General features: G+C 43.1%; 3 protein-coding genes across 7 annotated transcripts; 2 read left to right on the top strand and 1 right to left on the bottom strand.

The window, feature by feature from the left end:
* Positions 1-19,500: 19,500 nt before the first annotated feature.
* LOC116354476 (mucin-5AC-like) lies at positions 19,501-23,878 on the bottom strand. 3 transcript variants are annotated; one of them, XR_004203791.1, is made up of 5 exons: positions 23,486-23,878; positions 22,940-23,275; positions 22,654-22,779; positions 21,121-21,283; positions 19,501-20,535 (listed from the first exon to the last, which is right to left on the bottom strand). XR_004203791.1 is itself a non-coding variant. In XM_031794943.1 (5 exons), exons 1-5 carry the CDS (start codon positions 23,672-23,674, stop codon positions 20,170-20,172), a joined length of 1,227 nt encoding a protein of 408 aa, XP_031650803.1. In that variant the 5' UTR covers positions 23,675-23,837; the 3' UTR covers positions 19,501-20,169. The 3 variants fall into 3 exon arrangements, 2 of the variants coding, with proteins under 2 accessions (XP_031650803.1, XP_031650804.1); XM_031794943.1 differs by having other exon boundaries at positions 22,607-22,779; positions 23,486-23,837; XM_031794944.1 differs by having other exon boundaries at positions 19,501-21,283; positions 23,486-23,837.
* Positions 23,879-31,984: 8,106 nt separating this feature from the next.
* Positions 31,985-34,926, top strand: rpl14 (ribosomal protein L14). The gene is made up of 6 exons (XM_020505245.1): positions 31,985-32,128; positions 32,759-32,860; positions 33,167-33,261; positions 33,673-33,772; positions 34,636-34,689; positions 34,835-34,926. The coding sequence occupies exons 1-6, from the start codon at positions 32,126-32,128 to the stop codon at positions 34,895-34,897; spliced, it is 417 nt and encodes a 138-aa protein (XP_020360834.1). The 5' UTR covers positions 31,985-32,125; the 3' UTR covers positions 34,898-34,926.
* Positions 34,927-39,151: 4,225 nt separating this feature from the next.
* LOC109907340 (SNF-related serine/threonine-protein kinase) lies at positions 39,152-69,436 on the top strand. 3 transcript variants are annotated; one of them, XM_031793313.1, is made up of 8 exons: positions 39,152-39,201; positions 56,344-56,679; positions 58,081-58,299; positions 58,441-58,687; positions 62,223-62,364; positions 65,833-66,045; positions 66,570-66,704; positions 66,903-69,436. In XM_031793313.1, the coding sequence occupies exons 2-8, from the start codon at positions 56,557-56,559 to the stop codon at positions 68,260-68,262; spliced, it is 2,439 nt and encodes an 812-aa protein (XP_031649173.1). In that variant the 5' UTR covers positions 39,152-39,201; positions 56,344-56,556; the 3' UTR covers positions 68,263-69,436. The 3 variants fall into 3 exon arrangements, with proteins under 3 accessions (XP_031649173.1, XP_031649174.1, XP_020360833.1); XM_031793314.1 differs by lacking the exon at positions 39,152-39,201 and adding an exon at positions 39,239-39,410; XM_020505244.2 differs by lacking the exon at positions 39,152-39,201 and adding an exon at positions 53,980-54,233.
* The last annotated feature ends 2,503 nt before the right edge of the window (positions 69,437-71,939 follow it).

Here is a 71,939-nt window from a genome sequence, read left to right as displayed (position 1 = left end):
CCGAAATGCAGCGTGGTGGTTACTCATGTCTTAAATGGAAAAAGTGACGATACATGAAATAACTAAATAAATACAAAAACAACAAACGGAACGTGAAACTTATTACAGCCTATCTGGTGAACACTACACAGAGACAGGAACAATCACCCACCAAATACAAAGCGAACTCAGGCTACCTAAATACGGTTCCCAATCAGAGGCAACGAGAAGCACCTGACTGCTGATTGAGAACCGCCTCAGGCAGCCAAGCCTATACAACACCCCTAATCAGCCGCGATCCCAAATACTACAAACCCCAATACGAAACACAACACACAAACCCATGTCACACCCTGGCCTGAACAAATAATTAAAGAAAACACAAAATACTAAGACCAAGGCGTGACAGAACCCCCCCCCCCCCCCCCAAGGTGCGGACTCCCGGACGCACCTCAAAACCATAGGGAGGGTCCGGGTGGGCGTCTGTCCATGGTGGCGGCTCCGGCTCGGGACGTGGACCCCACTCCATAAATGTCATAGTTCCTCCCCTTCGCGTCCTGGGATAATCCACCCTCGCCGCCGACCATGGCCTAATAGTCCTCACCCAGAACCCCACAGAACTGAGGAGCAGCTCGTGACTGAGGGGCATCTCGGGACTGAGGGACAGCTCGGGACTGAGGGGCAGCTCTGGACTGAGGGGCAGCTCGGGACTGAGGGGCAGCTCCGGACTGAGGCAGCTCGGGACTGAGGGGCAGCCCGGAACTGAGGGGCAGCCCGGAACTGAGGGGAAGCCCAGTACTGAGAGGAAGCCCAGTACTGAGAGGAAGCCCAGTACTGAGATGAAGCTCAGGTAGGTAGTAGGCTCCGATAGATCCTGGCTGGCTGGCGGATCTGGAAGATTCAGGTTGACTAGCAGATCTGGAAGATTCTGGTTGACTAGCAGATCTGGAAGATTCTGGTTGACTAGCAGATCTGGAAGATTCTGGTTGACTGGCGGATCTAGCTGCTCTATGCAGACTGACAGCTCTGACTGCTCCATGCAGGCTGACAGCTCCTTGCAGACTGGCAGCTCTTTGCAGACTGACAGCTCTGACTGCTCCATGCAGGCTGACAGCTCCTTGCAGACTGACAGCTCCTTGCAGACTGACCGCTCCTTGCAGACTGACAGCTCCCTGCAGACTGACAGCTCCCTGCAGACTGACAGCTCTGACTGCTCCATGTAGGCTGACAGCTCCTTGCAGACTGACAGCTCCTTGCAGACTGGCAGCTCCTTGCAGACTGGCAGCTCCTTGCAGACTGGCATCTCTGGCTGCTTCATGCAGACTGACAGCTCTGACTGCTCCATGCAGGCTGACAGCTCCTTGCAGACTGGCAGCTCCTTGCAGACTGAAAGCTCTGACTGCTCCATGCAGGCTGACAGCTCCTTGCAGACTGACAGCTCCTTGCAGACTGGCAGCTCCTTGCGGACTGTCAGCTCCTTGCAGACTGGCATGTCTGGCTGCTTCATGCAGACTGACAGCTCTGACTGCTCCATGCAGGCTGACAGCACCCTGCAGACTGGCAGCTCCTTGCAGACTGGCAGCTCTTTGCAGACTGACAGCTCTGGCTGCTTCATGCAGACTGACAGCTCTTTGCAGACTGACATCTCTGGCTGCTTCATGCAGACTGACAGCTCTTTGCAGACTGACAGGTCTGGCTGCTTCATGCAGACTGACAGCTCTGACTGCTCCATGCAGGCTGACAGCACCTTGCAGACTGGCAGCTCCTTGCAGACTGACAGCTCTGACTGCTCCATGCAGGCTGACAGCTCCTTGCAGACTGACAGCTCCTTGCAGACTGGCAGTTCCTTGCAGACTGGCAGCTCCTTGCAGACTGACAGCTCCCTGCAGACTGGCAGCTCCTTGCAGACTGACAGCACCCTGCAGACTGGCAGCTCAGGCTGCTTCAAACAGGCAGGAGGCTCCGGCAGCGCAGGAGAGGAGGAAAACGCTGGCTGCGCTGAACAGGCGGGAGACTGATTCATCTTTCTGATTTGGCTGCGTATAGGCTACTTACAGTAGGCCCATAAAACAGATAAGGACCTCTGCTTGAAGAGTTTACTGATTATGTTGATTTCATTATTGGTTATTATTATTGTCAATGATTTTGTTGACAGAACCTATTATATTATTGTATTATAGTGTGTTTCAGTACCTTGTTCTGAGATTCCATACTGTTGTTGGAGTCCATTGCTGCATGCTAAGTGTTATCTCCCACCTCCTCACAGGAATGGATAACTCATTTGTTTCCAGCCATGATCAAACTTGTGCTTTCTGCCACAAAGTAGATGCCTTCAACACGAAGTCTGTAGATTCCATCTATGCTCTCTTTTCCTGGTGGTGCAGAGGCAATTCTGTGCAGTATCCTTAGCAGCGTCTCCTCCTCAGATGTCAGTCCTTGCTTGCTGTTCCTTACCCAGCAAGTCCAAGCCTGCTCCCGATGGAAATCACAGAGATAAATCTGTGCAGCAGGAAAAACACTCTGGAGAGTGTTGCACTCTGCATCACTGCAGTCGCACATCCAGGATGTGTGTTCCCATGTGGAGTTCCAGCTCTTCTCCGAGTGGATGATAAAGGATGCAACAGAAATGCATCCACAGTTGGTCTGGACACATTAGGAAGAGAGCATGGTCGTATTTTGAGGTCTAATGTGTAGCATCAATTAGACAGGTGGTGTTGTACCTCTCCATCTTCTCCTGGTGGAAGAAGAGGAGGGTGTCATCATACTGCTTGTTGTCTATGGTAGGTTGGTCTGGTTTGGTCTTGTCTGACTGCTCTGGTCTGGTCTGGCTGCAGACAGTTTTTATTGGCTGGAAGTACTCTGTCTGACCTTTGACCGGTGTATGTGATTTCAGAGATACAGGGATACTATGCTCTGTCCATCGGGTTGGGAGCAACATTGGACATCCTAGTCTTGACATAGTGCCTTCTATAGCATCTAATGTTCCCTTTCTTACCAGTCAGTCAATCCACTGTATTTTGCCCGGTCGGAGCCATCCCTGAAAGGCCTCTATTGCATGCATGGTATGTGCTCTGGCCAACTCTCACTTCTTTAACATGTGCTAAGTCGTTTAGCGGACTTTCTGTCAGCCTGACTTTAGCCAAGTCAATGTATTTTGTTGTTGTCACTGCATAGTCAGGTAACCTACATGTCTGTTGGACTGATATAGTTGCTTCACAACCCTTCTTCTTTGAACCTTGCAGCTTCAGACTTTTCTTGTCTACCGAGCAAGGTGTGCGCTCATAGATTTTCTTCTTATATTCTGGACAGAATTGGCATTCCATAATCTTCTGACCACCAGGCATGTATGGAACACCATCATAATCAATCTTGGGATTGCTGCTTTTGGAGAATTGGATATGTGTTGTGGAGAAAGGTGTCTTGTCCATGTAGTTAGGGTTGACACTGAAAGACAATGAGGTCCTTATACTAAGTTGTTGAAGTTTTCCTTGTGTACAGTTCCAACACACTGTACACACTAGCAACATAACAAAGACTCGAACTCCTTGAGATTGTCCATTCTGAAAGGTAAACAAAAGAGCTTATTACTTCAAATCTGATCACAAAACGTTATAAATCTTGTTCTGAATAATTGGTAACCGTTTCATAAAAACAATGAGGCTATGAGGTATGGGATACATATCCTGGTTAAGGGGTGTGTACAAGCACTCCACTGTGCGTTGTGCCAAGAACACTACTTGGCATTATACATGTCACGACTTCACTGAGTGTAGAAAACATTAGGAACCTTTCCATGACAGACTGACCAGGTGAAAGCTATGATCCTTTATTGATGTCACTTGTTAAATCCACTTCAATCAGTGTAGATGAAAGGGCAGAGACGGGATAAGGAAGGATTTTTAGGCCTTGAGACAATGGAGACATGGATTGTGTATGTGTGCCACTCACAGGCTGAATGGGCAAGACAAAAGATGTAAGTGCTTTTGAACAGGGTATGGTAGTAGGTGTCAGGTGGACTGGTTTGAATCAAGAACTGCAATGCTGCTTTTTTTCACGCTCAACAGTTTTCCATGTATATCAAGAATGGTCCACCACCCAAAGGGCATCCAGCCAACTTGACACAACTGTGGGAAGCATTGGAGTCAAAATGGGCCAGCATCCCTGTGGAATGCTTTCGCAACTTGTAGAGTCCATGCCCCGACGAATTGAGGCTGTTCTGAGGGCAAAATGGGAGGGTCCAACTCAATATTAGGAAGGTGTTATTAATGTTTTGTACACTCAGTGTATATCCCATATACCACGGCCTCGCAGGCCTTATGACTGACTACTTTAATCCATGGAAAGGTGAAACAATTTCTGTAGAGCAGCTTTTAATCATAAAGCCGTGTGAGAAATCATGTGGTAGGTTGACGTATTACGGAAGATGCTAACCTTTTACTGGCTCACTCTGACAACTGCAAGCTCTCTTTTTCCTGCTTAAAAAGTTGATGGACAAGGCTCTAAGATCCCACTGCTGGTTAAAACTAATATGTCATGTGCAAATACAAGACAAAGACAGAAAAGTGATTATCAATTGAATGTATAAATATCAGTAAATCAGAATAGATAATGTAGCGACTGTGAATCATAATATAACACAGAAATATTGTTTCATTCTGTCACGCCCTGACCTTAGAGAGCCTTTTTTATTCTCTATTTGGTTAGGTCAGGGTGTGACTTGGGTGGGAAAATCTATGTTTCTATTTCTTTCTTTGGCCTGGTATGGTTCCCAATCAGAGGCAGCTGTTTATCGTTGTCTCTGGTTGGGGATCATACTTAGGCAGCCCTTTTTCCCACCTTAAATTGTGGGATCTTGATTTTTTTAGTTGCTGTATAACCTGCAGAACTTTACGTTCGTTTTGTATTTTGTTGTTTTGTCGAAGTTCAGTATTAAAAATCATGAATACTTTCCACGCTGTGCTTTGGTCTCGTTCATCTAACGACGGACGTAACAGAGGATCCCACCACCAAGTGACCGAGCAGCGTGCCCAGGAGTGAAGGACATCCTGAACCTGGGAGGAGGTAATGGCAGGGTACAAGACCCTGCCATGGAAGCAGGCGGAGGCAGCGAGAGAGGAAACGGCGACGAAACCATGAATCAAGGAAACGACGGCCGCCCGAGAGGCAGCCTCCAAAAAAACTATTTGGGGGAAGCACATGGGGTGGTGAGCGGAGCATGGTGGAAACAAGAACCAACTCCCTGTAATTACGATGAGGAGTTGGTCACGGTTCAGATACCATGTTTTCCGGATCTGCGCACCGTGCCTTCACTGCGCACCCCTAGCCCGGTGCATTCTGCGCCTGCTTGCCGTACTTGCCGTGCTAAGGTGATCATCTGTCCAGGATGGATTGTGCCGACTCAGCGGTCCTGGTCTCCGGTGCATCTCCTTGGCCCAGAATATCCTGCGCCAGCTCTACGCAAGGTATCCCCAGTTCGCCAGCACAACCCAATGCGGCTTGTGCCAGCTTCCCGCACTTGCCGTGCTACAGGGGGTATTCAGCCAGGACGCGTTGTGCCAGCTCTACGCTCCAGACCTCCAGTGCGCCTCCACAGCCCAGTATATCCTGCACCAGCTCTACGCACTATGCCTCCAGTGCGCCTTCACAGCCCAGTGCGTCCTGTGCCAGCGCACCGCACTTGCCGGGCTATAGTGAGCATCCAGCCAGGACGGGTTGTGCCAGCTCTACGCTCCAGACCTCCAGTGATGATCCATGGCCCGAAGCCTCCAGTGATGATCCATGGCATGAAACCTCCAGTGATGATCCGTGTCACGAAGCCTCCAGTGATGACCCATGGCCCGGAGCCTCCAGTGATGATCCATGGCACGAAGCCTCCAGTGATAATCCATGGCACGAAGCCTCCAGTCATGATCCATGGCACGAAGCCTCCAGTGATGATCCATGGTCCGAAGCCTCCAGTGATGACCCATGGCTCGAAGCCTTCAGTGATGATCCATGGTCCTGAAGCCTCCAGTGATGATCCATGGTCCGAAGCCTCCAGTGATGACCCATGGTTCGAAGCCTCCAGTGATGACCCATGGTTCGAAGCCTCAAGTGATGACCCATGGATCGAAGCCTCCAGTGATGATCCATGGCCTGAAGCCTCCAGTGATGACCCATGGTTCGAAGCCTCCAGTGATGATCCATGGTCCGAAGCCTCCAGTGAGGATCCAAGGTCCGGAGTCTCCAGCGATGGTCTGCAGTCCGGAGCCTCCAACGACGGTCTCCGCACCAGAGGTGCCACCAAAGTGGGGGGAGCCTTAAGCAGAGCGGGGTCTGCATCCCGCACCGGAGCCTCCACCGAGATGACATGCCCACCCGGACCCTCCCCATAGGTTCAGGTTTGCGGCCGGAGTCCGCAACTTGGGGGGGGGGGGGTACTGTCACGCCCATTTTTTATTCTCTATTTGGTTAGGTCAGGGTGTGACTTGGGTGGGAAAATCTATGTTTCTATTTCTTTGTTGGCCTAGTATGGTTCCCAATCAGAGGCAGCTGTTTATCGTTGTCTCTGTTTGGGGATGTTAGGCAGCCCTTTTTCCCACCTTAGATTATGGGATCTTGATTTTGTTAGTTGCTGTATAACCTGCAGAACTTTACGTTCGTTTTTGTTGTTTTGTCGGAGTTCAGTATTAAACATCATGAATACTTTCCACTCTGCGCTTTGGTCTCATTCATCTAACGACGGACGTAACACATTCATCTATCATTATTGATAAGCAGGTATGATCGTAAAGCCAAGAATACTGTTCTAGTAAGAAATTGCATTGAGGTTTAAATTCAAGAGTATTGTGATCTATCATCATAGAAATATAAAATACAACAAAAATTATATTAAATGACACAGTCCGCTTATGTTTAAGGATATGTAAAAACTGGAATTCCAATTTGTTTATTTATTCAGATGTAGAAACCCATTTTATCTCTGTTGTTGTAATTCGACTTAACAGCACAAGGTGGCATTAGGTGAACATCAAGCTATATAAATGCAGGTTGATTTGAGAAAATAAATTGTACCATTCATATTCTAGCTAACAATGCTATTGACAGTCAATCTTGTTCTAGTGATAATGCTAGCTACCTCCCTAAAGGCTTCAATATTATTGTCAGTTTGGTGCTACTTCAATTATATCAAATGATTCAGATCAGCTATAGCTGGCACACAGTTGGTAGTTTTTTAAAATCTCTACTGCCACGGACAGCGACAGCGAATGTGTTCTCTCAATGCCAAGATTACCATGTTACAATCAACAGGTACTACTTGAATATTTGCCATACAGACATACATTTGGTATCGTTTGAAAGATCAAATTCTCCCCTTTACAGTCTGCTTTGCATGCTACAGTAGAAGACATAGATGGCTATCTTTGCATTTGATTCTGGGGATATAATACTTAATGTGCATCATTTGACATGCATGACTACAATTCAGATGAGCTTCAACCCTTTTATCAATCATCCCCCAGTGGGGAATTTGTGCTTACCAGATGGATCTCCTCAATCAATCAATCACATTAATTTATATAGCCCTTTTTAAAGCAGCAGATGTAACAAAGTGCTTATACAGAAACCCAGCCTAAAACCCCAAAGAGCAAGCAATGTAGATAAAGAAGCACAGTGGCCTAGAAAGGAAGGAACATAGGAAGAAACCAGTGGTGTATTAAGTACTTAAGTAAAAAATACTTTAAAGTACTACTTAAGTAGTTTTTTGGGGTATCTGTACTTTACTATGTTTATTTTTGACTACTTTTACTTTTACTTCACTACATTCCTAAAGAAAAGAATGTACTTTTTACTCCACACATGGTCATCCCTATTGCCTTTGATCTGGCGGACTCACTAAAAACTGCTTATTTTGTCAATTATGTTGGAGTGTGCCCCTGGTTATCCTTCAATAAAAAAAACAAAAAAATGGTGCAATCTAGTTTGTTTAATATAGAGAATTTGAAATTATGTATACTTTTACTTGCAAAACTTAAGTATTTTAGCAATTACATTTACTTTTGATACTTAAGTATATTTAAAACCAAATTGTCACGCCCTGGCCTTAGTTATCTTTGTTTTCTTTATTTTTTTGGTTAGGCCAGGGTATGACATGGATGATTTATGTGTTTCGTCTTGTCTAGGGGTTTTTGTAGATTTATGGGGTTGTGTTCTTTTAGGAGTCTAGGTAAGTCTATGGTTGCCTGGATTTGTTCTCAATCAGAGGCAGGTGTTTATCGTTGTCTCTGATTGGGAGCCATATTTAGGCAGCCATATTCTTTGGGTATTTTGTGGGTGATTGTTTCCTGTCTTTGTGTTTTATGCACCAGTTAGGACTGTTTCGGTTTTCACGTTTATTGTTTTGTAGTTTGTTCATGTTAAGTGTCTCTTATTAAAGAACCATGAACTTCAACCACGCTGCGTTTTGGTCCGTCTCTCCTTCGCAGGAAGAAAGCCGTGACACAAATACCTTTACTCTAGTAGTATTTTACTGGGGGACTTTTACTTAAGTCATTTTCTATTAAGCTATTTCTACTATTACTCTGTATCTTTACTTTGAGAGAGAGAGGAATATTATGCTCAGGTGCATCCTGTTTCCGTTGATCATCCTTGAGATATTGCTACTACTTGATTTGACATGATTTTGAAAGGCACACACCTGTCTATATAAGGTTAACAGTGCATGTCAGAGCAAAAACCAAGCCATGAGGTCAAAGTAATTGCCCGTTGAGCTCCGAGACAGGATTGTGTCGAGGCACAGATCTGGGGAAGGGTACCAAAAATGTCAGCAGCATTGAAGGTCCTCAAGAACATAGTGGCCTCCATCATTCTTAAATTGAAGAAGTTTGGATCCACCAAGACTCTTCGTAGAGCTGGCCACCCGGCCAAACTGAGCAATTGGAGGAGAAGTGCCTTCTTTAGAGAAGTGACCAATAACCCGATGGTCACTCTGACAGAGTTCCTCTGTGGAGATAGTAGAAACTTCCAGAAGGAGAACCATCTCTACAGCACTCCTCCAATCAGGCCTTTATGGTAGAGTGGCCAGATGGAAGTCACTCCTCAGTAAAAGGCACATGACAGCCCGCTTGGAGTTTGCCCAAAGGCACCTAAAAGATATTCAGACCATGAGAAACAAGATTCTCTGGTCTGATGAAACTAAGATTGAACTCTTTGGCCTGACTGACAAGCATCATGTCTGGAGGAAATCTGGTACCAGCCCTATGGTGGCAGTATCATGCTGTTGGGATGTTTTTCAGCGGCAGGGACTGGAAGACTAGTCGGGATCCAGGGAAAGATGAACAGAGCACACTAAATAGCGATCCTTGATGAACACCTGCTCCAGAGCGCTCAGGACCTCAGACTGGTGCGAAGGTTCACCTTCCAATAGGGCAATGACCCTAAGCACACAGCCAAGACAACGCAGGAGTTTCTTCAGGACAAGTCTCTGAATGTCCTTGAGTGGTCCAGCCAGAGCCTGGGCTAATTTCACAAATGCAAAATACACTCTTACTGTGCGCTGTTTTAAGCTGTTTTAACAGTTGCAGCCTATAGGAGTTTTCAGTGACAACAAGTTTGTGGCGTCTGTCTTCTGTTTACACAAAGGTGTTCAGAGACAAAGTGCAGTGTAGGTGATCACCATGGCAATAAACTCAAGAAATCCAACCTTACTCTCTGGCTCTCTCTCTTCAGGCCTACTCTCTGGGGGCCTCCCAGTCAACACATTCATCCTTGGGCTGTCCTCTACTCTCTTCACTGCCCTACTCAAACTCTGGTAATATCAACCTGTCTCTCTCTCACAGTTGACACACAGTGCTTTCTCTATCCCAACTGTACACTCCCTCTGACTATGCCCTCTTGCACATTCCTCACATCATGGGATCTGCCTTCTACACACTGCTGCAACATGTCCGAATCCATGGCACCTAAAGCACCGAAGTGGGTTCGGAACATAGGCCCTCACAGAATAGCAAATATGACCTAGCCTGACCTTCTCAGGTAGAAACTCTGTGTCAAAGCTCAACAAGACAGACAGGGTATTCTCAGTTTTGCCATTGCCACCGGGTATACGTCTCACCAAACGGCAGGCATCAGAACACCACGAATATTGTTTTTCACTTGATCCACCTCTACACTCAAATCTACCCCACTGATCACCCCTTTTAGCGGTATCTACTCCGGAGAGCAAAACACACCACAGGTTGAGCCCCGAGCCACAGGACTTGAAGCGACCGCTTCCTCTGGCAGGTAAATACAAAAAATGTGAACCTTTCCACTTCTCGAAACTTTCACAGATGTAACCACTCCCAGTTCGTCCTTTACCCAGCTTGACACAACGTTTGGGTCGGCAAAAAAACAGGAATCCACTCTTTCCAAAAATCTCACTCCTACCGGTCCAAAATCATCTCTGGTAGGACTCAGGGCAAACGTCAGAGGACTCTACAACACCTGTCGCAGCAGGAAGGCACACTATATCCTGGACCGTCTGAACTTCAGAATGCTTACTACTGCAGACTTGCTCCATTTCGAGATCATCAAGGTTCTCAAGAGAGCATGAAGACCTATAAGTAAGATTACTTGGTTTGTAATCAGGAGACGAAGGTATGAACACCTCGAACAAAGGTGTATACTCAGGAGGCGAATCTCTGATCTTAACAGCGTCATTCTTACGCTTTTGAGTCATCACCCTTCCGACTTCCTTACCTCCTCGCTTCACTCACTCAAGCAAAGGGTCGGCATATCCTTGATGTTCTTAAAGTCATCATCACTCATCTACAGCAACGTGGAAGAATGAAAGAACAGCCTAGCTTACTACTGTACAGTTCCCATTCATTTGCTCTACTAAGTTGAATGTGGCAGTGGTGGCACCTTTCTATCCCTTCCCTGCTTCTTCAGTAATCAAGATATAGGTACACTAGCTAGCTACATGGCTTTACTGTGTGGTTGTCCATTGTGTGGCTCTCACTAACTCTTTTGTGTTGTATCCACTCAATGAAAAGGCTGTGTGTGTGTATTGTTACCGCAAACTTTCAATTATATCCAACCAGGCATCCAGCCTAGGATTCTCCTCCATTGTCCATTCATTCACTCACACACACACAAATACTCAATGTGTACATTCTCATCCACCTGAACTCAACCCTGTTGATTTTGTATTGATTTGAACGTGTTCCTTATTGAGGCTGGGTTGGGTTCATTTAAGTGATAATGTCAGAGAAGCCTGTCTTTGGCAGACATATGATCTTTTCTTATTTCCCAAAAGGCCTTGTGGCATTGGGCCAACCTGTGAGGTGGTGGTCTTTGTGTGATTGTCTAGGCAGAGAGCCAGAGGCAGGACGAGCCTGCAGTGGAGTTGTTGTGGGTATTGAGTAAGTGACCGTGCCAGGCTATTCCCGGGGACCGTAGAGTGCCGAGTAGATAGCAGATGAGCCACTCTGCTCTTTCCTCGATACAGACACTGGTAGAAGACAGCCTCAGCAACGGAATCATGAAGTGGAACGACATTTATTGGATATTTCAAACTTTTTTAACAAAGCAAAAACTGAAAAATTGGGCGTGCAAAATTATTCAGCCCCCTTAAGTTAATACTTTGTAGCGCCACCTTTTGCTGCGATTACAGCTGTAAGTCGCTTGGGGTATGTCTCTATCAGTTTTGCACATCGAGAGACTGAAATTTCTTCCCATTCCTCCTTGCAAAACAGCTCGAGCTCAGTGAGGTTGGATGGAGAGCATTTGTGAACAGCAGTTTTCAGTTCTTTCCACAGATTCTCGATTGGATTCAGGTCTGGACTTTGACTTGGCCATTCTAACACCTGGATATGTTTATTTTTGAACCATTCCATTGTAGATTTTGCTTTATGTTTTGGATCATTTTCTTGTTGGAAGACAAATCTCCATCCCAGTCTCAGGTCTTTTGCAGACTCCATCAGGTTTTCTTCCAGAATGGTCCTGTATTTGGCTCCATCCATCTTCCCATCAATTGTAAGCATCTTCCCTGTCCCTGCTGAAGAAAAGCAGGCCCAAACCATGATGCTGCCACCACCATGTTTGACAGTGGGGATGGTGTGTTCATTGTGATGAGCTGTGTTGCTTTTACGCCAAACATAACGTTTTGCATTGTTGCCAAAAAGTTCAATTTTGGTTTCATCTGACCAGAGCACCTTCTTCCACATGTTTGGTGTGTCTCCCAGGTGGCTTGTGGTAAACTTTAAACGACACTTTTTATGGATATCTTTAAGAAATGGCTTTCTTCTTGCCACTCTTCCATAAAGGCCAGATTTGTGCAATATACGACTGATTGTTGTCCTATGGACAGAGTCTCCCACCTCAGCTGTAGATCTCTGCAGTTCATCCAGAGTGATCATGGGCCTCTTGGCTGCATCTCTGATCAGTCTTCTCCTTGTATGAGCTGAAAGTTTAGAGGGACGGCCAGGTCTTGGTAGATTTGCAGTGGTCTGATACTCCTTCCATTTCCTTCCATCACGCCCAATTTTTCAGTTTTTGATTTGTTAAAAAAGTTTGAAATATCCAATAAATGTCGTTCCACTTCATGATTGTGTCCCACTTGTTGTTGATTCTTAACAAAAAAATACAGTTTTATATCTTTATGTTTGAAGCCTGAAATGTGGCAAAAGGTTGCAAAGTTCAAGGGGGCCGAATACTTTCGCAAGGCACTGTATATGCAGTGGGGAGAACAAGTAGGAAAACCTGCAAAATCGGCAGTGTATCAAATACTTGTTCTCCCCACTGTATATGTAGAGACACATGGACAGGGTACAGTACTGTACTACAATAAGCAGGTTTAACATCCCCTCCCCAAACACAGAGAGAGAGAGACACACACCCACACACACATTCTTTACTTATTTATGCAAGGCTCTGGTGTGGACCGTAGTGTCAGAAGTACTACACCTTATACAGTATCTGTCTATATCACTCGATCTCTCTATCTATTGCTATGGGCCAATTATTACATTAGAAATAACAAAAAAGCTATTACATTATTGACAGTTATAACATTATGGACTAGTCAAGAGTGTTAAGATTGTTCACTCCTGGTTTAAGTATACCTAGTCTTCAATCTTTTACATCATGTTTAACTGGCAGTATTATTCTCTCATTATTTTGACAATTGACATTCTTCTCTCTCCACTCTCCTTTCTCTCTTCTACAGTATCTCCCCTCTCCTCCATCTCTTGTCCCCAGAGGGAGTAATTGTGTTCTGGCTGATGGTAAAGGCCATCCAGACCATCTCCTTCCTCAACTTGTTCTTCCTGCTGGTGGTACCCCTGTCCACCTCCTGGCAGTGTGAGATCCATGTCTGGGCCCTTCAGATGAACATGATGGTGTATGTGGGAGGCATTGTACGACTAGGACACAATGACACAACCTATTTATTCGGTACATTTAATTCCCTTTAGTATAAAAACAATACGCAGCATTCAAATTGATTGTTGCTATAGTTTTCAGGAGTGTATGTCCATTGTCTATGATTCAGTTTATTTTGAGAGCAAACACACTCCACTGGTGATCTAGTTTGTTATGATGTCAGCAGAAATGTGATGATGACACAGAATGAAGTGATGAAATCATGAGTTTGTTGTCTCTGGCAGCTCCTGAGGTACTGGCTCAGAAATCCTACAGCAATCCTGTCCAGTCCAGTTCAGTATGCATTACATTATGTTGCCAGTATTACTCATCCTTGTCAGTGATTTCGTATTGTTGGAAATGGCTCCCTGGGATTGGTGTTGCTTTGAGCGTGTGCAAAACTGTCAGTGTGTGTATGGGATGAGTCATAATACAGTGACTGGCCAAGGAATAATCACTGACAGTGTCACTGTGTGTGAGATGATCACTTAGAGAGCACAAGGAATCATGGTGAGAACTTAGAGAGTACATCTGCTTTTTTTCCCCATCTGTATTTCTGTAAATTTCTGTAGTTTCTTTCATCATTATTATCCTTCCCCCTTGACAAACATATAGAGGAATGGTCCACTGGCGTTACCTGCATGACGTTACCTGCATTTTATTTTTTTTTATTTCACCTTTATTTAACCAGGTAGGCTAGTTGAGAACAAGTTCTCATTTGCAACTGCGACCTGGCCAAGATAAAGCATAGCAGTGTGAGCATACAACAAAGAGTTACACATGGAGTAAACAATTAACAAGTCAATAACACAGTAGAAAACGAAGGGGGGGTCTATATACAATGTGTGCAAAAGGCATGAGGAGGTAGGCAAATAATTACAATTTTGCAGATTAACACTGGAGTGATAAAAGATCAGATGGTCATGTACAGGTAGAGATATTGGTGTGCAGAAGAGCAGAAAAGTAAATAAATAAAAACAGTACGGGGATGAGGTAGGTGAAAAGGGTGGGCTATTTACCAATAGACTATGTACAGCTGCAGCGATCGGTTAGCTGCTCAGATAGCTGATGTTTGAAGTTGGTGAGGGAGATGAAAGTCTCCAACTTCAGCGATTTTTGCAATTCGTTCCAGTCACAGGCAGCAGAGTACTGGAACGAAAGGCGGCCAAATGAGGTGTTGGCTTTAGGGATGATCAGTGAGATACACCTGCTGGAGCGAGTGCTACGGATGGGTGTTGCCATCGTGACCAGTGAGCTGAGATAAGGCGGAGCTTTACCTAGCATAGACTTGTAGATGACCTGGAGCCAGTGGGTCTGGCGACGAATATGTAGCGAGGGCCAGCCGACTAGAGCATACAAGTCGCAGTGGTGGGTAGTATAAGGTGCTTTAGTGACAAAACGGATGGCACTGTGATAGACTGCATCCAGTTTGCTGAGTAGAGTGTTGGAAGCCATTTTGTAGATGACATCGCCGAAGTCGAGGATCGGTAGGATAGTCAGTTTTACTAGGGTAAGCTTGGCGGCTTGAGTGAAGGAGGCTTTGTTGCGGAATAGAAAGCCGACTCTTGATTTGATTTTCGATTGGAGATGTTTGATATGAGTCTGGAAGGAGAGTTTGCAGTCTAGCCAGACACCTAGGTACTTATAGACGTCCACATATGCATGACGTTACCTGCATGACGTTACCTGCATGGCGTTACCTGCATGGTGTTACCTGCATGACGTTACCTGCATGACGTTACCTGCATGACGTTACCTGCATGGCGTTACCTGCATGACGTTACCTGCATGACGTTACCTGCATGACGTTACCTGCATGGCGTTACCTGCATGACGTTACCTGCATGACGTTACCTGCATGACGTTACCTGCATGGCGTTACCTTCATGACTTTACCTGCATGACGTTACCTGCATGACGTTACCTGCATGACGTTACCTGCATGACGTTACCTGCATGACGTTACCTGCATGACGTTACCTGCATGATCAGAGGACAGGCAGACATTTCCTCATGCATGTTAACTGGCCACAGGATGTGTGTGAATACAAAGCCACATTTATAAGTGGAGATATGTCACTCTTGCTCTCACCATAAGGTCACGTTAAATTGATACTTTCGGTGAACTATTTGTACATTCAGTATTTAAAGTGGGATTTGACATTATTCAGTCAAGACTTCAAATGATTTTATTTGCACCCCCTTGTTTTCCTCAATACTGTTTAAATGTCCATCACTTTAAGAACGAGCCACTGCCATGATATGCCCACAACTTATGAGAAACAACGTGTAACTATCCCAGATCCAGTCCAGTATGTTGTAGCATTGCACAGTATTGGAAAAACAGCTGTTTGTTATTTGAAAGGAGATATACACAATCTTCTGATGTGTCCCCTACTTGAACTGGATGATTTACCAACAATTGGATTAGCATGCATTACTCCAAATAACATCAACAGAAATTGCAGGCCCACGTGTCATCAATGAATGACATAGATTTACCTTCCTTGCATTTCAGTGGCTTTTGCATACTGTGAGCTGGTTACAATGATAACCATTGATATCTGTTAACTGGTTGCAATCATAGATTACCGTCATAAATGTCATCACATTCAAAAGTAAAAGTATGGTGTATGTATATAACAGTATACTTCTCACTATTGCCTCTTGTTTTTAGTGAGTTTTGAACTTCATTACATGAGTTTTATCATGTGTTGGTTACCCAGTCATTGATAGAGAGATATATAACTGTACCACAGAATACCTATAATAACACAGACAAATGAGGGTGGACAGTGGTACCACCAGCGTGAAGAACAGGTTGAGGAAGGAGGTCAAAAATATATCTGTTATATTGTCACACACCACATAGTTGCTGTGAAATGTGTTGTTTTCCAGGGTCCGAGAGATACAGAGAGGTAGAAGGTGTATAGCTCTAACACTATGCTCCACACCAGTTTCCTGGCCAGCATCACAGTGATGAAGATAGCCAGGTGTTAGTCTATCAGCTGGAAGTTCTGCAGAGATTAGACAATATAAACGGACTGAAGAATGTGTGTGTTTGTGTGTGTGTGTGTGTGTGTGTGTGTGTGTGTGTGTGTGTGTGTGTGTGTGTGTGTGTGTGTGTGTGTGTGTGTGTGTGTGTGTGTGTGTGTGTGTGTGTGTGTGTGTGTGTGTGTGTGTGTGTGTGTGTGTGTGTGTGTGTGTGTGTGACTGTGTGCTGGTGTGTCTGTAATACTACCAATCAGAGGTGTTTTATGGCCGCTGGATGACTAAAGGGTTTCCACCACATGATCCTTCAGATATAACGTACTGTGTGTGTGTGCACATGCATGTGTGTGTGTGTTTTTTTTATTACAATCTACCAAAGATTTGGCATTACCATGAGTGAAAAGGAGTTGGCATGATGGAACAAACAGACTGGGACTCAGGCTAAGATGTGCAGCAGTGAGGACTGTGTGAGTGTGTGGGTGTGCCTGAGAGAGAGAGAGAGTGAGGAAGAGCATGTTGTGGCTAGAACAGAACAGTGGGAGATATCTCTCCTCCTCTGTGCCATACCTTCTCACAATAGCAAATATTGCAAACAGGGTATATAATCTCTATTTCCCCGAAGTCACAAGACTGTTTATTTGACTCAACTCTATTATGCTATTATGTTAGGCTCCTGCCTTTTCCTCAGGGACATGTCAAGACCTGACCCTCAGAACTGACCTTTTATTACCTCTGTTGACTCATCAGTAGGAAAAATGTGAGCTCTACATGCCTTGTTCCAACAGGATGCTGTATCTATATCATGCCTTGTTCCAACAGGATGCTGAATCTACTGTATATCATCCCTTCTTCCAACAGGATGCTGTATCTATATCATGCCTTGTTCCAACAGGATGTTGTATCTATACATGCCTTCTTCCAACAGGATGCTGTATCTATACATGCCTTGTTCCAACAGGATGCTGTATCTATATCATGCCTTGTTCCAACAGGATGCTGTATCTATATCATGCCTTGTTCCAACAGGATGCTGTATCTATATCCTGCCTTGTTCTAACAGGATGCTGTATCTATATCATGCCTTGTTCCAACAGGATGCTGTATCTATATCATGCCTTGTTCTAACAGGATGCTGTATCTATATCCTGCCTTGTTCTAACAGGATGCTGTATCTATATCATGCCTTGTTCCAACAGGATGCTGTATCTATATCATGCCTTGTTCCAACAGGATGCTGTATCTATATCATGCCTTGTTCCAACAGGATGCTGTATCTATATCATGCCTTGTTCCAACAGGATGCTGTATCTATATCCTGCCTTGTTCCAACAGGATGCTGTATCTATATCATGCCTTGTTCTAACAGGATGCTGTATTTTCTGTCATGCCTTGTTCCAACAGGATGCTGTATCTATATCATGCCTTGTTCCAACAGGATGCTGTATCTATATCCTGCCTTGTTCCAACAGGATGCTGTATCTATATCCTGCCTTGTTCCAACAGGATGCTGTATCTATATCCTGCCTTGTTCCAACAGGATGCTGTATCTATATCCTGCCTTGTTCTAACAGGATGCTGTATTTTCTGTCATGCCTTATTGGAATCGATGTTGCCTCACACAGACCTACTTATTGTATTAACAAAATGAAGGAAGTTTGTTTTTAAATTAGTAATACATTTTATCCTGCCAACCACAATATGAAGAAGTTTAAAAAATACATTGACTGAAATTGAACCTTTTGTAACCACCAGCCAGACATTGTTATATATTTTGTGGCATTACATTCATGTAAAGAATCTGTGGCAAGTAGATTTAGAATGAATTCTTTTTTTATTTCTATATTTAACCTTTATTTAACTAGGTAAGTCAGTTAAGAACAAATTCTTATTTACAGTGACGGCTTACCAGGGAACAGTGTGTTAACTGTCTTGTTCAGGGGCGAACTACAGATTTTTACCTTGTCAGTTCAGGAATTCGATCCAGCACCCAACGCTCTAACCACTAGGCTACCTGCCGCCCCAAAATTATCATATTTATAATAGTGATCAGTTTAAGATCATAATGAATGAGAGTACATGGACAGGGGAGGACCTGATACTAGATCAGCACGAATAATGTGAGCAGCTTGATACATATTGGCCCGGGGTCCTGGTGTCTACCTCTGGCTTAGAATCAGACATTTTATATGTTGAATTGGAAATAATTACTCCCTCTCACATGTTAACCTCTGCATGTTGTGGTGATTTGAATGTTTTGACAAGTTTACTGACGGACATAATAAACATAAACATTATTACATAATAAAACGTGCTAAAGTTAATGTGGGTGCTGCCAGGAGACATTTTGATAACTGATAAACTACTTTAAAGGGGAATTTATTAATCGTATTCCAGTTTACTATCTTGAAACCCTAGTCACCAAACAATTCATTTCAACTTCAGTCATGGAACTTATGCTGCTCCATACAAAATATATCAAATGTATTCTGTGACAGTAACATCCGCAGAGTGACTCCTAAACAGGAGTGGATTGCCAAGTCAGGGACCTGACTACTGGGAGAGACAGACTCAGATCAACATTGGTAACGAGCAGGTCGACAAAAATAACATGGCTATTGTACAGATTTATTAGTGGGTTGGGTTTACATGCACCCTTGCAACCATCCCAGTCAAATAACAATATTTACAGACTGAAACACAGGGTTGGTTAATAAGAACTTCCTTCAGAGAATCTGTCAGGTTTTACAATAAGTCATGTGATGTGGAGCCATACTGAATGTACAGTATAAAGCATCCCTGAGGACGAGTGCTGATCTAGGATCAGGTCTTCCACTCCCACAAATATTTATTTGTATATTATCAGGTCCCCCTTATCCACATATTCTTTGTGATCTGAAAGACAAAACTGATCCTAAATAGGCATTCCTACTCTGAGATGCTTGATGCATACAGCCCAGAGCTATTGTCTATATCTGTTCTCATCATGTCAGTCTTCGGAGAGGTTGGAAGAAGTGTCACGTCACAAGACTTGTATCATATACGGATTAGTAAAACACAATCACGCCACAAAACAACCCCACATAATGTACCAGAAAAGAAGACTACCATCAGTCTGTTAACAAAACAAATATTTGACACAAATAGACATTGTTTTGACATTTTTTATTTTGGAAAACTGTAGCTTTTCATATTAGCAGGCATGACAGGAAAGAATGTTGGCAAGCTTTATTATTTATAGATGTAGACGGTGCAACATCTTCTACAATTGAACATGTAGTGTAACTACTAGCCAATGAGGCTCCCTGAACTAATGCCTAAGCTTTAGCTCACAGGGAAAACACAATCTTGTGGTGCGCAGTAGACCTCGGTTATAACACTGTTCGGTCATATAAGAACACATGTTTGGGGATATGATTGCCAAATTAAAATCAAATTGAACTGAAATGAATATGAAAAAAGTATTCAATCTGTACACTAGGATTCTTAGGCTACGTTTACACAAACAGCCTAATTCTGATACTTTGCCCATGTATTGGCAAAAGATAAGAATTGGGCTGCCTGTGTCAATGTAGCCTTTGTCCTTTAGTATCTAGTTAATGCAATATCTGCACAAGTAGCATTCAGAACATATTTTCCTACTATTTAAAATGTATACTGATGTGAATTCTAATGTATAAATGATGGAAGTTCACTGTTGAAAAACATAATCAGTGATTAACATTGGTACTACTCTGATGCTGTGACAACTTTTCATGCATTGCAGAAAGCAGTTTCAGCATATCTGATTTAGCTTGGGACTTCAGTTCAGGCGGCATTTCACGTTGAAATTATAATATGGCTAAGTAAAGCGTCACCATCATCACTACCTCCCATACTACTGACCCCATGCTCTCTGGTATTATCAGCAGTCTTAAGGTTCTTGCTGGGGGCTTGTTCTACTCTGTGCTGTGTCCTCTTCCTTGGTTGGGCTGGTCCACTGGTAGAGCTGGAGCTTGGTTTAGGCGTAGTGGGGCCGCCCCCAGACTGTTTCAGAGTAGATGTGGGTCTGATGTGTGTGGTTACAGAAGGGGTAACGGTGCTGCCTGCTGCAGGGGTGAACAATGGGTTGAAATGACAGAGGTCTCTGTCTATCGACACCTCACCACTGCCTCCAGTCTCTGCTTGTCCTCTCGCTACCAGACTCTTGGTGACATAATAGAAACCAAGTGTTTGCATTAATGGGTACACACACACACACTATACCATCTACTGCATCTGGCCATCTTGATGTAATTAAATGTATCACTAGCCACTTTAAACAATGCCACTTTATATAATGTTTTCATACCCTACATTACTCATCTCATATGTATATAATGTACTCTATACCATCTACTGCATCTTGCCTATGCCGTTCGGGCATCACTCATTCATGTATTTTAATGTACATATTTGTATTCATTCCTTTACACTTGTGTGTATAAGGTAGGTGTTGTGAAATTGTTAGGTTAGATTACTTGTTAGATATTACTGCATGGTCAGAACTAGAAGCACAAGCATTTCGCTACACTCGCATTAACATCTGCTAACCATGTATATGTGACAAATAAATTTGATTTGACACACACACAGACCGTTACAGGATTAAGTAAACCACATTAGGTCTATTCTCTGTGACATCAACATGCTATTTTAAGCAGGAAGAAACTCTCTAGTACAGGTAGGAAGAATATACAATTAAGTCACAAGTAAGGGTTCACCATCATCACTACCTCCCATACTACTGACCCCATGCTCTCTGGTATTATCAGCAGTCTTAAGGTTCTTGCTGGAGGCTTGTTCTACTCTGTGCTGTGTCCTCTTCCTTGGTTGGGCTGGTCCACTGGTAGAGCTGGAGCTTGGTTTAGGTGTAGTGGGGCCGCCCCCAGACTGTTTCAGAGTAGATGTGGGTCTGAAGTAGGGTTGCAAATGGAGGATATATTACTGGAAAGTTCTCAAGTTTAACAGTAAACAAACAGAATTTTATGTAATCTATCACAAGACATCTAGTGGCCCTTTTGGGTACTTTAGATTATCACAGGCGTCTGTAATAATCTCTGGTCCTCAATGTGGCCTTATCACATGTAAAATATATTAAATAATTGAATAAGATGAAGATGAATAAAAAACAGAATGATAAAGCTGTAAAACATCCTAAATATAAACCATCAATTTAGTGAATATCAATGGTGTTTAATATGGGTTTCAGTTTGAAATTAACTTTATATTTCGTTTTTTTTAAACTTGTAGTTATTTCTCTTTGTCAGTAACCGAGTTTGCATCCAACCTCTTTTTTTTCAAGTAGTAGGCCTACATGTCGGATAAGTAATGTCGGGACAGGCTTGATGGAAACAGCGAATTTGTCGTTAAACATTCCAAATGTCTACAAAACAAAATACACTACACAGGTTGTGATTTTTTTCTGTCTGTAAAATGTATGATGCGAGAAATGGCGGTTGGAAACACTTTTATGCACAAATATTGACATAATAAGCATCATATCAAAGTAAACTTGGAGTCATTCGAAGACATAGTTTGTCGTGTGGTCCTCCCACTACGATTTGGGAAAACATGGATTTTATTATGCTACAGATAAATACATGATGATGAACTTCACAGGGTGTTGAAAGTGCACAGTGTATGAGCTTGATGCTCCTTTCCAATAAATATAAAGGGTCTTATTCTGGTGACGATGCATTTACAGCTGTATGACTAATAAAATCTATAATAATCCCATGTAGACTACCCATACCCGCACAGCCTACTCACACTGTATCTACTAGTTATTGATAAAGTTCAAATGTCAAGACCAGAGTAGGGACATTTGTTATTTAACGCAACCATTTTTGAGGCAAAACTATAAAACTATGGTAGAGTTGAAAATGCAATGGAAACACATTGAATTTTACATTTTAATTTGGTAAGCGAAAAATATATTCTTTTTTTTGTCATGTGTGCTGTCATTGATTTTTATTTGCGACAAGTCAGTTTGGTGAAAACACCACTGGTGGGAAAATGCGCATATTTTCTTTATGCGGATTTTAGAATATTCGTCTGAAAATCTGTCGTCACTTGAATGGAAACCGATTTATAGATATAATAAATGAATAATATATAAATGATGAAAGGTTTTACAAGTTATTAAAGTATAAATTACCAAAATTACATAGATTGCCATAGAGTTTTTTGTTATTTACCAAAATTACTGTAGATTCCGATAATTTTAGTAATTTACCGGTAGCTTTGCAACCCTAGTCTGGGGTGTCTGATGGATGTGGTTACCGGAGAGGTGAAGGTGCTGTCTGCTTCAGGGGTGGACAAGGGGGTGAAACGACAGGGGAATCTGTCCATCGACGCCTCACCACTTCCTCCAGTCTCTCCTTGTCCTCTCGCAACGGCTAGCAGAAGCTTGGTGACATAATTTAAAAAACAAGTGTTTGCATTAATGATCACACACACAAAAACTGTACGCTGACCATTACAGGATTAAGTCAACCACATTAGGTCTGTACTCTGACATCAGCATATTTTTTAAGCAGGAGAAAACTCAAAAAAACGATTAACTCACAAGTAAGGTGTCACCTTCATCACTACCTCCCATACTACTGACCCCATGCTCTCTGGTTTTATCATCATTCTTGGGGGCTTGATCTACTCTGTCCTGTGTTCTCTTCCTTGGTTGGACTGGTCCACTGGTAGAACTGGAGCTTGGTTTAGATGAAGGGAGGCCGTCCCCAGACTGTGTTAGGGTGGACATGTGTCTGAAGGGTCTGATGTGTGTGGTTACAGGAGGGGTAAAGGTGCCGTCTGCTGCAGGGGTGGACAAGGTGGTGAAATTGTGGTATCTGTCCAACGACGCATCACGACTGCCTCCAGTCTCTCCTCGCCCTCTTGCTACCAGACCCTGCATTAATGGGGACGCACGCACACACACTGAACATCACAGGATTAAGTAAACCACATGAATAAATAGTCAGTGATATTAGCATGCTGTTTTAAGCAGGAGAAAACTCCCTAGTATAGGTAGGAAGAATATTTTATTAAGTCACAAGAAAGTCCTCTAAATGTTCAGAGTGATTCTAATTGTGGTACTTCATTCAAACACACAGCTCACCTCTCCTCCTGGAATGTTGGTCGGTTGGGCTTTGTGTTTTATGAAGGGGGAGAGCCAGTTCAACTCCTGTAATATCTCCGGATCTTTTAGTCCAACACTTGAATTGTCGCTCTTGATCTTTGTATTATGCTCTCTGACATAGTTTTTCCTCAACTTTTTCCACGTTGTCCTGCAAAAGCTGAAGTCCATTTCTCTTTTACCTTTGCTGAGAATATGAGCTACTATAATCCAATCATTATAATGAATTATTGTATCTCTTGAACTGTAAAGATTGGGGTATTTCTTAACCTCCCTGGCAAGCTTAATCTCAAACTCAGACAAACTAATTTTCTTCTCCAACTGACTGAGGTAAAACTCTGGTAAATGCTGGAGTGATGGATGTGGATTATTTTTCTACCTGAAGTGTGTCTACATTAGCATACCACTTATAATGAGGAAATGTATTGTGTTTGCATTCTACAGTAAGGGGGTAGGCCTATGTGGGTGTTTTACCACTTTCAGTTCCAGATTGGCAGAATCCTGGGCCTAAAGGCATTTTCAATGGAGTGTGGATAATGAAACAAATCCAGACATGTCAGTCTGTGGCTGCCAGTTTCCTGTTGGTTGAACACCGCAGCTCCTCCTCCTTTACCCTGAAGTTTCTTTTCAATCAAAACAACTTTTAAGATTTCCTGGAAGAGTCCAAATCAAGCTCCCTCCTCCTACACACCCAAAGTTTGCCTGAATTCCAAGTTTCTTTCTTTCATAACTGTACATGTGACCCAGCACTTCTTTTCAGTCTTATGTTGCAACATCTGAAATGGTGTTTTTTACATTGGATAAAAGTACAGACAGAGCAGGAATTAAAACTTAGACATCAGTGGAAGAATGCAGTTGTTGTTTATTTATCTTGTAAATCAGGTTACTGGGTTTGATTGAATATGTTCGATATTGTTCATAGTTAAAACATATCCCACTGTCCACAGACGTTAGTTCAACCTCTATTTTTGATTTACATTTGGTTGAGTTTTCAACTAACGTGAATTCAATTTGAAATCAACAAAAAATATCACCCTTTCATTGTATTTGAGTTGAAAGGTGGGTGAATAAAATGGGAAATTTCCTTACATTGACTACTTTTTGCAAATCCAATCAGTTTTCCAAGTTGATTCAACATCATCACATTGAACGTTTTGGTTGAAATGATGAGGAAAGAACATTGATTCAGACAGATTTGGATTGCTCTCTCTCCTGGGAGAAATCACTCTGAAATATATATATTTTTAATGGCAGTAGGATCATATCAGCCGGATCAACTGCACCAATAAAGGATAAATAAACAAATCCAAAATGCTTTTTACCACAATCAATATTACAACAGGCTAGTAACATACTACTGAAAAGACCCACTGAACAGGTGGGCCCATGGACTAGGCTTTTCCTCATCACTTTATTGTGCCAGTAAACGAAAGGTTGGATCTAATCCCAGAGCTGACAGGTAAAAATCTGTTGTTTTGCCCCTGAACAAGGCAGTTAACCCAATGTTCCCTAGTAGGCTGTCGTTGTAAATAAGAATTAGTTCTTAACTGACTTGCCTAGTTCAATAAAGGTTACATTCATAAAAATAAATCAATGCAGGTTACCCTTAAAACTGGGGCTCATCTGGGATCTGAACCTGGGACCTCTCACTCCCTAAGTGAGAATCCTACCCCTAGACCAGGCTTTCCCAGACTTGGTCCTGTGGCCACCCCTGGGTGCATGTTTTGGTTTTTGCCGTAGCATTATACAGCTGATTAAAATAATCAACGATTGATGATGAACTAGCTATTTGGAAGAAGAAAAAAATTATTCACTATTTTTTTCACTTACCATGAAAGTACCCGATGGTGCCAAGAGAGACATCCAATAGCCACTGCTAACCTAATGGAAGTGATAAGGGCAAGCTCACCATGTTAAGAATTGCATGACCAGATCAACTAAAACTAGAGGTAGTTCTAAACAAGGTGAGTGGATTTGGATTGGGTCAATTCCATGTTGACTGAGATCATTCAATTCAAAGACATTTGGGAAACTGGTTGTCCTCTTTCCGGTGTAGTAAAAGTGAATATTCTAGACTCAATCTCAAAAAGCATATCATCAAGCTGTGATATGTCTGACCCTAAGATGTGCCCTGCAAAGGGTTAAAATTACGCCTACAGTGACACAGTATGAGTATGAACAAATAGTCAATGAAACTATGACCTTGTCTAGACATGATAGTCCGTGTAGTTTCTGTATTGGGATAATGCTGTTCTGATCATGATGTTCTGAACACGTCATGCACCTACACCAGGGATAGTCAAACAAAAAATGTAAAAAACACATCCCTACCCTCCCAACCTTGAGAGCAAAACATTTGTGGCACCCCCTGTGACAGTGAAGACAAAAAATGTACGTTTTAAAGTTAATTCCCTGCAATTCAACACGTTTTGTCATGGTGCGGGGAGATGATTTTGCAATTTTATAACTAATTTTATGCAATTCAATAGAAACAAAGTTTTTTAAATCCGATGCGTTTCGGCTGCATGGCCTTCGTCAGGGAGTACAAAAAAATAATACAATGTCCTCTTTTGAACAGCTTTTCCAATTAGCCCTAATTAGAAGAGGGAGCACTACAGTAGTGTGGAGTAAAGACATATGTGACAGAAGCCTACCGTCAATTAGACAATGATGAATTCTACCAATCTCTTACCTTCAACCCTACAGAGGACCTAAAAACTGAATTGAAAGGGATCCTCACAGAAGCTAAGGAGAATGTTTACATTTCAGACAATGAGTTCAAATGTCTTTTCAATGACAGTATGGCTTCTTTTAACCTTCTTCCAAAGGTCCACAAACATCCTGAAAATCAGACAGACAGACCAGTCATTAGTGGTAATGAAAGTCTGACAGAACCCATCTCTAGAACATTGATTACTTTATTAAGCCTTTTGTGCCGTCACTCCCAGTCTATCTTCAAGATACCACAGATGTGTAGAACAACATTAAGGAATAGAACAATATAGGTACAGCTTCCTTTTTAGTCCTTTTTAGTCCACCATTGAACATGAACAAGGTTTGGCAGCTATGCACCATTTCTTGAGTACCCGGCCTGAGACTGAGATGCCTCCTACAGAATTCATTGTCTCACTGACTGAATGGACTCTTCATCATAACATCTTTGTCTTTCAGGACCGTATTAAACAGGTCAAAGGGTGTGCCATGGGAGCTACAGCCCTTCCTACGCTGGTTTGTACTTGGGTAAATGGGAAAATGACTTCATTTTGGATCCTTCTAATAACCATTTCTTTGACCGGATTATATGGTGGGGATGCTATATTGATGATGTTTGCCTGTTTTGGTCCGGCTCAGAAGATGAACTTATTTCCTTCCACCAATACCTTAACAACATTAACCCTAACATCAAACTAACTATGAAGTACAGCAAGGATAACATTCCTTTTTTGGACCTCGGCATTAGTAAAAATGACAAAGGTTGTTTGCACACATCAATCTTTAGGAAGCCTACAGATGGGAATACCATTCTGAGGGCAGACAGCTTTCACCCCAAAAGGCTAAAAGAGAATATTCCATATGGCCAATTCCAAAGAGTCCGCAGAATTTGCGATCAGGAAACAGACTACAGTGTCAAACCTGCTGAATTGGAGAATCGCTTCTTGAATCGGGGCTACAGCGTTCAGGTCCTGAAAGATGCCGGTATAAGGGCTGGATTACTTGACAGAGAGAACTTGTTGCGAAGGGGAGAGCCTCGTGACACATCGGAGAGAGTATTCTGTTACAAAATACAGCACTGAAGCAGAGAACATTAAAATAATCAGTCAAAATAATTGGGGAATCATCCAAAGTGATACGCTACTACGCCAAGAGAGATGTCCTACCCTGAATGACAAATTAGTCCACAGTTATCTTCCGGGTGACTCTCAAAGATTTGGTTTGACCACAAACCCAAGGGCTCTTTTAAATGTAACCATGGCAGCCATTGCAGTAATATTGCTCAGAAGAAGTATTTTGTTGACACAGCTTCCCAAATGGAGTATTACGTCAAGCATTTCATTAACTGTAAAACCACTTGTCATCTATAGATTGGAATGTCCACAGTGCAAGGTGTTCTACATTGGACGGACAAAGAGACACCTTCAAGACCGCTTAGCGGAACACAAGTACGCCATACGGGTAGGCAATGAAGACAACCCCATGGTAAGGCACAAGTCCCTACACCATGGCAACCCTGCCTCCCTACAAGCTATGGGTATTGATCATATTCCGGCCTCTATTAGAAATGGGGACCGTCTTAAACAGCTAAACCAAAGGGAAAGTTTTGGGATTTACAAACTACAGGCCATTAAATACCCTGATTTAAATGAAGATATGGATTTCTCACCCTTACTGTAGGGTTGTGATGGGTCCATTTGCTGTCCTCTAGTGGACATTTTGCTCAATTGCACTCAGCTATGTTTAGACTGTTGTTGTTCATGTTTTGCTGTGTTCTAGTGTACTATGGAATATATTCCTTTCTTATTCTTGACACTTCTCCCAGTCATATTTAAGGTTAGAACTACCTTTCTAAGTGTCCTGATACTTCGAGCTTGGAGTTGTATTTTTATGATAACATAGCTACAGTATCTCACTTTTTAATGTGTATAGTATTGCTTACTAGGTGTGTCCAATCAATTTTGTAACCACTCCCTCTTGTACTCCCTGACGAAGGCCATGCAGCCCAAACGCGTCAGATTTTTAAAACTTTGTTTCTATTGTACATGCCATACTAATAAAGGCATTTTAATTAATTATATAAAGAGTGCCTTGGTCCTATTTTCTTTTCTTTTTGATGACCAATTTACCCCTTTTACCAAAGAGCACCTTCTGTCTACGATAAATTACTATTGTGTACCTTAGTAGCACTTCCCTTCCTCCTCTTTCTACCAGATGCAGACAATGTTGAAGTAACAAAATTGTATTACTAGAACAGGGGGCAGGCAAAATGACAGGTCAAGGGCATGCAGAGGTCAGTAATCCAGATCAGAGTCCAAAAGGTACAGAGCGGCAGGCAGTCTCAGGGTCAGGGCAGGCAGAATGGTAAAAACCGGGAAAACTAACAGAAGCTAGAAACAGACAGGAGCAAGGGGGAAAACGCTGGTAGGCTTGATGAACAAAATGAACTGGCAACAGACAAACAGAGAACACAGGTAGAAATACACTGGGGAAGATGGGCGACACCTGGAGGGGGGTGGAGAAAAGAACAAAGACAGGTGAAACAGTTCAGGGTGTGACACATTTTGCCATGGGGCGGAGAGAAAACGTTGCAGTTTTACACCTCGTATTCTATTATTCTAACTCTCAACAGTAAGTTGAGATCCCGACTGAGTTACAATTTTTTTTAATAATGTGTTTTTTTTAACCGTGATCCAACTCAGAATTCCAAGTTAGGAACTCTGGTCTCTTTCTTTTTTTTTTTTTTTTTTTTTTATTTTACCCCTTTTTCTCCACAATTTCGTGGTATCCAATTGTTTTTTAGTAGCTACTATCTTGTCTCATCACTACAACTCCCGTACAGGCTCGGGAGAGACGAAGGTTGAAAGTCATGCGTCCTCCGATTCACAACCCAACCAAGCCGCACTGCTTCTTAACACAGCGCACATCCAAGCTTATCGATCTTCAGTCTGATGCAGTGACTGGACGAGCTGGTCATGGGTGCACCTCAGCCACGCTCAAGGTCCTAAACAATATCATAACCACCATCGATAAAAGACAATACTGTGCAGCCGTTTTCATCAACCAGGCCAAGGCTTTCAACTCTGTCAATCACCACATTCTTATCAGCAGACTCAACAGCCTTGGTTTCTCAAATGACTGCCTCGCCTGGTTCACCAACTACTTCTCAGACAGAGTTCAGTGTGTCAAATCGGAGGGCCTGTTGTCTGGACCTCTGGCAGTCTCTATGGGGGTGTCACAGGGTTCAATTCTCGGACTGACTCTTTTCTCTGTATACATCAATGATGTCGCTCTTGCTGCTGGTGATTCTCTGATCCACCACTACGCAGACGACACCTCTCCTTCTATGGCCTCCACCTGCTCCTAAATGCAAGAAAAACCAAATGCATGCTCTTCAACAGATCGCTGCCTGCACCTGCCCGCCCGTCTAGCATCACTACTCTGGACAGTTCTGACTTAGAATATGTGGACAACTACAAATACCTAGGTGTCTGGTTAGACTGTAAACTCACCTTTAAGACTCACATTAAGCATCTCCAATCCAAAATTAAATCAAGAATCGGCTTCCTAATTCGCAACATAGCATCCTTCATTCATGCTACCAAACATACCCTCGTAAAACTGACTGTCGTACCGATCCTTAACTTCGGCAATGTCATTTACAAAATAGCCTCCAACACTATTTAGCAAATTGGATGCAGTCTATCACAGTGCCATCTGCTTTGTCACCAAAGCCCCATATACTACCCACCACTGCGACCTGTATGTTCTCGTTGGCTGGCCCTCGCTTCATATTCGTCGCCAAACCCACTGGCTCCAGGTCATCTGTAAGTCTTTGCTAGGTAAAGTCCCACCTTATCTCAGCTCACTGGTCACCATAGCAGCACCCACCCATAGCCTGCGCTCCAGCAGGTATATTTCACTGGTCACCCCTAAAGCGATTTCCTCATTTGGCCGCCTTTCCTTCCAGTTCTCTGCTGCCAATGACTTGAATCAAATCAAATCAAATCAAATGTATTTATATAGCCCTTCGTACATCAGCTGATATCTCAAAGTGCTGTACAGAAACCCAGCCTAAAACCCCAAACAGCAAGCAATGCAGGTGTAGAAGCACAGTGGCTAGGAAAAACTCCCTAGAAAGGCCAATACCTAGGAAGAAACCTAGAGAGGAACCAGGCTATGTGGGGTGGCCAGTCCTCTTCTGGCTGTGCCGGGTGGAGATTATAACAGAACATGGCCAAGATGTTCAAATGTTCATAAATGACCAGCATGGTCGAATAATAATAAGGCAGAACAGTTGAAACTGGAGCAGCAGCACAGTCAGGTTGAAGTTGAAACTGGAGCAGCAGCATGGCCAGGTACTTGAACTAATTGCAAAAATCACTGAAGCTGGAGACTCATATCTCCCTCTCTAACTTTAAGCACCAGCTGTCAGAGCAGCTCACAGATCACTGCACCTGTACATAGCCCATCTGTAAATAGCCCATCCAACTACCTCACTCCCATATTGTTATTTTTTATTTTTTGCTCCTTTGCACCCCAGTAGCTCTACTTGCACACTCATCTTCTGCACATCTATCACTCTAGTGTTTACTTGCTAAATTGTAATTACTTCGCCACTACGGCCTATTAAATGCCTTACCGCCCTAATCTTACTTCATTTGCACACACTGTATATAGACTTTTCTATTGTGTTATTGACTGTACGTACGTTTATTCCATGTGTAACTCTGTGTTGTTTGTGTCGCACTGATTTGCTTTATCTTGGCCAGGTCGCAGTTGTAAATGAGAACTTGTTCTCAACTTGCCTACCTGGTTAAATAAAGGTGAAAAAAAACTTTCCAAAGATTAGGAGTCATGCTCAGAAGGTGTTTGTACTGTTTGGGTCAACCTATATATGTGAACAGACATTTTCAGTGATGAAATATAACAAGTCAATGCACAGATCATCTCTTACTGACTCTCAACTTTTAGAAATCCTGCGAATAGCGAAGTCAGAAACTATACCTGACTTCACTGCTCTTAGCAATGCCCATCAGAGACGTCTCTCCTCACGCTGATTGAGATGTTTAAATGTAATGTTGAGTTCTCTCTCTTTCTTGTGTTTTTGTGCATACCCGTTAACAAGAGTTCTGTCTGTGGTGCTGAATGCACAGTGTGCTTTTCCCTCTGTGTAGTTCATTGCATGTTTAAAAATGAAAATACCTACCAAAAGGAGAACATGTATGTGGTTTATTTCTGTGCATGTTAAAAAAGTAAAATAAGTATCATATCTGGATGTGATTTACAGTAGATTTACAATATCTGTCAACACAGTCATACACATGATGTATAATCCTGTAATATGATTCTGGCCTGCTATGGCAAAAATATATCCTAATGTGGCCCTCCATGGGAAATAATTGCTCATGCATGGTGGGCGAGAGATTCCAGATTCAAATTCTGGATGAGCCCCCTTTTAAAAGAGTATGCAGTAGACTAGATATTATAGCCTCCTAATATACTCCATATAGCATGCCTACTAAATAGTTGCTGTACCTTGTCATTGCCAAGATGGAATAAGACATGGAAAGTCTCTAATTAGCAATAATTTGCACAAGCCTAGTACTATTGAATAGTCAACAAAAATGTTGTGGATTTCATATAAATGTTACATGTAGAACTATCTAATCATTTACATCAGGTGTACACTTATATATATATATATATATAATCAATATAATGTAATGTATACGGTTTATATTTCAATCCAACACATTCCTCTGCACTAGGTGGCGTGGTGAGCATTCCGGATTGTAATATCCAACCTTGAAAAATACATCCCTCACGTGCGCATGCGTATTTACAGAACGGAACGCGTTACTTCGTCGACCGGAAGCTTTGACGTCCTTTCTTAAGAGGACTGCCATAATGGTGAGTTGGCCATGAAGCTTGTGGATTTAGAAAATGTTATTAAATACACTTGTCCTTATTGTTAAGCTACCTCAGTTAATATGTAAATAGATAACGTATCGCTATGTTAGTGATGATTAAAATACTGTCAATGGATTTTGGACATTATTGAAATGTCGGGCTCAGTCTGCTACAACGTGGTGTACAGGCCGGTAATCAGGCTAACGTTAGTTAGCCCAACCATGACGATTGCATTGCAATGGCGAGCGCATTAGAGTTGCTATATCTTATCCTCCGGCCTTTTTTTTCAAGTTTGGTTTGTCGGTCCATTTTTGTATGTACGCTAGGTTGTGGGCTACAAGCTAGTATTCACCAGGACAGCTAACTAACCTTAACGTTAGTTAGCTAGCATGCTAATTAACGGTTAGCTAGTATAGCGTTCACGGTTTTGTGGTTTCCCACAAGCTGTCTATCATAGCCATGTTAAAGCCAAATCACATTTGTAAAACATGTAGTCAGTTAGGACAAACCCAGCTAAATTCATTGGGTATAAGAAACTAGTGACCACACGCCCACTGAAGGGTTTTGTTCACGGTTGTCTTAGCTTGCTAGTTAGAGCGCCAGTAAACAACCCACATTCTTTTCCTGCAGGTGTTCAAGCGCTACGTCGAGATTGGCCGCGTCGCCTACATCTCTTTCGGGCCCCACGCAGGCAGCCTGGTGGCCATCGTCGATGTCATCGACCAAAACAGAGTAAGCATTGCATTGATGTCATCCTGACTTTATGCTAGAGGTCCCCAACTTTGGTTTAGGAGACCAACTGGTTGTGCAGGCTTTTATGCCAACCCTGCTACTCTACTCTTCACATGTTCAGGTACCAGTTTAGAGCCCAGCTCTGAATTGGTACCTGTATCTTGTAGTCTACTAGCATTTGTATGTCTATCCACCAACCCTTCTTCGTAGTCCTTCAATCAATTACCACATCTGTTAATTTAAGAATGGTTCAACTTGGTATCGGCATGTTTTGTTAATTTGAACTGTTGGGTGTGTTTGTCTCAGGCGCTGGTGGATGGTCCCTGCACAGGGGTGAAGAGGCAGTCGATGCCTTTCAAGTGCATGCAGCTCACTGACTACGTCATCAAAGTACCACACAGGTGATTGAGAGGACACCATGTGTGTATTCACTAGGAACTGAACAGAAGCAAACTGAATGAAAGGGGGCGGGACCTACCCTTGTCCAATAGAAACCCGTTTGCAAAATATTCAGCTGTGGTTTGCACAAATAAATAAACCCAGGTCCTCATCAAGGCCTTGATTGGTGCAGTCAGTTGTATTACTGCTGGGCTGGTACAACATGCACACAGACACCTCAATGAATTGACTGTGGCAGCTGCTTTGTGTTTTCAAGTGAACTTTTTCTTATTGACTATTCTTGAGTCAGACTTACAGTAACCACACAGAATATACTACCTCACAACATGCACTTGTTTTTGCTACTACTGTAAAGTTAGGGCTTTTCTGTGCATATTTGGGTCCCCTGGACAATAACCCTTCCTGTGTTGCAGCGCTCGTCAGAAGTTTGTGAGACGCGCCTGGGAGAAGGCCCAAGTCACCGAGAAGTGGGCAGAAAGCAACTGGGCAAAAAAGATCGAAGCCAGACAAAAGGTACGGATATTTTGTACATTTAGATTGGCCATTAGCTGTTAGTCGAAACAGCAACTCCTCCTGGTGTCCACGTGTTTCTGACAGAATGGCTCTGGGGTGGGGTCTGCTTATGGGTAGCAGTTGGTTTCTCAATGGCCAAGGTTAAACATATTTTGTAAAATAGTGCACGGAAACTTCAATAGGCTTTAGATGACTCGCTGCCCACACATTTGGGAATGACATCCTTGTTGTATATACTGTCAATGCCTATGTGTCCCTTCGGTCTTGCTTGGGTTGTCTTTGGGGTTTTGTTCCTAGAGTAGGTCCTGCACATCTTTAATTGATTTACAATATTTCTATACATTTGACCCTTTTGGGTGTGTGGTGGAGCATCCAAATACTACTTGATCACTGATTGTGGCCTAACTCATGAGGTGGTGTTTTGACATGCTATGCTACTGGATTGTTCCTCCAACTTAGTTAAATACCATTCAAAACTATCTTTTGGTATTTGTTTAATTAGTCCACTGTTGATAGTCACTAAATGTTTTGTGTGTCAGCAAGGTTTCGACATGTAGAACTTTGAAAATACTGTGACACTTTCTGTATTTTTAAAGTTGTATATCTTCTTCAGTGCTGACATGCCAAACATTTGGGGACTTTATCCACATTTGGACTAATGAAACAAATACCAAGAGTTTGGGTGGAATTCTCCTTTTTAAGGGTGATATCCACTAAACACCAAACAGAAGCAAATGGGACAAAACAGGGAGGGACCTTCTTGAATTTGTCGAATACATAAATGTCTTGATTTCCGTTGCAGAACGTTTTGCTATAGTGCTACTAATCTCTGTCCCAGTTGTATAACTGTTATGTCTCTACAGAGGGCCCAGATGTCCGACTTTGACCGCTTCAAGGTGATGAAGGCCAAAAGGATGGTGAGTGGAGAACATTTATTACATCAGATTATTACTTATGTAGAGTATTTTGGTTTGCAAATTAAATGTACATCATGGTGGAAATGAATTGAATTTTAAGAAACTTGTCACTAATGATCCATGGATTCGCTGTTTATGTCCACAGAGGAACAAGATCATCAAGCATGAGGTGAAAAAGCTGCAGAAAGAGGCAGCGAAGAAGGCATGATCTAAAATAAATCCTCTGGTTGAATTGTTCTCCTTTGTCCTCTTGTATTTACTACTGCCCACCTGTCAATCACAGGACTATCTAAAAGCTGATGACACTCACCTCTAACATTCTATACACTTCTGAATTCACAATGTTGCACCTCCACCCGGGTCTTCATGCCATTGTTCTGAACATCTTCCAAGCCACTCTACCCACAGCGCAATAGTCAAATCACATTTTATTTGTCACATATGCCGCATACAACAGGTGGAAAAATTAACGTGAAATGCTTAATTACAAGACCTTAACCAACAATGCAGTTTTAATAAAATATTAACTACATTTAAATAAAAACTCAAATTAAAAGGCTATATACAGGGGATACCGGTATCGAGTCAATGTGCGGGAACAGCCAGTAGAAGTGTAAATGCAATAGTCCGGATGGTCATTTGATTAATTGTTCAGCAGTCTTATGGCTTGGGGATAGAAGCTGTTGGAACTAGACGTGTCGCTCAGGTACCGCTTGCCGTGCGGTAGCACTGAGAACAGTGACAAGTCTGACTGGTGGTTACCAAAGTCGTTCTGAATGGGTGCCAACTACTGTTTAGTCTTAAATTACACGAGTGGCTCAAAATAAGATTACATTTATAAAGTAGTCAAATGTTTAGTGGGAACAACTTTGCCAGCATTATCATGTCGTACAACTTACTTACGGCATGGCAATGTCATTAGCGCAGTAAGTCAAACATAGCTAGCTAGCAATGCTACCGTTAACTGGCTAAAATCCGGTGTCCCCTCGATCCAAATTTATTTATATAGCCCTTCGTACATCAGCTGATATCTCAAAGTGCTGTACAGAAACCCAGCCTAAAACACCAAGCAATGCAGGTGTAGAAGCACGGTGGCTCGGAAAAACTCCCTAGAAAGGCCGAAACCTAGAGAGGAACCAGGCTATGTGGGGTGGCCAGTCCTCTTCTGGCTGTGCCGGGTGGAGATTATAACAGAACATGGCCAAGATGTTCAAATGTTCATAAATGACCAGCATGGTCAAATAATAAGGCAGAACAGTTGAAACTGGAGCAGCAGCACGACCAGGTGGACTGGGGACAGCAAGGAGTCATGTCAGGTAGTCCTGGGGCATGGTCCTCCGAGAGAGAGAATTAGAGAACGCACACTTAGATTCACACAGGACACCGAATAGGACAGGAGAAGTACTCCAGATATAACAAACTGACCCTAGCCCCCAGACACAAACTACTGCAGCAGAATTACTGGAGGCTGAGACAGGAGGGGTCAGGAGACACTGAGACATCGATGTTAGCTAACGTTATACTGCATCTAAAGTCAATCTGGCGATATCAAAACGGTGACAACAGGTTTTCCTTATAATTACAGTATTTGCCTCCTGTGAATGGCATTGTATTTCCAAGCCACTAATGCACTTTTGATAGTCTTCATCAGCGCTCGTTGACGGTACGTTGAGTAGAATGCTCAGATGGGTATCAGTCCAAACCAAACGTGACGAAACATGCAACCAATGAACAGCATTAAGACACTGCGACGACGATCCGTTAGAAGCAGTAGGTGGCCGTATTGTCTTTACTATAATATGGAATTACATTTTCTGCTAAATTCTCACACTACACACTAATCTGTGTGTTGAATCGCCACCCAGCAATTGATCTCTAATTTACCGTGGCCATCCCCTGCTGTTATCCTTTCATCGTGGTGTGTCAATGCTAAAGCCGCATCTGTCCAGTTTCAGAAGGGTGAAACGTAATATAATATAGAAATACCATGAAAAGAGATTGTGAATCACGCACGCATATTATGATTGTATAATCTGCATTGCAGACTTCCAGACCTTCAAACAATTACAGGTCACAGAATCACAACTGTCTGGGCTGATGAAGACTGCTCTAATTATTTACTGTAAGGAAGGGCTCACTTGAATAACACGAATGATTAACAAATCACTACTTTAGTTGGCATGAAATTATGGTCGTTTATGTACAGTTTCCTTTACTAATTCAGTTGCGAGAGTATCTGTTTAAAATGGTAACTGGCACTGTGGTATATGGTATGAGAAAGGCCGCTGCTATTCTCTTTTCATCCACTAGGTGATGGTAAAAGATTGAGAAACGTCAACAAGCTAAAATTGGGTTTGTGGTACTTTTCTAAGTGACCAACGCTGTTCACATATTCTGAGGGGTAGACTTGACTTATTGAAAGTTTAAAGAATATTCTAGGGTTATGTTCAAGATCTTAAATGAATGCACCAGGGAGAAGTAAGTATATTGTCAGTAGCACTACCCTGCTGTGTGTGGGGCTAGATGAAGAGGGCGGGTTCTTCTGGACTACAGGCGAGATGGGGGGGGGGGGGGGTTTGAGGGTGCTTCTCTCACCATCTCTGGTCAGGGCGGGAGGGAGAACCAAAAATGGAACAATCTGAGATGCTGCTAGGCTCAGGATAATGAGGGGGGTGAGAACAGCTTCTATCTAACAGAAGATAAGAGATTGTTGGCCAATTTGACACATCCTCTAAAGATAGTGATCAGTTGGCAGTGTCTCGCTACTATGTGAAAGCTGCAGAACACACTTGGTTCACTCAAGGTCTTCAAATGCCCTGTTTTTTTATATAGAAATACACTACATGACCGAAAATATGTGGACACCTGCTTGTCGAACATCTCAACATCTGTCGGAACTAGCATTTCGCTACACTCGCAATATCTGCTAACCATCTGTATGTGACCAATAAAATTTGATTCCAAAATCATAGGCATTAATGTGGAGTTGGTCCCCCCTTTGCTGCTATAACAGCCTCTACTCCTCTGGGAAGGTTTTCCACTAGATGTTGGAACATTGCTGCAGGGACTTTATTCCATTCAGCCACAAGCACATTAGTGTGGTTGGGAACTGATGTTAGGTGATTATGCCTGGCTCGCAGTTGGTGTTCCAATTCATCCCAATGGGATACAGGTCAAGGCTGCGTGCAGGCCAGTTAAGTTCTTCCACACCGATCTCGACAAACCATTTCTGTATGGACCTCGCATTGTCATGCTGAAACAGGAAAGAGCCTTCCCCAAACTGTTGCCTCAAAGTTTGAAGCACAGAATCATCTAGAATGTTATTGTATAGCGTTAAGATTTCCCTTCACTGGAACTAAATGGCCTAACCCAAACTATGAAAAACAGCCCTATAATCATTTTTCCTCCTCCACCAAACTTTACAGTTGGCATGATGCATTCGGGCATTTAGCGTTCTCCTTGCAGCTGCCAAACCCAGATTCATCCTGCCAGATGGTGAAGTGTGATTCATCACTCCAGAAAACACATTTCCACTGTTCCAATGGAGGCAAGCTTTACACTACTCCAGCCAACGCTTGGCATTGCGCATGATAATCTTAGGCTTGTGTGCGGCGGCTTGGCCATGGAAACCCATTTCATGAAGCTCCCAGCGAACAGATCTTGTGCTTAGAAGCGGTTTGGCACTCGGTAGTGAGTATTGCAACTGAGGACAGACAATTTTTACACGATAAGCGCTTCAGCACTCTGCGGCCCCTTTCTGTGAGATTGTGTGACCTACCACTTCGCGGCTGAGGTGTTGTTGCTCATAGACATTTCCACTTCACAATAACAGCACTTACAGTTGACCGGGGCAGCAATTTGACAAACTGACTTGTTGGAAATGAGGCATCCTATGATGGTGCCACGTTGAAAGTCAGAGCTCTTCAGTAATGCCATTCTTCTGTCAATGTTTGTCTATAAATAGCACAGCTATTTTGAGGACTCTCCAGAGATGTTCGATCAGGTTTAAGTCCATACTCTGGCTAGGTCACTCAAGGACATTCAGAGACTTGTCCTGAAGCCACTCCTACGTTGTCTTGGCTGTGTGCTTAGGGTTGTTGCCCTGTTGGAAGGTGAACCTTCGCCCCAGTCTGAGGTCCTGAGAGCTCTGGAGCAGGTTTTCACCAAGGATCTCTCTGTACTTTGCTACGTTCAATTTTGCCCCGATCCGGACTAGTCTCCCAGTCCCTGCCGCTGAGAAACATCTCCATAGCATGATTCTGCCACCACCAGCTCTAAGGACAATTCCTTTAACCTCATGGCTTGGTTTTTGCTCTGACATACACTGTCAACCGTGGAACCTTATATAGACAGCTGTGTGCATTTCCAAATCATGTCCAATCAATTTAATTTACCCCAGGTGGACTCCAATCAAGTTGTTGAAACGTCTCAAAGATGATCAATGGAAACAGGATGCACCTGTGCTCAATTTCGAGTCTCATCGCAAAGGGCCTGAATACATATGTAAATAAGGTATTTCTGTTTCTAATTTTGTGTATGTAGATTGCTGAGGATATTTTATTTATTTAATCCATTTTAAAATAAGTCTGTAATGTAACAAAATGTTATGGGGGAAAACCAAATCACTTTGGATGTATTGTTGCTGTTAAATTTACACTGACGTTGATGCCATCTACAAGTCAACGCTGAGGCATTGACTGATCAAATCAAGCTCCTCGAAGGTATTTACTCCCATTAGATCACAGCAATATCATTCCGCCACAGCTTCCCGTGTTAATAGACGTATTGTAAATAGTAATTCTGTGCCTGTTAGTTTTTGCACTCTCAAGGAACCCACTTAGCGCATCTATGCTATTAATAGTTTTATATCATCGTTTTGCTACATGTGCTCATAAGCATGGGTATTGTCATAGTAATCGTGTGCACATTTACCTGAATTCTACTATTAGCTCAATTTTTTATCCAACCAGGAAGCTTATTGTGGCTAGCATATCCAGTTCTGTTGACTCTTCTGTCACCATGGATACTTCGGCTGTTTTCAAATCTCGCAGAGCGGTTGGATTGTAATATGTAAATATGCGAATAATGTCTAAACTGGAATTTCTGGATGTCTAGGTGCATGACACTAGCTGAGACGTTCTGGTTATCTCAGTGGCCTGGCTGAATAGTTTGATTATGCATAAGGGGGGGCTTTACGTAAAATCTCAAAAAAGTGTGAGCTGTTGGTTATAAAATTGTCTGTAAGCCAAAATATGCATATATGCACAACAGCTGCTTCGGCCGAGGCTGTTTGGTATTATTTCTGATTTATTTAAACCATTTCTGATATCTGAACTGGTTGTGTTGGGAGATCTAAATCTTGATTCAGATCAGTTTAAGAATATTTGTCTTGAGTTCAACTCTGCTCAGCTAATAACGAAACCCACTCGGATTAATGTAAAGAAAAACTAGCAGACTCCTCATTGACCTTATCCTGGCTAACCGTCTCTATAAGTATTTGGCTATTGATGTTTTTGCAAATGATTTCAGCGACCACAGCCCTCTTGCTTGCTTGCATTAGTGATACCAAATTGAAAAACTCTCATATAATTTTTAAATGTCACCCCAGGAATTTCTTCACGATCTACATTATTCGGAGCTTTTTTTCTACTATATAACTCCATTCCAGACCCTGTTTGGAAAATTTAAATTTTATCTTCCATTTTTACGTCTCTGACTGATAAACAGGTCCCTTTTCAAGTCAAAAACCGAACTAATTCACGGTTCTCTCGGGTACTTTCAGACCTCTTGATAAGAAATCAAGCCTGGTTCAAGGCTAGACAAACAGTCTCGTTAGCTGATTGGCAGCTATTTAGGCAATTGAGAAATAAGTGCACCGCCTCGGTTAAACCGGCCATATCAAACTATTTCGCTGTGGCAGACTGTTATTGATCCCTCTAAATTCTGGAAAACCATTAATTCAATGAAGCGGGCTAATTCCTCTACCACCCCACCTAAGCAAGTAATTTGACTGAAAAAGTTCAGATTTGTGATGCTTTTTATCAGCATTAAAAAAAAATGTTTTTTTATCTCAACTGGTTTTCTGTTTGAAATAAATGGTGGTCATACTGGTCTTGGCAACATACAGCCTCCAGTTGCCTCGATTAATTATCAGCCAACCTCACGTGACTTGGGGAATAGTAGTCAGGGTTTTTCTTTCTTGCTGCCTTATTAGCTATTGACACGAAGAAGTCATTAGGGGCTGACAATTTGGACCTGTCTTTGCTTAAGTATGCAGTGCCCGTCATTGCTGCCTCAGTTACACACATTTTTTATTTAGTATCATGAAATATTCCAAAAGTGTGGAAAGCAGCTTTTGTGCTACCACTCCACACGGGCAAGGATAGTAGTTATCTCGATAATTATCAACCTATTTCCAGGCTCCGTCTTGCGAAAATACTAGAATCATTGGTCAACAAACAGCTACATTATTTTCTATCTGTAAATTATATTCTTAATGTTTAATCAATCTGGAATCAGACCTAAACATTAGCTTGTTGTACATTATATTGCAAAGACCTTTAGATTCTAGAAAGAATTGTGCTTCCATGTTTGTAGACTTGTGAAAAGCTTTTGATACTGTAAACCATTTTATTCTGTTGAACAAGCTGTACTCAATAGGGTTGGGTACTGATGCTTGTTTCATAATGATCTCAATGACATAGCTCAGGGCATCAAGGTAGATGGGTTCAAATCTGAGTTCTTTGAGTTACATAAAGGGGTGCCCCAAGGTTTGATATTCCGCCCACTACGGTTTACAATCTATATAAATAACATTGGTAATGCTGTAAAAAATATATTAGTTTGTATGCTGCTGATGGTGTTGTATTCCATTGCTCCATCGGTTGGCCAAGCCTTTTCACATTTAAAGTCTGATTGTCAAGCACTGCAGAGGTCACTAATTGAATCTAAAGTTAATGCAAACAAAACAAAAAGCATGCTTTTTTTCTAGGTCCCATAACCCAGATTTAAAGGAATTTGGAATGACTAGTTTGAACGGTACACAAATTGAGTGAGTTCTTTCCTAAATATTTCTTGGTATCTGGCTTGATGACAAACTGTCATTTAAAGAACATGTCAGTGAGCTGGTGAAGAAGTTGAAGTTCAAGGTTGGTTTCTTTTACACAAATAAAGCATGTCGAACTTTTGATAATTGGAAGGAATTTGTCCAGGCAATTTTTATGTACATTTTAGATTAAGGTGTTATTATATCTATCAGTTCAGAGTATTGGAGAACTATGTTTATAAATGTCTTCTTTTGTTAATATGTTTTGTAAAATTGTCCAGGCTATTTTGTCCATTTGAGATTTTTTAGAATGTTATAGAGTGATCAGATGAATTGCAATTAATTGCAAAGTCCCTCTTTGCCATGCTGCTAGTAAGATTGCACCTAAATCAAGCATTTATTGGATCATCAAGAACTTAAAGGAGAGCGGTTCAATTGTTGTGAAGAAGGCTTCAGGGCACCCAAGAAAGTCCAGCAAGTGCCAGGATTGTCTCCTAAAGTTGATTCAGCTGCGGGATCGGGGCACCACAAGTACAGAGCTTGCTCAGGAATGGCAGCAGGTAGGTGTGAGTGCATCTGCATGCACAGTGAGGCGAAGACTTTTGGAGAATGGCCCAGTGTCAAGAAGGGCAGCAAAGAAGCCACTTCTCTTCAGGAAAAACATCAGGGACGGACGGATAATCTGCCAAAGGTACAGGGATTGGACTGCTGAGGACTGGGGTAAAGTCATTTTCTCTGATGAATCCCCTTTCCGATTTTTTGGGGCATCTGAAAAAAAGCTTGTCCGGAGAAGACAAGGTGAGCGCTACCATCAGTCCTGTGTCATGCCAACAGTAAAGCATCCTGAGACCATTCATGTGTGGGGTTGCTTCTCAGCCAAGGGAGTATGCTCACTCACAATTTTTCCTAAGAACACAGCCATGAATAAAGAATGGTACCAACACATCCTCCTGAGAGCAACTTCTCCCAACCATCCAGGAATAGTTTGGTGACGAACAACACCTTTTCCACAGCATGATGGAGCACCTTGTCATAAGGCAAAAGTGATAACTAAGTGGCTCGGGGAACAAAACACCAATATTTTGGGTCCATGGCCAGGAAACTTCCCAGACCTTAATCCCATTGAGAACTTGTGGTCAATCGTCAAGAGGCTGGTGGACAAACAAAACCCCACAAATTCTGACAAACTCCAAGCATTGATTGTGCAAGAATGGGCTGCCATCAGTCAGGATGTGGCCCAGAAGTTAATTGACAGCATGCCAGGGCGAATTGCAGAGGTCTTGAAAAAGAAGGGTCAACACTGCAAATATTGACTCTTTGCATCAACTTCATGTAATTGTCAATAAAAGCCTTTGACACTTATGAAATACTTGTAATTATACTTCAGTATTCCATAGTAACATCTGACAAAAATATCGAAAGACACTGAAGCAGCAAACTTTGAAAATTAATACTTGTGTCATTCTCAACTTTTGGCCTCGACTGTAGAACTCACATTGTGTTTTGTATCAAAAAGTGGGTTGGGCCTCTTTGTATGTAAGGAGAGAGCAGCATTTTCTTGTGTTTATCTACAAAGCACTCATGCTGAAACTTCCTATGTATCTATCATAAGTAATTAAATTTAGACTTAGAAATGACCAAACCCGGTCTCCGGCTTGGACAACACTGTAGGCTCCTTCAGTCCTCAGAGTTGGGTGGTAAAGCTGCTTTTCATTTAATTTGCACCCTTTCTGTGTTTAAAATATAGGGCTTCCGAGTGGTGCAGTGGTCTTAGTCACTGCATCTCAGTGCTAGAGGTGTCACTACAGACCCTGGTTTGATTCCAGGCTGTACCACAACTGGCTGTTATTGGGAGTCCCATAGTGCGCACAATTGGCCCAGTGTTGTTAGGGTTTGGCCGGGGTAGGCCGTCATTGTAAATAATAATTTGTTCTTAACTGACTTGCCTAGTTAATTAAAAAAATAATAATAATAATTGTCTTAATTTGTTAGTATGTTTGATTTATTTGTGCAGTGCTCATCTGTAAAAGAGACCCTAAAAGAGAACAGGACTTAAAGGACAACAACACCAAACCACTAATTCCAGTGTTAAACAGTGTTAAATAACACATGTGCATTTTTTTTGTGTTTTTGTGAACAAATGTTTATTTTGTCTGTTATAACAAGGTTGGTAGAAATGTGAAAATTGTTGTGAAAATCAACGACAATCAAGCAAACATAGCTACACACAATAATACCAAAGTCAATATCAGCATGTGAAGTAGCTAGCTAGCTGTAAAATGACCTAAACTAACTGCACTATCAATTTGGGGGAGTGTATCTCACCGAGTTCAACTTGCAGTTCTCTGCCCAGAGCGAGTGCAGAGCATGTTGCTATGGTAACAACGACCCTTTCCCATGTTTCCCCACAGACACACAGGGCGCATTGCGAGATGGTACTTGAAGGAGAAACTGAGTTGAATAATTTGCTACACTGTTTAGATTGTGCACATCATCTAAATGAAATATATACACTGTCATGACAATATAAATGGATGGATGTGTTCTAGACAAGTATGCCCATACCATATACTGGCTGAATTGTTGATCTGGAGGTAATGACGGGGCGGCAGGGTAGCCTAGTGGTTAGAGCGTTGGACTAGTAACCGAAAGGTTGCAAGTTCAAATCCCCGAGCTGACAAGGTACAAATCTGTCGTTCTGCCCCCTAGGCCGTCATTGAAAATAAGAATTTGTTCTTAACTGACTTGCCTAGTAAAATAAAGGTCAAATAAAATAAAAAAGACATGTGATGGTGTATCCTCTATTTGTAGTGACAATAACCATGTAGCTATGACACGTTCCTACACGACTTCCTAATCTTACAGATGGACCGTTTACAAGTTAAATCATGGAGAAAATAGTTTGGCTTTCACCAAATTGACAAGAATTTAATTATTTTTATTTCTGGAGGTGGATTATCCCTTTAAACTCGGGGTAACACCCTTTTGGATGCAGACAAAACAGGTTCAAAAACCCAGGTTCACAGTCAGGGCATTAACCTAACTAGCTTCAGGACTCTGATGAATATATGTCCCTGGTCCTACTTACTGATATCTCAGTGAAGTGTTGTAAATATTACATAACAGTCAGTTATTAGCCCTGCCAGACCTGTTTTAGTTCACACTAACAGTCACAGGACACTAATAGGGCAAGGGGAGGATCAGATGTGTGCTAGTTATTAGTCCTGCCAGGCCTGTTTTAGTTCACACTAACAGTCACAGGACACTAATGGGGCAAGGGGAGGATCAGATGTGTGCTAGTTATTAGTCCTGCCAGGCCTGTTTTAGTTCACACTAACAGTCACAGGACACCAATAGGGCAGGGGGAGGGTCAGATGGGTGCTAGTTATTAGTCCTGCCAGGCCTGTTTTAGTTCACACTAACAGTCACAGGACACCAATAGGGCAGGGGGAGGGTCAGATGTGTGCTAGTTATTAGTCCTGCCAGGCCTGTTTTAGTTCACACTAACAGTCACAGGACACTAATAGGGCAGGGGGAGGGTCAGATGTGTGCTAGTTATTAGTCCTGCCAGGCCTGTTTTAGTTCACACTAACAGTCACAGGACACTAATAGGGCAGGGGGAGGGTCAGATGTGTGCTAGTTATTAGCCCTGCCAGATCTCCTGTTCATTGCCCTTTCTAGGACAGGTCATTTTTGGTTAAAAAAGGCAGAACAAAAATGTATTGATACAAAGTTAAGTCAGACCAAACAGAGCACTCACATGGATTGCAGAGAGACCTACTTCATGTAATTAAACAGATCTGACTCGTTAAGCACTGTAAGAGGTGAATAATTAGAAGGCTAATCAAGTGTTCTCTAGTCATGGCCCTGGAGAGGAACAGAAACAAGATGGCATTGACAGACATAGTCACCCTGTTCCTAGCAAACAGTGTATATATATTTAAAGTTTAGTTATTATTTTGTTGTTATTTCTTACATGATTTGCGCAGTGTTTATTGCATTATTACCTACAGCTGAGATATTAGATATGCAGGTGAGTGACAGCCTTTCAACCAGAAATTCAACTTTCCTTTATTTGTACCCCCAAGGCACTTCCACTCATCACAGGGGCTGCTCCAAGAGGCCGTTGATGGAGAAGAGGAATACGGAGTGGGCTTTTAGTCCCACTCCGGAGGCATGCATACAGTGCATTCAGAAAGTATTCAGACCTGTTGACTTTTTCCACATTTTGTTACAATACAGCCTTGTGCTAAAATGTACTAAATTAGTTTTCCCCTAATCAATCTACACACAATACCCCACAATGAAAAAGCAAAAACAGGTAATACACATCACATTTACATAAGTATGCTGACCCTTTACTCAATCGTTTGTTGAAGCGATTACAGCCTCGACTCTTCTTTGGTATGACGCTACAAGCTTGACACACCTGTATTTGGGGAGTTTCTCCCATTCTTCTCTGCAGATCCTCTCAAGCTCTGTCAGGTTGGATGGGAAGTGTCGCTGCACAGCTATTTTCAGGTCTCTCCAGAGATGTTAGGTCCGGTTCAAGTCCGGGCTCTGGCTGGGCCACTCAAGGACATTCAGAGACTTGTCCCGAAGTCACTCCTACGTTGTCTTGGCTGTGTGCTTAGCGTCGTTGTCCTGTTGGAAGGTGAACCTTTGCCCCAGTCTGAGGTCCTGAGTGCTCTGGAGCAGGTTTTCATCAAGGATCTCTCTGTACTTTGCTACGTTAATCCTTCCCTCGAACCTGACTAGTCTCCCAGTCCCTGCCGCTGAAAAACATCCCACAGCATAATGCTGCCACCACCATGCTTCACTGTAGGGATGGTATTGGCCAGGCGATGGTTTCCTCCAGACGTGACACTTGGCAATCAAGCCAAAGAGTTCAAACTTGGTTTCATCAGACCAGAGAATCTTGTTGCTGATGGTCTGAGAGTCCATAAAGTCCTGATTGGTGAAGTAATGCAGAGATGATAGTCCTAGAAGGTTCACCCATCTCCCCAGAGGAACTCTGGAGCTCTGTCAGTGACCATTTGGGTTATTGGTCACCTCCCTGACCAAGGACGTTGTCCCCCATTGCTCAGTTTGGATGGGCGGGCACCTCTAGGAAGAGTCTTGGTGACACACATGTTTTGGTAACCTTCCCCAGATCTGTGCCTCGACACAATCCTGTCTCTGAGATCTATGGACAATTCCTTTGACCTCATGTCATTATGAGGTATTGTGAGTAGATTAATGAGGAATTTGTATTTATTTAATCCATTTAAGAAGGATCAAATCAAATTTTATTTGTCACATGGGCCGAATGCAACAGGTGTAGCCCTTACAGTGAAATGCTTACTTACAAGCCTTTACCCAACAAGGCAGTTTTAAGAAAATACCTAAAACATAAAAAATAACAAAATTGAGGGGGGGGGGGGGTGTAGCCATTTGATTAGCTGTTCAGGAGTCTTATGGCCTGGGGGTAGAAGCTGTTTAGAAGTCTCTTGGACCTAGACTTGGTGCTCCGGTACCGTTTGCTGTACAGAGAAGAGTCTATGACTAGGGTGGCTGGAGTCTTTGACAATTTTTTGACACTGCCTTGTATAGAGGTCTTGGATGGCAGGAAGCTTGGCCCCAGTGATGTACTGGGCCGTACACACTACCCTCTGTAATGCCTTGCGGTCGGAGGCTGAGCAATTGCCATACCAGGCAGTGATGCAACCAGTCATGCTCTCGATGGTGCAGCTGTAAAACCTTTTTAGGATCTGAGGACCCATGCCAAATCTTTTCAGTCTCCTGAGGGGGAATTCGTTTTGTCGTGCCCTCTTCAGAACTTTCTTGGTGTGCTTGGACCATGTTAGTTTGTTGGTGATGTGGACGCCAAGGAACTTGAAGCTCTCAACCTGCTCCACTACAGCCGTGTCGATGAGAATGGGGGCATGCTCGTTCCTCCTTTTCCTGTAGTCCACAATCATCTCCTTTGTCTTGATCACATTGAGGGAGAGGTTGTCCTTGCACAACATGGTCCGATCTCTGACCTCCTTCCTATAGGCTGTCTCATCGTTGTCGGTGATCAGGCCTACCACTATGTCATGACGTTGGCCTGCAGGTGAGGTTTATGATCCCCGCATAAATACCTTTCTCCCTTTCCTATCTCTTGACTCTACAGAAGTTGAACCAGTTGAAAATATGCGTTGGGACTTAATGAATATAATGTCAGTTCAGTTGGCTTCTGAGACATGATTACTGATGATAGGACGACATAAACTGTATCTTGGAAAGTCTACACATTATAGTTATCAGATTCACATGGAATTGTCGCGCAATTTAAACGTTTAAATATGAAACTATTTGTGAAATGTAATTTTAGCTTCCAAATGAAAGAATTGGGTTTTCATGAGTGAACTATGCTCCACTCAGTGGCCCTGCCCATGTGAACAGACATTGTTTATAAACTATGAAACACGTCCTTCTCTCCCCTCCTATATAAAGCCCTTGCCGAAAATGTAACTTTCTGTTCCCGAGGACGTTAGTGCGACAGTCCCATTTAAAAGGGCTCAGCTAATAAGCTGTTCCAAGGACGTGTGGACTTAAGATCCCCACGTTGAAAGGACAAAGACCACCTACAGAACTAAGCCAACCTTGGTTCTCTAACGAAATTAGCATAGAATTACAATGTGAAGTTGACGACCTACATGCTGGAAGGATGAATTTCGACTATACCAGCCAGAATATAGCATGAGCATTTAGCATGGAAACTTGGTATGAACTTTGAACCCTTATTCACTCCAGAAGTGATACCTCCTAGCCGTTGAGTTAGCAGCAGTCGCTAAGCGTGGGCTAGGAGAGGACGGACAGAGTATCTATTCTACCACGCTCCAGTTCACCACTAGACAGTCTTCAGAGGACCAGAGATTCATAAAGGACAAACCGGCCTTCCATCGACGACCAATTTACCGAAGCGCAGCTCAGATTAAATATTTATTGCATTCTCCTTTTTCAAATGGGCGGTTATGTAGAATGCATAAGATTCTGTATTTACAATAGTATAGCTTCTCCCTTTGTTCCTCAGTGTTCCCGCTCTTTCACTCAAACCCAAAACCCTCTCTTTGTGTAACTAGCCGTCGTATCTGTTCCGTCCACCAGGGATGTTTTCTTTGACATAATTTGTAATCAATGTATGATCCATTCTGTGTGATTATTTAGTAAATAAATAATTTAACCAAATTTTGTATTGCTGATTCAACTTGTTAGCCAGGGTTCGTGAAGATATCTGAAAGTTGTAAATTCTTGGTTGAGACTAAATAAGGTGAGGATTAAATATTGACTGCTATTGATGTAAAAGATTACCAGGTCTTTAAGAGTTTAACTACACCTTCTAGTTAATTATCTACCTGATTAGCTTATTCAGGTAATATTAATTACAGAGAAATTATTTCATAGAATAGCATATCATATCACTTAATCCGGCATAGCCAAAGACACGACAACTGTTGTGTCATCAGCAAATTTAATGATGGTGTTGGAGTAGTGCCTGGCTGTGCAGTCATGAGTGAACAGGGAGTACAGGAGGGGATTGAGCACGTACCCCTGATGGGCCCCTGTGTTGAGGATCAGCGTGGCGGATGTGTTGTTACCTACCCTTACCACCTGGGGGTGGCCCGTCAGGAAGTCCAGGATCCAGTTACAGATGGAGGTGTTAAGCGCCCAGGATCCTTGGCTTAGTGATGAGCTTTGAGGGCAGTATGGTGTTAAACGCTAAGCTGTAGTCAAAGAATAGCTGTAGTCAAAGAATAGCATTCTCACATAGGTGTTCCTTTTGTCCAGGTGTAAAAGGTCGGTGTGGAGTACAATAGAGATTGCATAATCTGTGGCTCTGTTGTTGTGGTATGCAAATTGAAGTGGGTCTAGGGTTTCTGGGATAATGGTGTTGATGTGAGCCATGACCAGCCTTTCAAAGCATTTCTTGGCGACATATGTGAGTGCTATGGGTCAGTAGTCTTTTAGGCAGGCTACCTTAGTGTTCTTGGGCACAGGGACTATGGACTATGGTGGTTTCTGCTTGAAACATGTTGGTATTACAGACTCAGTCAGGGAGAGGTTGAAAATGTCAGTGAAGACACTTGCCAGTTGGTCAGCGCATGCTCGGAGTACACGTCCTGGAAATTCGTCTGGCCCTGCGGCCTTGTGAATGTTGACCTGTTTAAAGGTCTTACTCACATCGGCTGCGGAGAGCGTGATCACACACTCGTCTGGAACAGCTGATGCTCTCTTGCATGTTTTAGTGTTACTTGCCTCGAAGCGAGCATAGAAGTTATTTATTTATTCGTCTGGTAGGCTCATGTCACTGGGCAGCTCTCGGCTGTGCTTCCCTTTGTAGTCTGTAATAGTTTGCAAGCCCTGCCACATCCAACGAACATTGGAGTCGGTGTAGTACGATTCGATCTTAGCCCTTTATTGACGCTTTGCCTGTTTTGTGGTTCGTTGGGGGGCATAGGGGGATTTCTTATAAGCTTCCGGGTTGGAAGTCACGCTCCTTGAAAGCGTCAGCTCTACCCTTTAGCTCAGTGTGAATGTTGCCTGTAATCCATGGCTTCTGGTTGGGGTATGTACGTACAGTCACTGTGAGGACGATGTCCTCAATGCACTTATTGATAAAGCCAGTGACTGATGTGGTGTACTCCTTAGTGCCATCTGAAGAATCCCTGAACAAATGCCAGTATGTGCTAGCAAAACAGTCCTGTAGTTATAGCATCTGCTTCATCTGACCACTTTTTTATAGACCGAGTCACTGGTGCTTCCTGCTTTACATTTTTGCCAAATGTGTGTGCAGTAAAGGTGGTCTGGATTTTTCCCCCTCTGGTTGCACATTTTAACATGCTGATAGTAATTAGGTTAAACTAATTTAAGTTTCCCTGCATTAAAGTCCCCGGCCACTAGGAGTACCACCTCTGGATTAGCGTTTTCCTGTTTGCTTATGGCGGTATACAGATCATTGAGTACGGTTTGGTGCCAGCATCAGTCTGTGGAGCTATGTAGACCGCTATGAATAAAACAGATAACTCTCTAGGTAGATAGTGTGGTCTACAGCTTATCATGAGATACTCTACCTCTGGCGAGCAAAACCTTGAGACTTCCTTAGATATCGTGCAACAGCTGTTGTTTACATATATTGTTAGGCCCCCCTCCCCCTGTCTTACCAGAGGCTGTCGTTCTATCCTGCCAATAGAGTGTATAACCTGCCAGCTGTATGTTCTTAATGTTGTTGTTCTGCCATGACTCAGTAAAACATAGGATATTACAGTTTTTAATATCCCGTTGGTAGGATATACATGCTTTCAGTTTGTCCCATTTATTTTCCAGCGATTTAACGTTAGCTAGCAGGACGAAAGGCAGAGACAGATTAGCCACTCGTCGCCTGGTCCTCACAAGGCACCCTGATCTTTATCCGCAAAATCTCAGTTTCCTTCTCCAGCGCATGATGGGGATCGGGGCCTGGTTGTGTGTCTGTAGTATATCCCTCCCATCTGACTCTTTGAAGAAAAACGCTTTGTCTAATTTGATGTGAGAAATCGCAGTTCTGATGTCCAGAAGCTCTTTTCGGTCATAAGAGATGGTAGCAGCAACATTATGTACAAATCAAGTTACGAACATTGCGAAAAACAAACAATAGCATGGTTGGTTAAGAGCCGATAAGACTGCAGTCATCCCCTCAGGCGCCATCATGAGCAGGTACAGAATAAGGCTGTAACATAATGGCTGTTATAGGAAAAAAACTGAGGATGGATCAACAACATTGTAGTTACTCCACATTACTAACCTAATTGACAGAGTGAAAAGAAGGAAGCCTCTACAGAAAGAAAATATATTCCAAAACATGCATCCTGTTTGCAAAAAAAACCTGATTCAGCCTGCTTTTCAGGGAGATGAATTCACCTTTCAGCAGGACAATAACCTAAAACACAAGGCCAAATATACACTGTAGTAGCTCACCAAGAAAACTGAATGCTCCTGAGTGGCCGAGTTACAGTTTTGATTTAAATCTAGATGAAAATCTGAATATGTTTGTATTTCCTTTATTTTATTTTTGGAATTTGTGTGCATTGTTTTGTATTGTTAGGTATTACTGCATTGTTTTGTATTGTTAGGTATTACTGCATTGTTTTGTATTGTTAGGTATTACTGCATTGTTTTGTATTGTTAGGTATTACTGCATTGTTTTGTATTGTTAGGTATTACTGCATTGTTTTGTATTGTTAGGTATTACTGCATTGTTTTGTATTGTTAGGTATTACTGCATTGTTTTGTATTGTTAGGTATTACTGCATTGTTTTGTATTGTTAGGTATTACTGCATTGTTTTGTATTGTTAGGTATTACTGCATTGTTTTGTATTGTTAGGTATTACTGCATTGTTTTGTATTGTTAGGTATTACTGCATTGTTTTGTATTGTTAGGTATTACTGCATTGTTTTGTATTGTTAGGTATTACTGCATTGTTTTGTATTGTTAGGTATTACTGCATTGTTTTGTATTGTTAGGTATTACTGCATTGTTTTGTATTGTTAGGTATTACTGCATTGTTTTGTATTGTTAGGTATTACTGCATTGTTGGAGCTAGGAACATAAGCATTTCGCTGCACCTGCGATAACATTTGCAAAATATGTGTACTCGACCAATCCAGAAAAAGTAATGTTATTACAACTGTATAAAGTTGTTGCAATAACACCTATTTTTCTCCAAAGGTCATTCATCTACATCTGTTATTATGTTGAGAATAGAACAGCAGAACGTGTGTGTGTGTGCACATGCACTTATGACGATCCTTGTGGGTCCTGGATTTCCTCAAAAGTCCCCATAAGGATAGTAAAACAAGGGAAATCTCCTTTGTGGGGACATTTCCCAGGTCTCCACAAGGACAAATACTTTTTAGGGGTTAGGTTTAGGGTTACAATTAGGGGTAGGAGTTAGGGTTAGGGAAATATGATTTTGAATGCATATAAATTTTAGGTCACCACAAGGACAGTAAAACATATACTGTGTGTGAGTCAAATCAAATTTTATTGGTCACACACATGGTTAGCAGATGTTATTGCGAGTGTAGCAAAATGTTTGTGCTTCTAGTTCTGCCAGTGCAGTAATATCTAACAAGTAATCTAACAATTCCACAACAACTACCGAATACACACAAATCTAAGTAAAGGGATGGAATAAGAATATGTACATATAAATACATGGATGAGCAATGACCGAGCGGCATAGGCAAGATGCAATAGATGGTATAAAATACAGTATATACATATCGAATGAGTAAAGTAGCATTAATAAAGTGTCGAGTATGTAGGCAACAGCCTCTGTTAGTGATGGCTGTTTAACAGTCTGATGGCCTTGAGATTGAAAATTAGCTTCTGTCTCTCGGTCCTAGCTTTGATGACCTCACCTTCTGAATGGTAGTGGGGTGAACAGGCAGTGGCTCGGGTGGTTGTTTCCTTGATGATCTTTTTGGCCTTCCTGTGACATTGGTGGTGTATATGTCCTGGATGGCAGGTAGTTTGTCCCCGGTGATATGTCGTGCAGACCACACTACCATCTGGAGAGCCCTGCGGTGGTAGGTGATGCAGTTGCCGTACCAGGCGGTGATACAGCCTAACAGGATACTCTCAATTGTGCATCTGTAAACTTTTGTGAAGGTTTAAGGTGACAAGCCAAATTTCTTCAGCCTCCTGAGGTTGAAGAGGCGCTGTTGCGCCTTCTTCACCACACTGTCTGTGTGGGTGGACCACTTCAGTTTGTCTGTGATGTGTCCCCCGAGGAACTTTAAGTTTGTGTGTGTGTGTGTGTGTGTGTGAGAGTGAGGAGAGCAGAACAAGGAGGGCCCAGTAAGACCAACCCTTAGATGAGGCTCCTCTGCTATGTTGACTTTATCACCAAGGTTCCTCTGGCACAATGATGGCCAGGACTGGAATATTGGCAGTGGAGATGTTGAATGAATTACACTTCTTCCTCCCTGCTCTTTCACTCTACACATACTCACACTGCACCTGCATAAAGGCCTCTACAGTGATTACAGTGTTTTGGGCTAGTAGTTTCCCATTTTGTGTTCATTTGCATTGATATGAGGGTGCTCGAGTTTTTATTCGATATGTAGTGTGTGTGTCAATTTAAAAACAGAAATACATCTGGTGTGGTTTATTTGTTGTTGATGTTTGCAGGTTTACGTACTTCTGACGTCAGAGATGACTAGAACCGATGCGCCCCAAAGCAGAGAGCGAGAGAGAACATCTATCAGATTCACACACGGAAGCTTTGAATTAGCCGCAGTTATTTTCAGTGCTCAATCTAACTAAATCTAGTGCTATTGACAAGGCTGAAGACTGACGTTATCAGAGCACATTGTACAGCCTAGTTGCCTAATCGACGGTCGTTCTTCGAGGCAGTCTGCATTGAATGACTTAAAACGAATGAACGCAGCGGGAAGGTCAGAATTAGCCTACATGCAACTCACCGCAGCGCGGTAAGTCAACTAAATACCGTAACCGTCCACACACAGGTAGCCTATAGGATCTTTATGTATTTTCTTTTAGTGGCGTCCTTATGTTTTGTATCTGCCAAACAAGCCCATCAGCCTATACTGTGTAGGCGATTAAAATTATACTGTACCTTTTATTTGTGTATCAACACTGCGCTTGCCTACCTCGCCAATGCCATTGAAAAGCCATGGCTTTGCGGGTTTCTTTGTCGGTAACAAGTAACATTCACCATATAACTTTGACAGCCTGTCACATTTTGGATGAGGAAGAAAGGGTTGACACATGCGTTGTCCTGTGTTGACATGAACACTGTGCCATAAAGGTCCAGACCTATTGGCAGAGTGACACACTCAGATAGCCTACAGGGAGGCCAGATATTTTGTCCCCAAAATATAGTCACTTATCTCAATTATTTAGTCTTCCAAAAATAGTAGCTAGGGTTCTGCAGTTGTTACTTGTCAGCTTTGTAATGCCAGGCCAGGGTTGTTGATTTTTCTTCTGCCATATCCTACTTAAATAAGAAAAACAATAATTATTAAATATTAGTAATAAATCATTATTAATAATGCAGTTATTATACAGTGAACAAAACATATAAACGCTAAATGTAAAGTGTTGGTCCCATGTTTCATGAGCTGAAATAAAAGATCCCAAAAATGTTCCACACAAAAAGCTTATTTCTCTCAAATGATGTGCACACGTTTGTTTACATCCCTGTTAGTGAGCATTTATCATTTGCCAAGAAAATCCATCCACCTGACAGGTGTGGCATATCAAGAAGCTGATTAAACAGCATGATCATTACACAGGTGCACCTTGTGCTGGGGACAATAAAAGGCAACTCTAAAATGTGCAGTTTTGTCACACAGCACAATGCCTCAGATGTCTCAAGTTGAGGGAGCATGCAATTGGCATGTTGACTGCAGGAATGTCCACCAGAGCTGTTGCCAGATAATTTCATGTTAATTTCTCTACCATAAGCCGCCTCCAACATTGTTTTAAAGAATTTGGCAGTACGTCCAACCGTCCTCAGAACCGCAGACCAATGTGTATGGCGTCGTGTGGGTGAGCGGTTTGCTGATGTCAACGTTGTGAACAGAGTGCCCCATGGTGGTGGTGGTGGAGTTATGGTATGAGCAGGCAAAAGATACAGACAACGAACACAATAGCATTTTATCGATAGCAATTTGAATGCACAGGGATATCCTGACGAGATCCTGAGGCCCATTGGCATGCCATTCATCTGCCTCCATCACTTCATGTTTCAGAAAGATAATGCATGGCCCCATGTTAGAAGGATCTGTACACAATTCCTGGAAGCTGAAGATGTCCCAGTTCTTCCATGGCCTGTGTACTCACCAGACATGTCACCCATTAAGCATGTTTCGGATCCTCTGGATCAATTTAATTGACTGATTTCTTTATTTGAAGTGTAACTCTGTAAAATCTTTGAAATTGTTGCATGTTGCATTTATATTTTTGTTCAGTATATATTTGCTGACATTGTGGAGAGTGGTTGAAGTGTCTATTGGAAATGTAGACCCTGACCCTTCATAGTACAGTGTGTCACAGTTGTGCTTACAGGGTAATCAATACACACTACTGGAACAGTTATACAACACCCTGCCTGCCCTACTGCTTGCCTGCCTGTCTGGTTGGAATGTGTCCTCACATTGAGGTAGCCTTGCCCTACCCAGGGCAGGGTTAGGGTTCATACCAGTAGTCTGAAATGTCCTTTCTTCCCTTGCCCAGTTCATCTGAACTGATCTGAGAATGTGAATGCAAAAAGGTGGATACGTGCACACACACGGACACACCTGAATAGTCACCTTTTAGGAATGTTCTTGGGGAGCAGTTCGGTCATGTCTCTGTGGTTCTTGGCACCAGAGCAGGAATTCCTGTAAGGGGAACAGTTCACCTATCTGGAAGAAGTATTGTATAATCAGACATATGCGTGTGTGTGCCTAAACCTTCTCTATGGTGGTTGGAATGGTTCCTATGTGTGTGAAAATGATCAACTCTCTTTCTCCCCTGTCTTCCCACCCCCTTCCCCCCTCTCTCCCCCTCAACCCGCACTTTCTTTCGCTCTCACAGGGCTGGAACGCAGACTGCACCATGAGTTCCAATTCACTAGCAGAAGACTGATCTAAGATCAGAATCTAAAGCCAAATTCATCATACGGCGGTAGAGGTCTCCCGTAGGCACAGATCCAGGATCAGTTCACCGTCCCAACTATCCAGACTCTAAAATGCAAAACTGATCTTATATCAGCATATAGGGCCAACTTCATCCCAATCCCCAGCAGCCATGGCAGGGTTCAAGAGGGGTCACGATGGGAAGATCGCCGGACTCTACGACCTGGACAAGACGTTGGGACGAGGACACTTTGCCGTGGTCAAACTAGCACGCCACGTCTTCACGGGAGAAAAGGTAGCTTGTCTGTCTGCCTGGTCTTTTCAAATCAAATCAAATTTGATTTGTCACATACACATGGTTAGCAGATGTTAATGCGAGTGTAGCGAAATGCTTGTGCTTCTAGTTCCCACAACGCAGTAATAATCAACGAGTAATCTAACCTAACAATTCCGCAACTACTACCTTATACACACAAGTGTAAAGGGATAAAGAATATGTACATAAAGATATATGAATGAGTGATGGTACAGAACGGCATAGGCAAGATGCAGTAGATGGTATAGAGTACAGTATATACATATGAGATGAGTAATGTAGGGTATATAAACATAAAGTTTCATAGTTTAAAGTGGCTAGTGAAACATGTATTACATAAAGATGGCAAGATGCAGCAAGATGCAGCAGTTTAAATGAGTACAGTATATACATATACATATGAGATGAGTAATGTAGGGTATGTAAACATTATATTAAGTGGCATTGTTTAAAGTGGCTAGTGATACATTTTTCCATCAATTCCATTATTAAAGTGGCTGGAGTTGAGTCAGTATGTTGGCAGCAGCCACTCAATGTTAGTGGTGGCTGTTTAACAGTCTGATGGCCTTGAGATAGAAGCTGTTTTTCAGTCTCTCGGGCCCTGCTTTGATGCACCTGTACTGACCTCACCTTCTGGATGATAGCAGGGTGAACAGGCAGTGGCTCGGGTGGTTGTTGTACTTGATGATCTTTATGGCTTTCCTGTGACATCGGATGGTGTAGGTGTCCTGGAGGGCAGGTAGTTTACCCCCGGTGATGCGTTGTGCAGACCTCACTACCCTCTGGAGAGCTTTACGGTTGTGGGCGGAGCAGTTGCCGTACCAGGCGGCGATACAGCCCGACAGGATGCTCTCAATTGTGCATCTGTAGAAGTTTGTGAGTGCTTTTGGTGACAAGCTGAATTTCTTCAGCCTCCTGAGGTTGAAGAGGCGCTGCTGCTCCTTCTTCACAATGCTGTCTGTGTGGGTGGACCAATTAAGTTTGTCCGTGATGTGTACGCTGAGGAACTTAACTTACTACCCTCTCCACTACTATCCCGTCGATGTGGATAGGGGGGTGCTCCCTCTGCTGTTTCCTGAAGTCCACAATCATCTCCTTTGTTTTGTTGACATTGAGTGTGAGGTTATTTTCCTGACTGGGAAGATACTGCATTTCTGGTCCAGAGGGAATACTACTGGTTCTAAATGTTTCTACTGGCAGTAAATTGATTGATTAATGTAAAGTAATTGATTGGCTAGCAATCCTGTAATTATTATTCCATATCAAGGTGACACTTAAGTTCAGACTGGACCCAGTAGCCAGTGGCTATATGTCCTAGGAGAAGGATGATGATGATTCTGATGAAGAACATGATAATAATGATTATTATTTCCACTCCAGGTAGCCGTGAAGGTGATCGATAAGTCCAGACTGGACCCAGTAGCCAGAGCTCACCTGTTCCAGGAGGTCAGGTGTATGAAGCTGGTGCAACACCCCAACGTGGTGCGTCTGTATGAGGTCATCGACACGCAGACCAAGCTCTACCTAATCCTGGAGCTGGGTGATGGAGGGGACATGTACGACTGCATCATGAAGCACGACGGAGGACTCACAGAGGAGGTGGGTGGGGGAGTGTGTGGGTTTGTGTGTGTGTGTGTAATGAAAAAGGACTACAGCAGCATTGTAAACACCCTACCTATAAAAACATAATATCATGATCATCATCACTAAAGCTGAAAATGTCTTAACTCCTCCCTCCAGGTGGCGAAGCGTTACTTTGCCCAGATCGTCCATGCCATCTCCTACTGCCACCAGCTCCACGTGGTGCACCGTGACCTGAAGCCAGAGAACGTGGTGTTTTTTGAGAAGCAGGGCCTGGTCAAGCTCACTGATTTTGGCTTCAGCAACAAGTTCCAGCCAGGGGAGAACCTGGCCACCTCCTGTGGCTCTCTGGCCTACTCTGCTCCAGAGATACTGCTGGGAGATGAATATGACGCACCCGCTGTGGGTGAGTGTCTGTTGAGGGAACTGTGTTTGTGTTGGGGGGAGGGAAGGAGGGTGTGTGTGTGTAGGAGTGTGTGTGTATTTGTATGTATGAAGGGACTGATTTCAGACTGGCTTGTTGTGATTTATCAACAGTGGCAGGTTGTTATTGCAATCTTTACTTCAGAAAGATTTGAGACATACTGCCTTTTCTGTGTGGTGCTGTCTTTCTCTCCATCTCTCTCGCACTCTCTTTCTCGCTCGATTTCTGTCTTTCTTTGCGTGTGTGCGTGTGTGTGTGCGCACGCGCGCGTGTGTGTTAAACTCTCCCGAATCCATAGTCCAGCGTGTGTTCTTCCCAGTGGGAAAAGTGCATACAGTCCTCTATCTGTCCCAGGTGAACTGCTAGATCCTCTAACAGACCAGGCTAATAATGACCCTTACATGCAGTTGGCTTTTGGGTCAATTCCATTTCAAAGTCAATACAGTTAGGAAGTATACTGAAATTCCAAGACAATTTTTTTTCTAATTGAAAATGTGGAATTGGGATTTCTGTTTACTTCCTGTATTGACTGAATTGGTCCCAATAGAATGGACCCCAACCTTGCTTGGCAGACAGTTGTGAAAGTGTCCCAGTTTATCAGACTACTAACAACAGAGGTGTTGCAGAGGGTAGTGCCTTAGCAGGTTATAGTATTAATAAATTAATATTAATATCACTTTATTGGGGTGGCAGGTAGACTAGTGGTTAGAGCATTGGGCCAGTAACCGAAAGGTTGCTGGATCGAATCCCCGAGCTGATAAGGTAAAAATCAGTTAACCCACTGTTCCCCGGTAGGCCATCATTGTAAAATAAGAATTTGTTCTTAACTGACTTAGTTAAATAAAGGTTAAATAAAAAATGTATTGGTCAACACAAGGTCCAACCTAAATTTTACTTTAGCTTTCAACCCAACCCCTTTGAAAGACACACATGCAGAGGTTGGAACCCAAATTATTTTCCAATCGTTTCGTTCTGAACAGAACCATTTTTTCTTCTTTTTCTGTTCCGTTCAGCAAAATAAAGTTCTGAACCGGTTCGAACCCAAAAACAAGTAACAATTTATTGTAAAGGCTGTTGGAAGGAGAGGACCAAGGTCCGGCGTGGTATGTGTCCATATTTATTTAATGAACACTGAAATAACAAAGCAAACGACCGAAACAGTTCTGGCTGGTGCAGACACACAACAGCAAACAACTACCCACAAATCATAGTGGGAAAACAGGCTACCTAAGTATGGTTCTCATTCAGAGACAACGATCGACAGCTGCCTCTGATTGGGAACCATACCAGGCCAAACACAGAAATACAAAACCTAGAACAAAAACATAGAATGCCCACCCCAACTCACGCCCTGACCAAACTAAAACAGAGACATAAAAAAGGAACTAAGGTCAGGACGTGACATTTCTATTGTTCCATTCGGTTCCTTTTTAAACCTCGGAAATATATATATTTTTTACATTTAGCTTGACATGAAATAACTTCACCAATCAGTGCGGATAGAGAATCTTGCTATGGAGCGGGCAAGCTATTTACATGCATTGGACAGACAAGTGTAGGGCACGAAATGCAATTGGAACTTTGCGGGTGGGGAGGGAGAGGGTGGAAAAGCAAGGTTGGCTTGAAGCGCTGAGCCTCTTGTTGTTTTGACACTTAAGTTCAGACTGGACCTTGTAGCCAGAGGCTATTATCTGAATTAGGCCCACAAAATTATACCTACGGAGGAGCGGCTTCTATGAAAGAACTTTGAATGTCTTTGAACTTCAAAGAGTTTGCATAGCTAACGTTGGAACAGAGCTAGCTAACTATGCTTTTTAAAATAACGATTCTGTTCCGGAACAGTATAGATCACTTTCGTTCTAGGATCTGATCCCTGAACCAGTTCCAACCCCTGATACATATACAGGTTTTGGAGAGAGGTGCGCCAGACTTTCCCCGTCGGACCCCGGATTCAAACTGCCAACCCTCTGGTTGCTCGCACGCCTCTCTAACTTCTAGGCAACTATCCGGTCTATATCTCACTCTATCTATTATCTTCTGAATGGAGAAGAGGTAGATAACAACTTCCAAATCAAATATCAATACACAATGAAATTGGTTTCTACACCATTAATGTGTTTCTCCTAGCACCTCTGGTGTAACGACACCTCACAGAGGGACTAAGTGATGGATATAAAAAGAAAAAGAAAGAGGGAAAACAAGAGGGGGAGGGGAGAGACTGAAAGGGGAAGAAAGGGAGCGAGAGAGACAAAGGGAATCAGTATTCATCCCCTGCACCCAGAGGCCAAGGCTTCAGACCCAGAAAGAAATAAAGAGAAAAGAAAGAGGGAGCATTTCACATTTTTCTGACTGAGTAGAGACGCAGGGCCAGTTTCTGTCTTGCTCTCTATTTTATCCTTCTCTTTTGTGCTGAGCAGATGATCCGATTTGTGTTTGTAGTTGCTGACGCCTCTGGTTATGTGTGTGTGTGTGCTGTTGATATCACTCAGCAATGCGGTGATTGCTGAATGTATCCCATCTGGCAGAGGTTGAGGGATGTCTAAGGAAATGGTAGGGGCACTGATTGTTATGGGGAGAGGGTTGTATCTTAACACCAGGCCTGTAATAGAGGATGCAGAGGGTGTTACATCACATAGCTGTCTCACTAATAGCAGTTCTAAAGCTAATAAGAGAGACACTGTGACAAGCTCTCTTTTAAATATGTATCCAAGAAACTGTCAGCCAGATGGTTTATAAATAAAGTTATCCAGAGGCTGTCAGCCCACGGGTTTATAAATAAAGTTATCCAGGAAGTTGTTTGCCCTATGACAATGTAATGAGGGACTGGGGGCACGGTTGCTAGAATACCTGGTGACGTGAAAACAGGCGATAGCAATGTTTTGTTGTCCTCTCTTACTGCAGTGTGTGTGTAGATAGTTGTTCTGTTAATGGTTGTTCTGAATAAGAGAACTGTTTCATGTACTGTAACATGACGTGTGTTAGAGACATTGAAGGATGAACATAAACCCACTTTGTGTGTGTGTGTGCCTGCATGTGTGTTGGTTCTTATGTGTGTGGGCGTGTATCCATGCATGAGCGGAACGTTAATGTGTGTGTGTGTGTGTGTGTGTGTGTGTGTGTGTGTGTGTGTGTGTGTGTGTGTGTGTGTGTGTGTGTGTGTGTGGTCAGGCAGATGCCCTAGGCCAGTGTGTGTATTTATGGAATTGTCCTGGTCAGATGATTCATGCTTCTTCTGAGTAGAAGCAGGTTGTTCTTATGTAGGTCAGTGGAAAAAACATACAATACCATGCATCTCTTTCTTAGTCTTATTAAGAAGTCTTATTAGTCTGTATTTCTCCCTCAATCTTTTTTCCCTCTTTCTCTGTTTGTCTTTCTTACTCTCACTCGTCCTTTCTCTCTCTCTAACTGTTTCACAAGTGAAATGTAGCTGTAGCTATACACCTTTCTCCAGGTATATGAAGGACCAATAAGAGGGGCTAATCTCTCTCTCTCTCTCTCTCTCTCTCTCTCTCTGTAGATATCTGGAGTCTGGGGGTGATTCTGTTCATGTTGGTGTGTGGCCATCCACCCTTTCAGGAGGCCAACGACAGTGAGACCCTCACCATGATCATGGACTGTAAATATACAGTAGCATCACACATCTCCTCAGCCTGCAGAGAGTGAGTCACACACATGCACGTACAGACACACTCCATTTGAAAGTACTCTGTAGCTGCTGCATATTTCATGCCCATAGATGTGTGAAGAGCGAGAGTGGAGAGCAGAGGGGATGAGAGGAGAGAGGGAACGTGGAGAGCAGAGGGGATGAGAGGAGAGAGGGAACGTGGAGAGCAGAGGGGATGAGAGGAGAGAGGGAACGTGGAGAGCAGAGGGGATGAGAGGAGAGAGGGAACGTGGAGAGCAGGGGATGAGAGGAGAGAGGGAACGTGGAGAGCACAGGGGATGAGAGGAGAGAGGGAACGTGGAGAGCAGAGGGGATGAGAGGAGAGAGGGAACGTGGAGAGCAGAGGGGATGAGAGGAGAGAGGGAACGTGGAGAGCAGAGGGGATGAGAGGAGAGAGGGAACGTGGAGAGCACAGGGGATGAGAGGAGATAGGGAACGTGGAGAGAGAGAGGCATAGTATAAAAAGACAGTATCTCTCCTCTCCCTCTGCAGTAGTACCCCAGTCCCAGTCCCAGCCCCAATGCTGTGTTAAGTTGAGTGTATCTCTGATGTTTCCATTAAAACATCAGGCTAATCTATTTTTAACATTGTTCTGCTGCTGCTGTATTGAACAACAGCTCTCTGCAGTGTGTGTGTGTGTGTGTGTGTGTGTGTGTGTGTGTGTGTGTGTGTGTGTGTGTGTGTGTGTGTGTGTGTGTGTTCAGATGGCTTCTGACTAGGCTAGTCCTCATTATACATATCACACCATCGCCAGGCTAGCCCTGTCAGGGGTAGTCATATCCGAGATGCAAAGCCGCTATTTATTAAAGTAGAACTGACAACTTTTTAGCAACATGAAATCTTACTCAAATCTGTTCATATATATCCCCACAAAGAATGTCAGCTTTTTTATATATATACTTTCGGATAATCGAGAACTTGAAAATGGCCATATCTAAGTGTTCATAAGTTCATGTTTGGGAATGATGTGTATATATAGTAAGGCATTTGTGAAAATTAGATAGCAATATAGCGTGGGAAAGCGGCCGTGCGTTTGGACAATTAAGACTGCAATAAATAAAACCTAATAAAACATCTGTCTTGTCCAGGACCAGGCCAATCAGAGCTACAGTAGGCCTATATGCAAATAAGCCATTTGGCACTCTAGCCTGCCATAATTCACTTTGAACTGGACTGTGTTTACAGGCAGTAGGACCTGCCATCATTCACTTTGAACTGGACTGTGTGTTTACAGGCAGTAGGACCTGCCATAATTCACTTTGAACTGGACTGTGTGTTTACAGGCAGTAGGACCTGCCATAATTCACTTTGAACTGGACTGTGTGTTTACAGGCAGTAGGACCTGCCATAATTCACTTTGAACTGGACTGTGTGTTTACAGGCAGTAGGACCTGCCATAATTCACTTTGAACTGGACTGTGTGTTTACAGGCAGTAGGACCTGCCATAATTCACTTTGAACTGGACTGTGTGTTTACAGGCAGTAGGACCTGCCATCATTCACTTTGAACTGGACTGTGTGTTTACAGGCAGTAGGACCTGCCATCATTCACTTTGAACTGGACTGTGTGTTTACAGGCAGTAGGACCTGCCATCATTCACTTTGAACTGGACTGTGTGTTTACAGGCAGTAGGACCTGCCATCATTCACTTTGAACTGGACTGTGTGTTTACAGGCAGTAGGACCTGCCATCATTCACTTTGAACTGGACTGTGTGTTTACAGGCAGTAGGACCTGCCATCATTCACTTTGAACTGGACTGTGTGTTTACAGGCAGTAGGACCTGCCATAATTCACTTTGAACTGGACTGTGTGTTTACAGGCAGTAGGACCTGACATAATTCACTTTGAACTGGACTGTGTGTTTACAGGCAGTAGGACCTGCCATAATACACTTTGAACTGGACTGTGTGTTTACAGGCAGTATAGTAGCCTGCTCGTCCTTCTGTAGTTTGCAGACAACTGAATGGGAACTTGCCTGCCCGCCCATTTGATCCATGTCAAATACATTTGATTGACAAATAAGAGATATGCTAACTGTGGATAACAGTTGTTCAAGTTCAGCATAGCAAGCTATCAAAACGATTCACATTTATTGCTAGGTAACCTGCATGTCTAGCTGTAGCTACCAAAAAACAATATGAGGGGAAAAAGTTGGTCATTCACCCACTCTCCAATGACATGACCTTCTCCCAGCAACTAGCTACCTAGCTAATGTTAGGCTCCATGTTTTTAGGTTGCTAAATAAAGAGCTAGCTACATAAATAGATACACTATCCCAGGGGTGTCAAACACAATCAGCACACCTATGTACATATGATGCTGTATATAGCATTTTAACAAATTAAAACAAATCATGTTTGTTCAGCCTTTGCTGCTATGCTTGCAGATAATATGGTGCGACCCTAATAAAAAAGTATTTAACTCCAAATAACAAAAACGAAGCAATAGGTTGTTGTAACGTTCAAACTTTTTTTGTTGCACTACATGGATCACCGTTGCGGTTGAATGCAGCATTGCTGTATGGTGCTCTCAAAGTGTATCGTCGTTGAGTAGCCAGCCGAGGCTACAGCTCAAATGTTTCTATAATAGACCTACATGTTTGTCCTTTGGATGGTGTTTTGTTGCAGGTTTTGTTATTTGGTTATTCATTGTCGAGCTTTAAAAACCAAAGCCAGACAGCAATATTTTAATAGTCTAGCTAGGAATGTGACATGTCTGTTCACTTTCCCTCAACTGCACACTGTAAACGGGACACACGAAAGCAGCGCAATTGAAGTTGAATTCACCGATGTAAGCGCTTCAGGCTGTAATTTCATAAAGTAGATGACTCAAATGTTGACTAATTTATAATCGCTTGTGTTTGACACATGTGCACTAGCTTATTAGCCACGTTATGATTAACTTGTGATCGTTGCCCTTGATATTTGGATTGTATTGATGTTCCCAGCCTTAGTTACATTCGTCCGTTTTAGTCCAAAATATTAAGTCATTGAAACTGAAACAGTGCATTCCAAATAGGTGGAAGCAGCAAACAATGTAAAAGGCTGTGATTTACAACCTGACTGCAATATTTTTGGGACTACCAACAAATGTATTGGTGAATTATATTATTCATGCATTGAACTGCGTCAATCTATTCTGCTAACAATGCCTTACCATACGTCAATTATTTTTTGGTCAAATAGAACCTATTTTTAAAACCTCTTATAAAGTAGGTTTTGAAGCATAAACTGGGAATTTGATATTTTTGACAGATTTTATGATTGTCAGTTTTGTTTCATATCTGCAAAGTAATTAAAACGCTGCCAGTTCCACTTTAAGCCTTGTATTAAGATTTGATTTAACCTCTATAGTTACTATGGTAACCGAAATGTAATAATGAAATTACCATAATTAATTAACTGCACCTTCATCTCCCTCACTCCTCTCTATCTTTCCATCTCTCCTTCTCTCTCTCTAGTCTGATTGACTGTATGCTGCAGAGAGACCCTAAGAGGCGGGCCACTGTAGAGCTGATCCAGGGCCATGATTGGCTGCAGGGAGTCGACCCCTCCCCTGCCACCAAGCTGACCACACCCCTGGTGTCGTACAGGAGCCTATCAGAGGAGGAGCACGGCAGTATCATCCAACGAATGGCACTAGGTGGCATCGCAGACAGGGACACAGTCACAGAGTAAGACACGCACACACACAAAATGAACGTACTGCAATTCTACAAAGGCCTCTCCTTTCCATTTCTGTTCACACAGTCCTGTCATTAGGTTGTGATGATCATTATTAGTGACTGTCCTGTCATTAGCTTCTGGTAATGATGATTATTAGTGACTGTCCAGTATCGCTGTCCTCTCGCATCACTATGCCAGCTGGCGTGACGCTAAATTGATTCCCCACTGTCGTCATCAGCTTATTTATCATTAGCAGCCCTCTGAGCGCCTGTTCTGCAGCTGGTGTCGCGTTAAATTGATTCCCCACCCCTGTCTTCTCCGTTGGACTGACAGCAGTCATCGTTGTTTCGGTTCTGATCTGCTTGTGTCTGTGTGTGAGATTGTTGAGGGTAGCTAGTAGTTATGGTAATCTAGTATATAAAGTATGTTCTGAACGTGTCCTCTCTCTCTCTCTGCCTTTCTTTCTCTCTACCTTTCTCTGTCTCTCTTTTTCTCATTCTCTCTCCCGCTCACCTCCCCTCTCTCTCTCTAGAGCCTTGGAGTCTGACCAGTATAACCACATCACAGCTACATATTTTCTGCTGGCAGAGAGGATACTGAGGGAGAAACAGGAGAGAGATCAGAACAACCACACATGGTCCAGCCCCAGCCACAAGGCCCAGTTCAGGTACTGTAAATATAAACACACACTCACACACAACGCAGAATGTTGTGCGCTGTGTTTCTGTCAGTCTGCACTGCACTCAGCCCAAGGGGGGGTGCTGCTGTCACAGTAAATAAACAAGTAGAGACAGAGAGGGAGGGAGCTGCCACAGTAAATGTTGTTAAAACTCTCTGCTCCCTCTCTCTGCTTAACCCTCTTCAGGCAGTCTTGGCCCACCAGAGTGGACGTGCACCAGGACATGGGGGACGGTTTGGGGGGTACCCTCATCTCCCACCCAGGGGGCCCCCAGTCTCCCGCCCGCAGTGCTGAGAGCCTGGTCCACCACGGACCCAGACCCAAAACATCCCTACTGGAACTCAACCACAGACGGTTGGACAATAACACACAACCCACACACACTCTGACCCTCCAGGCTGATGACACACACACTACAAACAAAGCACTCCCTCCTGTCGGTTCAACCAGAGAGCACCAGGACAGGGGCCTCCGGCCTCCAGTCAAGCCCCACTCCATCCCCCTCAGGCTGGGCTCCCTGGCCTCCCCCACCCCCTCTAAACCACGGAGCCCCAGCCTCTTCAGCCTAGATGAGGAGGAGGAAGATGAGGACGAGGAGGATTCGTCTCCCTCGGTTCTCCCTTCTCAGGTGGTTCTCCGGCATAACGTTGCCTCATCTTCATCCTCCCCTTCCTCTGTCTCTAACCGACTGACTTCTCGTAAGAGTGCACCCGTCCTCAACCAGATACACGAGGAGGAAGGAGAGGAGGAGGAAGTAGAGAAGGATGACAAGGAGAAGGAAGGAATGATAGAAGGAAAGAAGTGTGTGTTCAAGCCAGAACAAGCTTTCCTCAGCCTCCACACTGGGATATTGACGTCGTCAGGTGTGTCGTCCCCAGCAACGGTTACCAAGGTGGCAACAGTTGCCATGGCGTCTCCCACCTCAGAGAGGAGAGATGACAATGACTCTGTGAGCCAGCGGAGACCTGACATGGACACGACAGCACCAAGACAAGGAAGACCTAGCTTTGCCAGTGGTGGGGGAGACAGAGGTTGGAGTGGGGGAGACAGAGGAAGAGAAAGCCCCTCTGCTGATGGTACAGGGGCGGGACTAGGCTCGGCCAAAGCAGCCAGCGGATTGGTGGAGAGCCTGAAACTGATGAGCCTATGCCTGAGCTCCCAGTTCCACAGCCTGACAGCTGGGGGAGGAGGGGTAAGGGGGGGGAGCTTGGACCACCAGGACCAGCCAGTGTGGAGGATGTGTATGGGGGGCTCTACTGGCAGCCTGGATAAGGTCTCCCTCCTGGGGGGTCCGTCGCCCGGAGGGACCCACCACCTCCAGCACCACCCCCTTGACCACTTCGCTGACCCACAGTTCGAGGCCCCGTCCTCTGGCACACTGAGGCTGAGTGAGCTGGACCTGGCCAGGGAGCATCACCAGAACCTGAAGAACAGAGTGCTACAGATGCCTCTCAGTGATAAGACTATGTCAGTCAATATACACAGGAGCCCCAAAGAGGGTCTGCTCTGTCCCCCTTCACCGCACAGCTGCTGCCAAGTCATATAGACCACATCTATCATCCTCTCCACCCCCCACCCCCCTTCCTGAGGTGGAACAACATACTTATAGTTGCACAATGACAATCTTTAGTTCATCCATGTTTTTAGACAATCCTATTTCAGTTATTTTAATGCTGACTGAAAATAGGTGGGGACATGACCTCGTGTTGTGAATGAAATGAGAAGTTTAAAAGATAATATCATATTAACCATCAGGGCATCTGCTGTAATTGATTGAAAAACAGTCTGTTACAACTACATTATATGGCATCTTCTCTTCACACACTCTCCATTCGTGACTCTGTAAATATGTTTAAATACAAAGTAGTACTTTAGTAGTACAGTACTTCTATTAGCAGTGCTTCCAGTAGAGCTGTGATGAGTTCTAGTCAGACCCTGACCACTATCATGGTTGGGCTCAATGCCATTTAAATTCAGTCAATTCAGACAGAATTTTGTCATAAAGAAGAATTGAGGAAAATTGGACTTGGAATTTCAGTTTACTTCCTTATTTGACTGAATTGAAATTGAATTGACCCCAACCCTGACCACTACAACCCCGTAGAGTGTTCCAAGCCTAGACATTAACAGTATCACCCCTGCAAGTGTTGCTCTGTTGTGATGGTGTTTGACATATTCTTGTGCGATATCTAACTATCTAAGTATGTAGATGCCAGTGCATGTGTTCTATTGTACAAGACGACCTCTAGAGTTTAAACATCCACCTGGGGACTGTTCCAGGAAGCAGGATCAATGATTTAGCCAGCTAACTGTCCTAAATATTCTAAAATAACTTCATATTTTCCAGAAATATAGATTTGAAATTAGCATGGTGTAATTGACTTGACAACCAACAACAGTTTAGCTTTCAAAATGAACCAGAAAAATTCATATATATATATATATATATATATATATATATATATATATATATATATATATATCTGACTGTTTTTAAAGTTAGCTGGCTAAATGAATGACACTGCTTTCTAGAACACCCTACCTGTACTGCACTATGACACTGTAATGGCCTAAAACTATGTCACTCTGCCTCACACAACAAATTGTACATCAACCACAACAATATATATTCCAATAGATATGTATTGAGCCTAATGTACTGTACTGTATGTATATGGTAATGTATAAAAATAAACTGATGTGAATAAGAATGATGTTAATTTTGTTATGTTTCTTTCTTGTTTGTGTAACAGGGGTGAATATTATTCACTTCCTTGCTCACCCTTCCTCAACTAGGAGTGATCTTACTTCCTCCGCCTCGCTAACACACGTCGCCGACCACTTGACAATGTCTTGGCCAGTTGTGCCACCGAGAAGGTATCGAGTAGAGACATTTGAAGTTGGAAAGTGAGGTTGCGTTACAATATAACTGTTACATTTGGATGTTTTCTTGTGTTGGGTTGGTGTTTTAATCTTTGCTGACATATAACCAAGCACAGACTGCTACTGCAGGTAAGAAAGATGAAATGTATTGAAAGGCAGAGTGAAATAGAGAGAATAGAAGAAAGAGAGAAAGATACACCACGTGAAAGTGTGCCTGAATTGAAAAGACAAAATGTGAGTCGGAGCGAAAAGGAGAGAGAAAGAAAGAGGGGGAGAGAGACAGATGGAAAGGAAGAGAGAGAGATGGTGGGGGAGAGAGACAGATGGAAAGGAAGAGAGAGAGAGCGATGGCGGGGGAGAGAGACAGATGGAAAGGAAAAGAGAGATGGTGGGGGAGAGACAGATGGAAAGGAAGAGAGAGCGAGAGATGGTGGGGGGAGAGAGACAGATGGAAAGGAAGAGAGAGAAGGAAAGGAAGAGGGAGAGAGAGAGAGATGGAAAGGAAGAGAGAGAGAGATGGTGGGGGAGAGAGACAGATGGAAAGGAAGAGAGAGAGAGAGATGGTGGGGGGAGAGAGACAGATGGAAAGGAAGAGAGAGAGATGGTGGGGGAGAGAGACAGATGGAAAGGAAGAGAGAGAGATGGTGGGGGAGAGAGACAGATGGAAAGGAAGAGAGAGAGATGGTGGGGGAGAGAGACAGATGGAAAGGAAGAGAGAGAGATGGTGGGGGAGAGAGACAGATGGAAAGGGAGAGAGAGATGGTGGGGGAGAGAGACAGATGGAAAGGAAGAGAGAGAGATGGAAAGGGAGAGAGAGATGGTGGGGGAGAGAGACAGATGGAAAGGAAGAGCGAGAGAGATGGTGGGGGAGAGAGACAGATGGAAAGGAAGAGAGAGAGATGATGGGGAGAGAGACAGATGGAAAGGAAGAGAGAGAGATGGTGGGGGAGAGAGAGATGGAAAGGGAGAGAGAGATGGTGGGGGAGAGAGACAGATGGAAAGGGAGAGAGAGAGAGAGAGAGATGGTGGGGGAGAGAGATGGAAAGGAAGAGAGAGAGAGATGGTGGGGGAGAGAGACAGATGGAAAGTAAGAGAGAGAGAGAGATGGTGGGGGAGAGAGACAGATGGAAAGGAAGAGAGAGAGAGATGGTGGGGGAGAGAGACAGATGGAAAGGAAGAGAGAGAGAGATGGAAAGGAAGAGAGAGATGGTGGGGGAGAGAGACAGATGGAAAGGAAGAGAGAGATGGTGGGGGAGAGGGACAGATGGAAAGGAAGAGAGAGAGAGAGATGGTGGGGGAGAGAGACAGATGGAAAGGAAGAGAGAGAGAGATGGTGGGGGAGAGAGACAGATGGAAAGGAAGAGAGAGAGAGATGGTGGGGGAGAGAGACAGATGGAAAGGAAGAGAGAGAGAGATGGTGGGGGAGAGAGACACAACAGCAGGTTCTTCAGATATAGGTGTAATGTGGCAGTAGTCTAAAAAACTAAGTAAACTGGTATTGTCCCCAGGACACCTAGTTACTGAGAGGAGGTAGTCATTCAATATGCAATCTAGTCACAGTGTGTGTGCTTGTGCGTGTGTTTGTGTGTAATAATAATCCATCATTTGGTGGGTGCTTCTATTTGTCCTATTGCACACATGTACAAGTGTGTATTATACACATGTGAATTGGAAGTGTGTATGTGTGTCATCACAATTAACTGGTGTAATCATTAGGCCCTGTCACTGAAAGTGAGGAAGCAAGGCTTTCACAGCAGAGAGAAAGTGAAAGGAAGAGAGAGATCAAAAGAAAGACTGCTTCCTCTGTATTATTATTCTCCAACTATTTTTGTCATTGTCATGTTGCCAAACAGAAACACACTAACATTGTGCTTGGATGTCTGCCCATATCTATAGAGCCAGCTAGTTATCTGTCCACTGACTGACTTTGGACCCAGGGTCTGTACAGAGCACACCATTCAAACTCTTCCATAATGACAAGGTGACTGTTATGTAGCAGTATTGACTCTTGACACACTGAACCTGTGAACATACACTCTCTTCAACGACCTTCTGTCTGATAAGGGAGTGGAGAGGAAGAGAACCACATAGAGAGAGTGAATGAATGAACCAATCACTGTACTTCATTGAACCCCCCCAAAGGGGAAATGTGTTTTTTCACTGGCTGCAGAAAGGGAAGGTCACAGAAGGTCAGGACAGCCTACTCCTTTCCCACCTTTCAGCTCCAACCGGCATTGTAACTAGTACGAACAACCGATAATACTCTGGTTAGAACACACACTCACACATGATTTCTTGCGATTCCAAGGGTTACGAAGACGTCACCGGTCTCCATGGCTT

Source organism: Oncorhynchus kisutch, linkage group LG17, assembly GCF_002021735.2.
Source record: "Oncorhynchus kisutch isolate 150728-3 linkage group LG17, Okis_V2, whole genome shotgun sequence".
Lineage (NCBI taxonomy): Eukaryota > Metazoa > Chordata > Actinopteri > Salmoniformes > Salmonidae > Oncorhynchus > Oncorhynchus kisutch.
This window is presented reverse-complemented; position numbering and strand designations above follow the sequence as displayed.

Coding starts and splice junctions, on each gene's coding strand:
- LOC116354476 (XM_031794943.1), bottom strand. CDS start 23,674: ATGGACTTCAGCTTTTGCAGGACAACGTGGAAAAAGTTGAGGAAAAAC. Junction 21,284..22,606: donor CTAGGGTTGCAAAGCTACCG/GTAAATTACTAA, acceptor ACCCTACTTCAG/ACCCACATCTACTCTGAAAC. Junction 20,536..21,120: donor ATAATACCAGAGAGCATGGG/GTCAGTAGTATG, acceptor TATGTCACCAAG/AGTCTGGTAGCGAGAGGACA.
- rpl14 (XM_020505245.1), top strand. Junction 33,773..34,635: donor AGATCGAAGCCAGACAAAAG/GTACGGATATTT, acceptor ATGTCTCTACAG/AGGGCCCAGATGTCCGACTT. Junction 34,690..34,834: donor TGATGAAGGCCAAAAGGATG/GTGAGTGGAGAA, acceptor TTATGTCCACAG/AGGAACAAGATCATCAAGCA.
- LOC109907340 (XM_031793313.1), top strand. CDS start 56,557: ATGGCAGGGTTCAAGAGGGGTCACGATGGGAAGATCGCCGGACTCTAC. Junction 58,688..62,222: donor ATATGACGCACCCGCTGTGG/GTGAGTGTCTGT, acceptor CTCTCTCTGTAG/ATATCTGGAGTCTGGGGGTG. Junction 66,046..66,569: donor GACAGGGACACAGTCACAGA/GTAAGACACGCA, acceptor CTCTCTCTCTAG/AGCCTTGGAGTCTGACCAGT.